General features: G+C 50.5%; 1 long non-coding RNA gene across 1 annotated transcript; it reads left to right on the forward strand.

The window, feature by feature from the left end:
• The first annotated feature begins 22867 nt into the window (after nucleotides 1–22867).
• LOC119113141 (uncharacterized) lies at nucleotides 22868–54806 on the forward strand. Its single transcript, XR_005095835.1, has 3 exons — nucleotides 22868–23027; nucleotides 35705–35862; nucleotides 54729–54806. It is a non-coding gene; the product is annotated as an uncharacterized LOC119113141 (long non-coding RNA).
• Nucleotides 54807–72089: the final 17283 nt, after the last annotated feature.

Below are 72089 nucleotides of genomic sequence, written 5' to 3' on the forward strand. Positions count from 1 at the left end.
GAGGTTAGCTATTAGAGCCGTGGTTAAACGTAATGCAATACTGTCATGCGTGTGCCAAGGCTGTTTGCAAGCGTCTTGCGGCATAGCGTTGTGACAAAGAACTTTTAAACGCGGGGCTGCGTGCCCAAAATTGCCTTGTGAACAACGGGCAACAATCGAGTCTGCAACGACTCGGTCCTTTTAAAAACCGGTTTTAGCTTATGCTGCTTGCATTTTTTCATGCATCTCGATCAGACATGTGCCAAGATCCCCAAAAAATCCCACTTTCGGATCCCTGTGATCTTGATCCGAGATCTTCTGGGATCCCGGGACTGTTTGGAATTTTTCAAAGGATCCTTTTGGGCCCTGGATCTGTTTTGAAATTTTTGTCGAAGGATCGTCTGGGATTCTGGATATTGTTCAAACTTTTGTCGAAGAAGTTTGTTGGATCTGGGATCTTGTATAACATTTTATTGCAACAGCTTCTGAGGAACCGGATTTTTAAAAATTTCATAGAATGATCTTGTTAGGCCGTAGGCATACATTTCGACACGTTGCATTTTTTCACACCGCCTGTCCAGGATCGGTGAAGTTTCCCGGCTGGGCGTAGGACAGCAAGCAAGCCGCCTGTGGCCGGGAACTTCCCTGCGAACCGAACAGAACCATTACGCTGAACGGAGCCTTGGAAATTTACGCAGATTAGCCAGAACGTACGCCTAACCTCCTCGCACCAGCAGGAGGGCGCTGGCTGGTGAACTGATATGCAGAATTGAGCTACGCGCGAAAGCTGGTCAGGCGCGGTAAACGCCAATCGTTCCAGAAATTCACACGACAGCAGCCTATTTTTCCGTTCTGGACCGCCATTTCGGGGGGGGGAGGAGCATGTACCACTGGCCGGCCGGACAAGACTGATAGACGCGCGGCGCGCGGCCGTCGGTGGAAGAAAAAACAGCATGGCTGCATCGCCCTCGCCCCACACACCCCAGATTCTCGCTGTGTCGGCGCCATGCAGGAACTGGCTCAGAGGGGGGGGGGGGGAAGGGGGGGGGGGCGCAGAACCCGCCCGAGGCGAGGCCCCAAGAGTGCGGGCGGGCCCTGCACCAACCGCAGGCAACTAGACGCCCAGGTTCTGGCCGCAGGGCACGCCGGACCTAATCCCTTCAATAAGGGCAGGCCGGCCGGCAACATACTGGAGAAAGGGACATCCCGGCCAGACGACTGGATCAGGCAGAGAACGATAGCGGGCCGACCCAGCTCCAAGAAATTGCGAGGAGATAAAACGTGATTCAATGGATTGAAACATGCAGTCTCTGAGGAAAGTTTCCAGGAAGTCTCTGGGGAGGAATTATCTGTGTGAATTCTCTCGGGGAGGTCTTCCAGGGGAGGAGCCGACCTGAAGACAAGTCCTCAATGGAGCAGAACTGTGGCTGCTGGAGGACTCCGATGCCTCTCAATGGCTCTCGATGCCCTGGCTCAATGTGGGTACACAGGCTGTCGTCCCCCATCTTGGCCGGACCATGGACGGTTGTGCGCCCCAAGGCCGGCTCCTTGACCCCTCCCCGCGTGGCGTGGGTCGCAGCATGCCTCCTTCCCTCCGCTTGGCTTATGGGCGGGGGGGGGGGGGGCGATATGTAAGGCGGTACCCGATGCTTGGTTTGTGTGTCTCTCTGAACGGGACAGGGCAGCGGGGAGGTAAGTGAGTAAATGGGCTGTGGGTGAATGAACGTGTAAAAAGTGAGGGTGGGCTGCAAAAGTGGAGGATGAATAATTCAGTTACTGGATTGAGTATTATGACATTTAGCGTGACCATACAACTACACATTGTGGCAAATTCCAAGGTCGGTGATGGTAATAGCCGAACGCTATCTTATTCTCGTCGAAATTCACGCGGGACTCGAGTCTACCAGCATTTCATGTTGCGACGCGCCCGTAACATGGCTCGCAGCCGTATGTGTCAACGGCTAGTAGAACGGGTGAATATGGGTCGTAGTTGCTATCAAATCGATCAGTTAGAGCTCTCGCCGGAATCACATACGTTTGGTTGCTTTGCGCCATGCTCCTGTTTTACGAGGGCAGAGTCATATAGGGATCATCGCAGCCACGAACGGTGACGAACGTGGGACGTAGCCGAGCAATACGGCTCGGCTGTGGTCATGATTCAGGAGCCGCCAGACGACTGCGGTCCTGCTCTTACGCAGATGAATGTTTGATGAGCAGCGCGACTCGAAGGCCCGATATCGCTCGATTCTGGGCTAGGAGACGGTTTAATCGTTTTGCTGTCCTTCACTTGACCTCGGGGGTAACGGCATGAAGGGACGTAGGTCATATGATATGGCCGGGGACCAGTTTGGACCACGCGGGATGCAGGCTTATGCACGGCTGTAACCGGATCTATCCGTTGGTGTGCAAGGCCCCAAGAGAGATCAGGACGCAGCCCGTTCTCTTCCGACGTGCTGTACACCAACCCTTACAAGTCCCATGTGGCGGGATGCTTGTTGCGGAGAGAGATCCCGCTATCGACGCTTATAGGAGGGGCGACAAGGGACCAAGTCGTTGAACAGGCCGGTCAGGCCGAGTCTCCAGAGTGCACCGGCCATGGACACCGTAAGGCGTAAACGTACGTCATGCCGGGCGCTCGCTGTCTGCCGATGGGCTCCACCGTTCCATCAGGCGCGCTGTCTATATCCAGGCCTCAAAGGGACGCGCGTCGGATGGTGCCATGCGAAGCTCGCTCCGGCAGGCCGGAGGCGAGGGGACAGGGGCGTCGGATGAGACGTCTCCGTACTGGACGGGGCATCGTCGAAGGCGTGTGCGCAGCAGTAGGAAGCTGTGAGCGGTGAGGTTGCCGAGGGAGCTGTGGGTCGCCCCATTGTGGACGAGATGCGCGGGAGCTTCGTCCACATAGGAGGCCGACACCCCGGAGGTCCGGCGTAGAACCAGTCGCCGTCCAGCAGTGCTACGCCTGAGGCCGGCCTAGCGGTCGCGCCAGTGCTAGGCTGATAACAAATTGACCTGATACGCTTTGAACAGGAACGAATGTGACTTCATTGAATGATTAGAATGGATGAAATGAAATTGGAGTGATGTGATGGGGCGCCCAATGAATGAAGTCTGTGTGGATTAGTTTACGATGAGGAGGCTCCCAGGCTGCCCTTGCTAACATAATTCGCCGGTTGCGTGGGGTTCTTGTCAATTTAGGTGCAGAACTAAGGCATTCAGGACGGCCAATTTTGCTCAATGCATCTGTGTACGTCTTCGCCCCATTGATGGGATACCGTTGTTAAAGGGAGTGCGCTATTATTTTGTACTTGTCATTTATTTGTTGCATCAAACGCGTACGATTTGACCAGTAATATCACTTTCTCCAAATCCTTCTAACTGCGCAGAATTTCAATCTGAAGTAGTCAAACCTGTTGGAGATATCTCGTTTGACCCCATGCTTTTCACCATAGAAACAATAATTTCATTTGCCTTGCTTTTTCCAACGCGTGCATCCTGTAATGTTTGCAGCACACTGAAGTGTCAAAATTTTTGCCTCATAAATGATACGAAGCTTGAAACACGCCGTTTAGGTAAACAGATCCGCAAAAATGAAGCTATTGATCCGCGAGTTCAACGAAACCCTGTAGTATTATGGCTTTGATTTCTCCCCTAAGGCGTTTACTACAGCGGCTGTTTTCGAGGCGCACTTTTGCCGTGGGAATGGGGGTATCACGTGATCCGTGTGACACACTGGTTTAAACTTGACCCGACCAACCTCTGGGTAACAGGTCCTTGCCCACTGCGCCAATCTCAAACGTTGTTTTAGTCACACGATCTTGCTCCGTGTTTTAGTAAATACGTGTGATAAGTGCGTGGTAAACCTGTTGTTGTCATGTTATTGAAACGATAAACTGCCGTGAGCCCATATCAGCTGTATGCCAGCCGGTAGCATCGGTCGCCTGTTCAAGGAGAAACTTGCAAGGGGGGTTAGGAGGAAAAAAGGAGGGCTATGGTTAAGGGTTAGAAAAGGTGGGTTAGGCTGGCTATAGTAAGCTCTGCAATGATAACTGCGTGATCTGTCTATACGACAGACTGGGGTGCACTTACGGATGTTACCAATCATTACACATCAATACATGTTTATCAGTACATCAGCATGTGAACACTTTTGCCGTGTACGTGCATACGGTTGATCTCTTTCCGGCCATGGCTGATCAGCAATCGCCTAGTCTGCAAATGCTGCCGTTAATACGCTTGAACATCCCTGCCTCAAGCGGTGCTATCGGGGAGGCTGTGGCCGCTCAGCCTTTCGGCTAGTTGATGACGAATGGTTGCGTATGCTGCTCACATGCTTGTGCTAGCTTAAGATGAATACTTTCAGTCGCATGTGTTCTCTTTTCGCACAAAGACATGTGTAGCGGTGCTCTCTTCACGAATGTGGTTCATTGTTCCAGCGCAGTGTTAAAACCATGCAAGTTTACGGCGTCCCAGTGTTTAGCCAGTGACCATGGCCCGCCGGGACTACTTCACTGCTTGACTTATTGATTAAAGGAACTAAGTGCCTTTATCTTTTGACTGCGTGCCAGATGAATGGCAGCGTTACTGCGTTCAGCGTTCAACTTCGACTGAGTTCCTTTTTCCACTCAACCTGTTGAATAGCTTGGTGGCGCCAAGTTTTGGAGAGCCAGGTAAGACAAACCCACGTCGGCCAGTCCTTTTGCTGGTCTGAGATCGGCTCCGCGTCACCATTAAGCGTGCTTTGTAAGCCTGGATTTGGAGTCTCGGAGAACGATTTTGAACACCGCAGCAGTCGGCTGATGGCTCGGCGTCTCTGCTGGGAATGAAATGAGTGGGAGAGTTCGGATTTAAAGGTGATATCGAAAGGAACATGCCTTTGTCGGAGATCCGAAACACATGTTGTCGAATGATTTGTTACAGCTCTCTGTTGAGAGGCAGAAATACCGCCACCTTGTACTGGTGCTCTCCGGGACCCTAGGGAAAGGACTGGGGACTCTGAGACTTGCATCAGCTTTTTCAAGCAGTGGGGGTCTGTCTTGGGTCAAGCTGACTGGGGAGGGTCTGTCTGGGGTCAGGCTGACCGAGGAGGGTCCGCCCGGAGATCCGGCTGACCGAGGAGGGTCCGCCTGGGGATCAGGCTGACCGGGGAGGGTCCGCCCGGGGATCAGGCTGGCCGGGGAGGTGACCGCAGCGCGGCTGCCGGCCGGGACGTGCCATGGCCGACCGGTAGCGGCACATCCTCATTGGGCTGACGCCGGAGCCTGCCTCGGCGATCAGGCTCATCCGGCCTGTAGCCGGCAGCGGCGTCACCGCGCCGGCCAGTTATCATTGCCGGCCAGCTGCGCTGTGCCGTCGGCCCGGGGGTGGGCAGGCAGACACAGCGCCGGACAGCCGTCAGAACCAGGCAGGTGTGGCGACGCGGACTCTGAATGCCCGACACCGTTCGTTGGCATGCGTCGGGTATGAATGCTTACTACCGGTCGTTGGCATGCGTCGGGTATTGATCGCACACCACCTCAGCTGCATTCACACTCGCCTTTTATACGGGCTGGGCGGCGCTCCCATACATTGGTACCAGCAATTGGCTCATGGATGTTGAGGCCTTGTGTGCACGCAGTCAATTACCCTGCATTGTCATCGCCAAGCACAGGCAGATAACTCAGTAACCCGTAATTGTCCGGAGCATTTCGTCAGCAGCGACCGGCTGGCAGTTGCTATATAGCTATTGGCTTTATTTATTTATTTGTATTGCAATTTCGCGCAGTGCTGGTAGGTGGCGGTGCACAATGACGAGTTGGCAACCGCCACAGTTCAAAGGCATCCAAGTGCTTACTGACGCCTGTCGAACACTGTGCAACCCGGAATACGAATTACACGGCACTTCAGCGGTTTTCGCGAAAGCTCACTGCGCCAAGTGGCTTAAGGGACTTCAGGATGTTTGGAGATGTTGGATTTAAATCCATGCTCTAGTAGATTTACACAACGTTTTGAGATGCAAACAACTCAACTCGATTGGACAATCCCCACAGCATTCCCGTCATTTTTGTCCCCGATTCCCGTAAGTATTGTTTGAAACTGGCTGCACCTTTGTACGTTACTATGCCACGTGTCGCACTGCTTTCGTTGTAAAACATTTTATATGGCGTTGTGAAGGTGGCAGTTATTGGCACTGAATCGTTCACACATCTGATGCAAAAGGTTCCTGATTTGGGCAGTGTGTGTTGAGTCAATATTTGACTCATGTCAAATATAACTCAGTAACCCGTGATTGTCCGGAGCATTTCGTCAGCAGCGACCGGCTGGCAAATGCACTTAACCTTTTGCCCTCTCTCGACACAACCATGGGAGTGGAAAAATGAAACGTTCTGTTCTGTAAAAACGAAATGTTCTAATCCCGCCCGTCTGATCGCTCCATTGACACCGACCAAATGTTTGATGGCGTCGCAGATTACGCGAATGGCTTATAATGCTGTTCATTAACGTTGTGGGACCATCTAGCACCTGCCGTAGAAGCCGCATAGATTCTTTATGGGCACCCAACGAAATAAAGCATTACTTTGCGTCGTAAATATATCATAATAATGTGGAAACAAGGGCTGATATCATATCATGTCGAGGCCAAGTCAGACGTCAAGATGAGGTCAGCTTGTCTGGCTAAATTTTCCTTTTTCATATTTCCTATGACGGCTCGATATGCCACATCCGAAGGCCATTGGTAATGGAAACGTGTTTTTTACCTAGTCATGTGAAGAATTCGGCGACAGAAACCATTTTGGTTTGACTCTCACATGATCACTTTGGTGACCGGATGTGACCTCGTATAGCATGGTCGATCATAGATGGTTGGTGATAGCATGGCCGATCATAGTTGATCGTCGTGAAACCACTTGGGGAGTCACATCAACACAAACCAGAGCACAAGAGAAATCTGTCATTTGTGCTCGTACGAGCACATATACCTGTGCGAACCTCCGCTGATGGTGTAACTCCGTGGTCTTGCCTGGCATCTAGTGATTAAACTAGCCAACAATGCCGAGGCCTCGCCTGCGGGTAGGCTGCATACTTTGAAGTGGGGCCCGTGGACAGCATCCCCAGTGTCGTGTTATGTTTATGAACGTCATTGCTCTGACCCCCCCCCCCCCCCCCCACCCCACCCCCTCCCTTTAATCGCGACGAAACGAACTGCTTGAAGTTATTACGGACGTGGCTGGCGAGGTGGCTGATATCGTCAACTGACCGGAAATTTCGGAGCCTCTAGGTGATGTCCTAGCCACCAGACACGGCCCGGCCTAGCCGTGTGATAAATCCACGACAATCGGCAATTTATTAAACAAGTGAAGTCGCATGGAGTTTATGTGACGTTCCAAATTTTTAATCAATGTTTTCAAGCATGTAGAATATTTTGCTTAAATGAACGGTTCCGCAGTTTAAGATGTTGAGGCACGCAACGAATGGGATGTAAAGTGCTCAATTGTAAGTGATGATCTGCTTTGTAAGTGAAATGATTCCTCTAAAAATACAATCACCCGAATTAGCGAACATGCTCTTTAATATGACATCGTTTGTTTGTGTCATGGAATGTTTATCATGTCAGAGTCGCTGCCAAAGTGCCGTGTTAGCGTTGCCGCTAAAGCGGGCAGCGTGACGCACTTCTGGCACATCTCGCGCCACAGGTTACCGTTGTTGGTCTATGCGTAGGAAACTTTCGGGCATGTTGTGCGTACGTTTGGCCTTTTCCAGGGCCAAAATGCTATGATGCTATGATGTTTTCGTGACAGCACGCCTTTGACTTGAAATTACAGTTTTGATTACCGCGCTATTTTTCATGTCCGTCATATTCGTAGTGGCCCAAATGTCTGTGTAATATATGGCAAGTGCGGTTCGTGTTCGAGACAATCCGTCTGTAGAACAACCCGACTGTTAGATAATCTCCTGCTGCTGTTAATTGGTCCTGCATCACCGCATGCAATAATCTGAAGGCGACCTATGATGTGTGTTTTTCTTGACCATAAAACGACACAGCCAGTGAAGAAGAATATTCGCGTACTGCCCTTGAGACGGCACGCATGTTCGGGCATCTTTCAAATAGACGGGGCAAAATAGGCTGCACAAGTTTCCATGCACCATGCTCAGAAACAAAAGTGTTTGGGCATGGCTGCGAACTACAGGGAATAATCATAAAATGCCTACTTAGTTCAAAACCCCGTACAAATGTGAAATAATCATTTTCAGGTTCGTTCCAATGAATGCAAACACGATTGGTCAGATTAGAATCTCTCAAGGAACTGAACGCTAGTCATCGCTTGCCACCACTTCAGGGTTTGTTATGTAGTTTCATTCACTCTTTGGCCAGGGAATAAGGTAGCTAGCAATAACATGCTGAGTTTGCCTGCATGTGTAAGATTCGCACACTTGTTCTACAGGCGTGTTTTATGTTCACACTAGGAGTGCGAAGTTTAAAAACGTATGCGTGCCAATGGGGCATGATGTAAAAAACGGAGTCCGCCACTTTGAAAGTATGATTGACTACGGGAGGAAAGAAGTTAAATGCTGCAGTTTAGACAGCATCTCATTTGTAGATGAACACATTTTCATTCTGGCGAGCTCGTAGGTCCCGTCTCGTGGCGCGCGCGTGTGTGCGAGCAACGGCTCTGTTCAACGTGCTCTGACGGGATAATCAACACCAATGAGACCATAGCACCTCGATTGCCTCACAAAGCACAGGACGTGTCGATGCGACAACGCTCGTCTGAATAGAGTGGCGACAGTGAAGCGGTTAACGCATCTTCTGCCTGGAAAGCCGGAGGCACCGCGGTGCCCGCCCTTCCTGCCAGTGTGGGAGGCAGGCGACGCCCTATAAGCCTCAGCGGCTGAGCGCGTCCTAAAGCCCCATGATGACGAGGTTTGCCTTAAAGGCGTTTTAAGTTACTGCCGTCAAAAGTTCGTCGCTGTTGAAGTATGGACTTCCGTCGGATGTTAACCCGAGATTGACGTGGACCGGGCGCCTAAGCGACCCGCCATGGGCTGGAGGGTGGTAGGGATGAGGGGTGTGTGTGTGTGTGGTAGATCGAACCTTGTCCCTGCTTATCTCAAGAACGGCTGGAACGTATTACAACTTAACAACGTTATCAATAGCATTAGGTGCGTGCTGTTTCAGACTACCCAAACACAATAGAAGTTCGTATTAAGTGCACAGGAAAAGGTTCATTCCTTCAAATGTGACTGCTATGTCTACTGCTTCCACAACGCAATTTATCCAGTAGCTTATTTCATGGTGCGAAATCACCGCGTTCTGATACAATCCTTTTACGGAAGGTGTCCAACGTCATTGTGGTACACCAGGCCAAAGTTAAAGGTCAAGTGCAGTCCGGATAAAACTCAAAACTTAATGTTTTCTCATATTGGAGCCCTCTAAACATAAAGGAGTGGAGAGGCCGGCACCTTCGCTTGTAATTATGTCATGCACCAGCGAAGGTGCCGGTTCTTTTCCTCACACCATCTTAGATCTAAGTCCAATATGTATCCATGGTGGTGGACAGGCGGTTGGATGCATGCTCATGTCTTGATTGGTGATGGAAAACCTATCTCTTTGGGTGCCTGTTCGCTATTCACTAGCGCAGTAGGAACTTCTTGCAGAAGCAGCTTGCGGCGTTGTCATGATACTATAAAGAGGCTGTAGGGTCTAGGTTTTGTGAGGCCTGTATCATCTAAAATTTGAACTTGAAAAATGCGGTCTGATTTCAGGAACTGAAACAGCGTACGGCAAAAAGTTGATAAACAATGTACTTTGTAGAGATTGGGCTATTCATAATGGTCGCAGACCTTCTAGCTATTCAAAATGGTGGGCACCTGAGGCTTCAAGTGCGCGGCCTCACAACGTATCTAAAACATACAAGCCATTTGACACATACAAATAATGTTGCGGTTGCGACGCTCGCCAAAGCACTAAGTTCAGTGGGAAACATCGTGAAACGAAAACTACGGAAGAACGGAACAAATATTCACCCGACCATGACCGAGGTGGGGTCAAAACTGCGTTCCCCATTAAAATTCGTGATTACTCAAAAACGTATGTTGCTGCCGGTGCAAAATATGCAGTAGTTGATCAATTGCACACGTCTTGAAAAAACAAAACATTCCGCAAGGTCATGGTATGTTAGGAGGAAGTGACGTTGGAGTGACATGATGCATGCACGGTTTCCTTTAAAAAACGCATAGATGCAAACAAAGTGGTATAGATACTGAACGAAACAAGACGCTTGCTATCTGTAATTTATAGAGGTGAGCTAAGTAGTTCATACTAAATATATTTTGTCTTTGCTCTGTCTGGATTAATAGAACTATTTGCGCGTAAATGAACAGAAATGTCGACAAATTCACGCGTGCATTTGCTTTGCCTTAGATTCAACATTTTGAGAGAGAAGAGAGAGAGAGAGAGAGGAGAGAGAGAGAGAGAGAGAGAGAGAGAAAGTAGAGGAGAGAAGAAGAGATAGAGAGAGAGAGCTAGAGAGAGAGAGAGAGATGCCCAGATTCAACATTTTGCGAGAGAGAGAGGAGCGGACTAAGAAGAGAGAGAGGGAGAAGAGAGAAGAGAGAAGTTAAGGTCGATAGAGGAGGATCTCAGCTCTCATGAGATTCGCTCTACGCTAGTCGCCTTGCATTTTTATATAATTATCTATAGTATATCAGATCATTCGGATCTTCGCCCGCTCATCATTCTCTCTCTCTTTCTCATATATTCTCTCTCTCTTATATCCTCTATCTCTGCTCTCTCTCTCTCTATTATGTATATTATATCTTAATCTATATATATGCAGATGCCTCATCCAGATGTCAGCAGCACCTGTAAAATGACTGTATTTTACCTTAAATGCTTTGACATTGCATTGTGTCCCGGCCCAGGTGGGCTCGGACACGCCCCAGTTCGCAACTCGCGGCGAGCGGCTGATGGGGAGGGGGGGGGGGGGGGGGGTCAGGTCTGCTTGCGACGGTGTTAGCCGCAAGTGTGCGGTTTGCGGTCGTTAGTTGACTCAGGCAGGGATGAAGGTGTTCTTGACACTGTTCACGGTTTGCATGAGTGACACTGGCGTCATATGTGCTGCGTCGGATATTATTACCACCTCGGGACTTAGCGCACAATCATTCCACATGTGTTTGAACGGTTGTCATTGTGTTTGTTTGAAATGGGCATCAATTTTACCAAGGTCTCCTTGTTTTGAAATGGTAAAGTAGGTGCAATACCTGATTTTCCGTACCTTTGTGGTGAATCAGTTTTACCTATTTCAAAGGAGTTTTATATTTATTTAAAAATGCACTGATACCGTTTATGGTGGACAATAGCCTTCTTAGGTATTCGTGAGATGTTAGTGGCCGCGTGTCAGAAAGACAAATGTCATATTCACGATACGATGAAGACATACTTATAAGTGACCCGGATTTGGCGTAAATCTCGTTAACTGTTCAGTTTTAACTGGTTTCGGACGGGGTTTTAACTCATCTCGGACAATTACATGAACAAACATTGACTATGGTCAAGGCTTTGGCATCGCGGGGATCATTGCTTGTAAGCAATTCACGGACATTTCAGCGATTGCTTTCATTTTTGGTTGATGAAGCGCGAGAATTGTCATCGTCAGCACTTGCTAATCAGGTGATAAATTATTTTTCGTTCCGGAGTGAAACGTTTTCGTTCCGGAGTGAAACGCCTTGCGGCATTCTTAATCGTGGCAAGCACCTCTCTTCTGCAAAGATGATCGAGTCAGCTATTTAATTTTGTTCACTGTGGTGTCGGCAATCCTTCATGAGGCTACCCGTGGCCCGTGTCGCAGCACACCAAGCTAGTGACATGCCTCATATCTGTATCGCATGGCATCAACTGTCGCTCTCTCCATCCCACTAGGTTGGGGTGCTTTTAGATAGGTACGAAGTAAAATCTTCCTACTCGATGCCGCGACCCCATTTATCTTGCAGAAATATTCAAGGAAATGTCCCGCATTTGGAGATATTGAGGCAAACATTAAATATGATGAAATTAGGTCACTTTTAACGACAGACATGCTTTGAAGCGCAAAAGACTGCTCTCGAAAACAAGTTCTCCAGTTAACAAATAAGCTCCTCAATTCGTCATAGTTTGATTACGCCATTGATCACGCTATTGTAATACGTCAGAGTCGCTGCCAGATCTGGTAGCCGTCTATGGCTGCCGGATGTACGACCGCCTATGGCCGTGTAAGAACTGCCACTGAAAGGGACGGGCTGGCTGACTTGCAGTACTTCAACCCGTCCGCGAGGTGGCTTGTTAACTGGCGCGTCTTTGTGGAACCTGACATCGTTATGGATCGTTATGTCATGTAACATCGTTATGGCTTCTCTTTCTCGTGGTACTCGTCTACATTTATCCGTGAGTTTGCTGCTTACTTGCATTCACGTACTTGGTTAAAGCACTATCCTTACGTCATTCGAATCCCAGTCATAGTTTCGTCATAACTGGTACCACTGGCCAATGCCTTCTATATAAAGCAAACATGATTCGTGTCGACGCTTGCACTCATCGCGTCAAAATGGTCTAAGACCAATTGATGAACGTTGATGTCACGAATGGTGCTGGCGTGCACCAGACACGAATGATCCGATGATCATATTTGTCTTGGCCTTGAACATTACATGGTCAATGAGGTGGTGATATTTTCGTGACGTTTGTATTGCATTCGACATGTTTGGGTGGCCTTGAACTAGTCTGTACGAAATAACTTGCACAATTTCGCGGAAGCTAAGTGCAGAAACAGAAACTTAAAAAGGCAGGGCTGTGAACTGCAGTGAGCTATCTTCAGAATGACTATCTCAGCTCAAAACTTCATACAAATGTAAGCACTCGCTTTAAGAGCTCGAGAACCCTCTGTAAGAAGGATTTCTTCAATGAAAAGATTAGGAAATTATCTGTTCACTGTATATTGTAGCACTGCGCTGTAGATTAACGAGCATTCGAACCAAATATGCGAAAACATGTCTGCACTATTGAAATTCCAGGGCATTTTGAAAGAGTTAACCTCTCTCTCTCTCAGTTGATGGTGACAACCTTGTCTATTTTATTTGTATCCATCATGTAACCACGAACTGCTATTTGTACCCATCATGTAATCACGAGTGTCGTTGCCATCACGAAAGGCATTAGACATCGGTCTGTTTCAGCTGCTTTGATCTCTTCTTAATTTTTGAATGGCTTGCATGTGTGGCTTTGGGTTCAGATTACCTGTCAGGCAAAGCTTGTTGAGTGCCTTCACCCGATCACGCCATGACAGTTTTGCCGTCCATTTCAGCGAACAATCTCGCCCATGTCATTTCACGAGATCCTGCTGCGGGGTTTTCGTGCTGCATAATGCGAAGGCACGAACGACCCTGAACTAGGTTGACCCTTGTTGGCCAGTTGCCACCTGACCTGACCTTTTCATATCAGTCATGCCAAACAAAGCGTCCGCTCCGGGACCATCCAGTACCGCCGTTTAACGAGCCCAGTGCACCCCACGCCACTGAGGCGTCTAGAGGTGGTGTTCTGCGACATTCGCTTCGAGTTTGGGGGTCTTGAAATGTCAGGGAATTCAGAAATGTGACCCATAGGATCCTAAGAGCATGCGATCTTCTGCCCTCTGCGTGTTATGCCCAGCCATCCAAACACTTCAAAGTTGATTTGGTACACATTCTCAGCTGCCAGCCTGAAGAACAAACTAAACAAGCGTTTGCAGATATGTCGCTGACCTTTTCCCACCACTGCCTAAATTTTAACATAGCACATAGGTTTGGGTTGAGTCACACGCCACTCTCAGGCAACGACGATCACGGAACGAATCCCGGACTGAATCCAACGATCACGGACCGAATCCCGAACTAAATCCGGATCGTGTCACTTCATTCGATTGGGCCGGACGACCGGACGGACATTTGGTCTGTCCTGCGGCAGAATAATTGACAGGTGATAGTTGACTGTATGCTAAGCCAGGGCATAACACTAACCGCCGAGCCGCGACCCTGTGCGCGTGCTGCTGAGCCCAGTTACGCGCAGCAAGTGCGTCCGTTACTCCTCAGTCTGCCGGACGAGCGACGGGGTCGTTTTCTGAGCACGCTCGTGGGCCAATCAGTGTGTTGGGGCCGCCACCCTCACGTCTTATACAATTCCGTAGCTACAGCCGGTGAGACGGCCAGCTGATGAGGAAGCAACGACGAGGAGGGAAAGCGGAATGAATATCCGAGCGATGCGTTTCTGAGTAGCACTTTAAACGCGCTGCCCCTGGAAAGCAAACAGATCTGCCGCCCCTTGCGATGTGGAGACATTCCCGGTGTTACAACAACTATGCGCCCCCCCCCCCCCCCCCCCACTCCCCTGCTCGGTGGGAACGGCTGATTATGAGCCATGCGTCAGCCCATGCCCATGCCGTGTCTTCAGAGACCATGCCCACGCCTTGTGTGCCGCGGAGACCAAGCTCATTTGAGGCCGGTAGACGCGGTTCACACACGGATCAGTCCCCTCCTCGCGGCCTCTGACGGCCTCTGACCTGGGTGTTACGTGAATTATGTATTCCTCATTTACGCTGAATGCTTCATGATGTTTACACAATAGCAGGAAAGCCTTTGTAAGAATAGCAATGATAAACCATCCTGAGGCGGGTGCAAAAGGAAAATCACTGAGGGATGGCTGCTACCATAGCCCCAATGCGATGTATACGAATATGCGGAACCAATAGCAGAATTTCCGTCTAATCTCCCGGCATCATTTTCCGATCCTTCCCCCGGGTTCATGAACCAGTTGAGCCCAAACACCTTGTACTTGCGTCAAACACATGGAAATAATACAACAGAATGTGTAAATTAAGTCGACATTTTTGGAGCAAGCAAGGTTTTGTGACCAAGAAGGCTAAGAATTGGAGAACAAGAAGCAGCGTTTTGATTGGAGCGCATCAAACTGTGGGGCCCTCCCACCGTCCGTGCCCTGAAAAGCCGCTTCGGCCCAGCCTTCGGTCAATTCGTGTACCGCCCTGAAATAGTCCAAAGACAAATGCCACAAGGTCGTAATACTACAGCCAGTCTACACATAATGTGGCGCGGGCCATATTCATCCTTATGCAGTTTTATAATGATATTATTTGGTTAGGAGACTTGCGCCTGAAGTCAGCCATCGTAAGACACACTCAGGCAACAACAAAGTTTTCTGGAGCATGACTTTCTTCATGTTGTCTACCACTAATGTCCGATGTGACCAAAGATTCAATTCTGAGTCCAAAAACCGACCAATTTCTGGAATGGTTAATAGCGCTTAAACATTTTGTAGTTGATGGCAGTCTAATTATTTCATTGATTGTTAAATAGACGTAATAGCTGTTTCTAAAGCTTCAAGATACATTTCCATGATCACGTAAATAATCGTATAACTGACTGGTTGGCAGGTGTGAGATGAAATGTTTTTATGGTGTGATAAAGTTGTATATAGGACTAAATGAAAGTGGTATAGGTTTTTTAAAAGACACTTTCTTCTGCATGTGTTGATATGAATATTGTATGAGTTTTCTACTGATTTCCCTTGATTCATAACGTGTTAGAAAGAGGCCTACGCCGGTGATACCAGAGATCGCTGGTTTACCTGGTGCAGGAGTGATTAGCTACGAACTAAAAACGGGATTGCTTACCACTGGGATCTGTATGATCCTGCCCAATGCTTCGTAAACTCAAGCTAGTACCGTGAACCTTTTTTATATTTTTATATTTTTATTTTTTTAAAGATTTTATCCGAACCCTTTGAATGGATGGATTTCCGGGATCAGAGCTCACGCTAAGCAGTGCTTGTTGTGCGAGCCCTGACCCCTACCATCCGATCGCGCAATTCCATGTCAACGGCAGAATTTGGTGGCGAAAGCTTAACGTGCCGCAATGCTCGGCACGGTCCGTCCTGCCCTCTGACGTCAACTGACCTTTAGCGCGACCGCTGCCACCGGCCGCAGGCCATACCTGTCAAGGGCAAATAGCGAGGGCCGTAAAGCGACTCGAACCCACCCCGCCACGGGTGGGTGGGTCGGAAGGCAGGCGCTCTAACCAACTGAGCCACCTGGACGGACAACCTTAATTTATATCTCGCATACCCTTTGGTTCTCCTCTTTGTGTCGCTCAGTGCGTCATCTGCGGTCGTCGGACTGAACATCCGGCAAACAAAATCGGGAACAATTATCGTGCATCGGCTTAAAAACACATTAAGATCATTACATCGGACGATATTATGGATAGAAGTACGCTGAATCACAGCCCTGATGAAATAACGTAGACTGTAGGACGATAGCCCCGATGGGACAATGCAGGCAGTAGGATCATAGCCGCGATTAGGTAGTGTGGATTGTAGAAATTAAAGCAGACGCAAGGGTTATGATATAATTTTACCTTCGTTTCCAATGACACCACATGAAATGCCTGAACCTGTACACTATCAGAGTTCCCTTACATACCGGAGGGACAAACACCGACCTGACAGCTGCTTCGAATGCCTGATCCTGTACGCCATCAGCGTACGATTACATACCGGAGCGACGAACACTGACCTGACGACCGCTTCGAGTGCCTGATCCTGTGCGCCATCAGCATACGATTACATACCGGAGCGACGAACACTGACCTGACAGCTGCTTCGAATGCCTGATCCTGTGCGCCATCAGCGTACGATTACATACCGGAGCGACAAACAACTGACCTGACGGCCGCTTCGAATGCCTGAATCCTGTGCGCCATCAGCATACGATTACATACCGGAGGGGCAAACACCGACCTGACGGCCGCTTCGACGTGATGGTGCCTTTGAAGCATAGACGTGCGCGCGTTAGCGTTGTGCTGCGACGCTGGTGCGGTAAGGCATGCGATGCCCACTTCCGTATCGTTCTGGGCGACGTTAGGTGCAGCTGGTCGGGAGCCGACGGGTATAAGTTGGTCGGAAGCCGACGGGTGTAAGTTGGCCGGGAGCCGACGGGTGTAAGTTGGCCGGGAGCCGACGGGTGTAAGTTGGCCGGGAGCCGACGGGTATAAGTTGGTCGGAAGCCGACGGGTGTAAGTTGGCCGGGAGCCGACGGGTGTAAGTTGGCGGGAGCCGACGGGTAGAAATGGGCCAGTAGCCGCGGGTATAAGTTGGCCGAGAGCTGACAGGTATACGTTAATCGGTAGCCGACGGGCATAAGTTGGCCGGGAGCCGACGGGCATAAGTTGGCCGAGAGCCGACGGGTGTAAGTTGGCCGGGAGCCGACGGGTGTAAGTTGGTCGTGAGCCCTGGTGTCGCCCGGGCGATCGAAAGCAGAACAGCGTTGTCTGCTCGCTGTTGGGGCACCCGATCACTGTGGCGGCAGTCTATTTCGTTTGAAGACGGATAGCTGGAATATGGGACAGGCGAGTGTCAGGCTGGCATGGGACGGCTATGTTGCTGCCTCGTGCAAGGCAGCGAGGAGCCGTCTGTACCTGACGGCAAAGCGGCGAGACAAAACTTCTGTTGAATTGGAATTGGCCTTCGTGGAGTTGGGAGATGTTTTGACAGCACGGCATGGTTGGCAGAGCTGTGACCAAAAGGCTGTTCTTAAAAAAAACAGGTCGTCAAATCTGTTTTGAAATGTAAATATCAAGGTTTTTGTTCGTAACCCAGTGCCTTTTTTCTCCTTTCTTTTTTCTTTTTTGTTGCGGGACGGCAAGCCTCCCACTACCCACCCTTCCTGGAGAGAGACCCCGCGATGTGTGCAGCACCCGATACGTCTCATCCCCACTTGACTTCAAAGCGATATCACCACAAGACTAGCTTGGGTGCTGAGCTGCCGACCGGGTCAATTCCACCCGTTGAGCAGTCTTGTAATCTGAGCTTGCCGCTCGGCGCCGGGCGCCACTTCGCGTCTTCGTTTTACCGGCGGGACTACTGCCTGATGCTCTCCCTCAAGGCAGATAAGCCGGCCACAGGAATAACTCGTGCCCCTGGGCGTCGCGCGAAACGTGGAGTGTTCTGATAGCGTGTCCCAATAATTCCTTGTTATCTTCCTTTGGTCAGTCCGCCACTCTATAATGGAGGCTGGCCAGTTTCGTGAAAAGAACTAACATCGAAGAGCGGGGAAATTTAGGTATTTTCCCTTATCTGACATGTCGAGCAGTACATAAATAAGTACGGAGTGCTCAGACTTCGTCCTTATTTACAAAGTGCGGGATCGGCGGCTAGCCGGCTGGTCGGCTGCCGAAAATCAACCTTGGCCAGCGAAGCGCTGCGAGTTATCAACTACCTATTCAAATGCGGCCGGGTCCGGACTGGCCGGTCATTCCGTGATCGGCCAGCCAGGGCCACAGCCCAGCGGCTGGCTTCGACCAGCAGCGATGGTCAGAGTATCACAGCCAGTACGTCGAGTGTTTTATTGTTTCAAATTTCAAAGCAGTGTGAATAATTTCGCTTAAATCAGGGCAAACGTAGATATCGAACACAAGGTGCATACAATCCACTTTTTTCCTGTACTCAGCAAAAACTCCCGTATGATATGAGTGTTGGAGAAGAACTGCGTTAGAAATTCAGAAGACGACCTCTGCCATCGGTCAGAACCTCGGCCCAGCGCAACTCGCCTCAACGCAGATCACCTCTGCCCGGCTCATCTCATCTGGGCCCGGCTCACCTCGATCCGGCTCATCCCGCCTCTGCCCGGCTTACCTCACCTCGGCCCGGCCCACCTCACCTCGGCCCGGCTCACCTCACCTCGGCCCGTCTCACCTCGGCCTGGCCCACCTCACCTCGGCCGGCTCACCTCGGCTCGTGGCGTGGCAAATCTAGCTAATCCGCCATGCGGTCAGCTGTTGGCTCGCACGACGTGCCGCCTAGTGTGCGTATGACAAGCCACTTATTTGTTGCCACGCCATTACGGTACGGGTCGCTGTAAGAATCCACCCTGCGGTCATCCGAATAAGAAATCCCGGACGGTCTGTGGTCTGTCATCGCTGATGGAGCTGCTGTGTCGATAATTCTTATCTTAGTCTGTATTGAAAAAAGCAGGAAACGTGTCACATAAAGCCGTAAATGCTCATGATATATGTTGTTCGCATGACTGACATCCCTACTAAAGGCCATAATCAATGATGGTACCATGTGTACCGCGGTTCAACAGGGCTTCCCTCAGAGCCGACAGCAAACAATTCTGACGTAGTATACAGGCCCTGGGTACGATGCATTCAACAGTGAGTTGGGGCTTTACGGCGCACTCCATTGTTAAGGTCATGTGGCAACGACTGCTTCTCACACGGGCCGGAAGGATCGTTCACCGAGGGAAATGGAACTTTCTAAAATTCACAAGTTACGGAAACCAACTGTTACCCGGGTACGGGATGCTTGAGGTGAAGCTGCCCTTTCAGCTGCCCTGTCCCTGTAGAGCATGGTGTGATCAGCACACTGAAACACCAAACAACACCTAGGTATCAAAACAACAAACAGCTCTCAGCACCAAAATACACAGGTCGACACCACCACCAGCGCAACGACTCACCCCACTTTTCTAATCAAACAACGTTGTTACGCGGAGGCTGATAATGGCCTGTCCTGCTCACCTTCACCACAGAAATGCTGCTGATTTGGAAGTCAACACATGACATGGGTGAAACTGTGCTGTTTATATTCAGATGCAACTGCATTATTAATAACAAAACATAAAGGAAGTCACTACTGTGCACATCACAGGACATCAACGCTGGGACTACAGCAATGCATACAATGAAAGGCTGAAAGCACGGAATTTGCATCCACAACAGTCTTTGGTTGGTTTCGCTAAGATATTCATGATGTTGTGACGGCTCCTACCTGTCGTGCTCTGTTAGTTCTAAGATATCACACAAGTCGAAAATTACTACGTTGCGTATGTGAAACAGTCCACCCGAAACTTTACCGACGACGCTGAGACACACAAGGCGACGTGCAAATTATGCGCTAACTGGACATCGCAGCCGCCACGAGGAAAATGACTCGCGTCATATTTACCGAGCTATCACACGTTTCAAGGTATTCCCTCCGTCTGGCTGCCAATTCCTGCCAAGTAGCCCCGGCGTCAAAAATAAAAATACATGACTTAAACTTTCCCGTAATGGGAAGTTTATTTAATCATTAGCGAAATCTCGTTTTTTAGGAAGCTTCTTTCCCCAAATGCATATCCATAGATATAAGAAAGCTATTTCCATGATATCTAAATCTTCAAATGTGGGACATTTCCTTTAAAGGCAATACAATAGTTACAAGCCAGCTTTTTATTATGTCTGATACTTGCCTTCACTTTTTCAAATGTGTAATATTCCGTTTAACCAGAACGACGTATTATATTGCAAGTCATATACTCAGCATAATAGATTTTTAAACTCATAATAGTAATAAAAAACCCAGTCTGGCAATTTGTGCCCTAAAATTGAGGCCTCTCTGGCCTGGTGCTCGTCTAGACAGGCACGAAATACAAGGGAACTGGCAATGTCCCCCTCCACGTGAGAGAAGAGCTTTTCTAAATATTGAGTGAATTAGCTGGAATTAGATTTTGGTCACACGCCTACGCATAGACACGGCGCAATTTCAGACAGATTAGCCGAGCTGTTGCATATTTTCTTTTGAAATTAAACTCATGTGCATGCATGACGTGCCACGTCTATGTGAATAACCTGCATTCAAAATACAAATGCATGTGCTCAAATTCAAAGTTTTTCAGCACAGCCATCTGAATGGACCAAACCTCTTTCATCCTGGCTCATCTTCAGGCTCTGGGGAGGCCCGTAGAGCCGGCGTGTGTCCGCGGCGGCTGTGTTTAGGGACGCGCACGGTGGCAGGATCGCGTGAAGGTCGCGGCGACTCTGACACTGGATCAAGACACGCCTCTGACAGGGAGACACGGCGCCGTAATGGGAGCCGTACCGCCAGCTGGGCGGCTGGTCAGTCTCGACCCGGGCTCGGCGCCAGGCCGTGCCTGCGGGGCTCGGTGCCGGGGCTGACACCGTGGTCTGCAGGGCTCGGCACTGGGGCTGACACCGTGGTCTGTGGGGCTCGGCGCCGGGGCTGACACCGTGGTCTGCGAGGCTCAGCGCCGGAGCTGACACTGTGGCCTGCGGGGCTCGGCGCCGGGGCTGACACTGTGGGCTGCGGGGATCGGCGCCGGGGCTGACACTGTGGCCTGCGGGGATCGGCGTCGGGGATGACAATGTGGCCTGTGAGGATCGGCACCTGAACTGACACCATGGTCTGCGGGGCTCGGCGCCGGGGATGACACCGTGGTCTGCGGGGATCGGCGCCGGGGATGACACCGTGGCTTGCGGGGTCGGCGCCGGGCATGATTCCATGTTCTGCGGGGGCTCAGCGCCAGGGCTGACACCGTGGCCTGCGGGGCTCGGCGCCGGGGCTGACACCGTGGCCTGCGGGGCTCGGCGCCGGGGCTGACACTGTGGCCTGCGGGGCTCGGCGCCGGAGCGGCGGACACCGTGGCTATCCGCGGCGGTGGGCGGGCTGACCCGTTGACTTGCCACTGGCTGTGAGCTGAGCCGACTCCATGAACCGCCAACTGCTGGTGGCGGCTTGGGCTGATTCCGTGACCTGCCGGTAGCTGTAGGCGGGGCTGACCTTGAACTGTTGGGGCAGTGGGAGGGGCATTCTGCTTCGCGGACGCAGCCCGAGCGTGACCCACAATTCAAAGTGAACCCAGACAGGTGGGCAAAGGAAATATAAAGAACTACTAAAAAAATACATTTTGCACGACAAAATTTGATGAGGAAACATTGTAAATTTGCATGCACTGTCTTCAACGACATTTTGTTCGATTGAAATCATACCACGCAAAGGTCAGCATACAGTTGACCAACGAGGGTCAATCCAGGTTTGGGGCAGCCGTACCGCAGTATTGTGCGGCACGAGAAACCGCATTCCTGTCTGGCGGAAGGATGGAGGTAAAGCCATCCGCTGAACTGGACAGCACCACCTGCCTGGGGGGGTTCAGGGTACACCCAACAATGTTTTCTTGGCAGGTACTCTGAACCCAAAGCCTCGATGGTGTGATCCAGTGGCGTCGGTCTCCGGCGCTAACAACCACGCACGAGTCGCAGGCTCCCAGCGTCGAGTGTCTCTGATCTATAAGTGTCTGCTGTCGTCTGATGTCTCCAGCCATGATGTCTGCGCGAGGAGTCACGCGCACACACTGCTGTTTAGGAATTCCGATTAAACGTGGGATGAATTTGAACATGTTTTCAGCACATGTGTCATGACGAAATCACCCGGCTTTCACCACGGTGAAATAGATGTGCAGTGCCTCGGTCGAAGGTAGTTACTATCAAAAAGAGACAGGAAGAAATCAGTCAGTACATTAGCCACTGCTCTTTGTATAGCCTCGCCCATTTGCACCTGTGAGACGTTTCCTTGAGGGAAAGGGAATAGGGAGCGAAGAGTGTGTTGTTTCTACAGAGTGATGGGGTTTTAGTGGTTAAGATGCCCGGCTCTGTACAGCCATGGGTCCGAGTCCATGGCACGCCACTAGTGCGTTCCACATGATATACGTACCATAGTAATCCCATCCAGAAATAGCCCTGGCAGTCGATGAGACGTAAAGCCTTTCATTTTCTTTTTTTGAAAAGAAGAGGAGCGTGTAGCTGTGTTCATGATATCAAAAGGGACACTGAACACATCTATCCGAAGTGGTTTGCTACGATATTTCCCCGAAGCTCGGTGTCGATCTATCTGACACCTCCAGTGTTTTCAGCGTCGTCGTCGTCAGTGTCAGTGTCCGTGTATCAGCGCTGTCGACTGGACGTGACGGCCGCGACCTATCTTCAGGGGCTGACCGTCAGCGCCATGACGGCGACGCCAGCCAACGACAGCGGCTTCCCCATGGCGGCCATGCGCTCTGGCTACGATCTGCCGGTGTACGGCTTGGACGACGGCAACTTCTACAATCTTCACGTGGTAGCGCTGGGGATCATCGCCTGCAGCCTCGCCTGCGCCGTCACCGTCGTCGTCTGGAGCTTCCGCACGCACAACACCAAGTTCTTCACCTGGTCGCAAGGTAAGCGCGGCGTCAAAGAGCTGTGATAAAGACATGAAGTTTCCTGTCATCAGATGGCTATCAGGGCATATCACATTGACAAACTTGTTCAATTCACGGTTATAATTAGAAAGTAGTCGAAAACCAACTGAAAAGAGTACATGAATGCGTTATTCAGATCTTGACGTGCCCCAGTGTCTGTGACTGCGCCGTCACCTTATCAGTTGTCTATTCCTCACCTATATGAATATTTGATAACATGCTCGCCGACGACCGACGTCGGATGGAAGACGCCAGAGCCGTTATTGCGGACGGCGCGACGAAGGCGGTCCCCTGGGCGGCGTGACGAGCTCAGAGGCGGCCTCGCCCAGGGGTGCCGGCGGTCCCCTGGGCGGCGTGACGAGCTCAGAGGCGGCTGCCCAGGGGGCGGCGGTCTCCCGAGGCGGCGCGACGAGCTCAGAGGCGGCCTCGCCCAGGGGCGTCGGCGGTCCCCTGGGCGCGCGTGCGTGACGGCTCAGAGGCGGCCTCGCCCAGGGGCGTCGGCGGTCCCCTGCGGCGGCGGCTGTGATTATGAAGCTCAGAGGCGGCCTCGCCCTACGGGGCACATCGGCTCGGTTCCCCGAGGCGGCGTGACGACTCAGAGGCGGCCTCGCCAGGGGCGTCGGCGGTCCCCTGGGCGGCGTGACGAGCTCAGAGGCGGCCTCGCCCAGGGGCGTCGGCGGTCCCCTGGGCGGCGTGACGAGCTCAGAGGCGGCCTCGCCCAGGGGCGTCGGCGGTCCCCTGGGCGGCGTGACGAGCTCAGAGGCGGCCTCGCCCAGGGGCGTCGGCGGTCCCCTGGGCGGCGTGACGAACTCAGAGGCGGCCTCGCCCAGGGGCGTCGGCGGTCCCCTGGGCGGCGTGACAAGCTCAGAGGCGGCCTCGCCCAGGGGCATCAGCGGTCCCCCGAGGCGGCGTGATAACCTCAGAGGCGGCCTCGCCCAGGGCTTCGGTGGTTCCCCGATGCGGCGTGACAAGCTCCGAGGCGGTCAAGCTTCAGCCTGTCCGGCCCTGGGTGAGCTTCGCCGGTGACGAGCCCAGCCAGCTCAGTATTGCCCTGTCCGGCCCTGGGCGAGCTTCGCCGCTGAGGAACCCAATCAGCACAGTCTGGACCTGTCCGGCGCTGGGCGAGCTTTGCCGGTGAGGAACCCAATCAGCACAGTCTGGGCTTGTCCGGCCCTGGGCGAGCTTTGCCAGTGAGGAATCTTATCAGCACAGTCGGACGTCAGCCTCGATCGGCGCCGACAGAGGTCGATGGATAGTGCGGCCGCGTGGGGACGGGCCCGCCAGGCGCCGCACACACACCGCTGCGGTGGCGAGAGATGTCGATGTTTGGCCGTACAAAAGCCTTAAGTTAATCCGCGATGATGCGAACGGTGTTGCGAATTTTAAGTGAACTTGTGATGCGAAGTGCAGGCAGTCTTTTGTTCAGCCTCATTAATTATGTCCAGCTTCATCGATCATGTTCAGCCTCAATGCTTTCAAATTTGTCACAAGGGACGATGTTTTGTTGGAGCAATCGGTTTGGACACGTGATTCCTGAATTTTGGGATGACTAATTCACACTCATGATGATATCGTAGGGACTTTTCTTTTGATTTCACGTTATCCCTGGATCAGTTGTTTTCGGGCGTCCAACATCACAGGTTCGTATTCGTGTTCACAATCATATTCATATTTATAGGGCGTGTTCGACATTTGTGTGGGGTTGTCTACTAAAATATGCATCTTGAAGACCATGCGGTGCAGTTCACAGCCCAACCCTTTTTAAGACCTAAACCCCTCTAGCTTCTGAGCTACCAAGCCCCAAAAGATGTGCAGGCTCTTTCAGGAAGACTATGGCAAGGTCCCCAAGGCATCCATGACGCCGAAATGACGTCTTTAAAATCTCGTCATTCATTTACCCATGCGGCGATCAAGCTAAGAAACACATAGTTGTCTCGCCGTTCATATCTGGCGTTGTTAAACACGATTTCCAAATAAAACGGCAGTCCATTGGCTCTAAATCAATGTGTTCCAAGGTATCGTTATGGTAATCAAACGTAATCAAACAATAACGTATTGCCGAACATATTAATTAAACAGAGACGTCGTGTTGGCTAGAGCAGTCTTTTTCACGGAACAGTTTACCGGTAGATAAAAGTGACCTGATTTCCTCGTGCATATATATATATATATATATATATATATATATATATATATATATATATATATATATATATATGTAATATTTGCTTCAATATCTTCAGCTGTGAATACCCTTTCATGGGAATGTCTCGCACCTTGCACAACATTGATTGAGAGCCAGTTGACGGCCGTTAAATCTGGAAATCGTGCTCACGAACGCTAGATGTAACCGCCTTAGCATCTATTTTTATTGGTTCCGATCGCCATATGGTCTATGGAATGATACGACTTAAATGTTATCATGACGTCATGGAGGCTAAGATTATTCTGGAACACTTCCTCCGAAAGTCTCTCCTCATTTCCGTGAGCGTTAAGCTAAAAAATTAAAGGGGCTTAGGTCTTAGGGAGGGCAATGTTGTGAACAGCACCAAGTGGTCTTTGAGATGGGTTTTCCAGTTCTAAACCTGGTATAAATGTGGAACACTCACTTTAAATACGGTCGTATTGATTTTCATATTTACATTCGAATACGGACACCTGCAAGTTTGATCAGATTTATATCAACAGTAGTGCTCGACATGCTGATTATGATGGTGTTTGTCGTGTCCGCCAAATTGAGAACTAAGACATGGAGGTTTACGAAGTTCAATGTTGCTGAACGCGATCTCTAGGATTTTTCTTAAACCCATATAACTGATAGAACTTGATAAGCTGATTATAACGGTGCATCTGGTTTGGAGCCGGATTTTAAAAATAAAAATATGAACGCCGGAGATCTACGAAGCCCGAGGTCGGGGCATCCGGGCCCGTAAATACGACTTTGTGAAACCCAGATTAACTGTAGTGCTTGTCACGCTGATTTCGATGGTGCGCCTCGTTTCAAGCCCCATTCAAAATCATTACCTCCAGAGATCGTCAGAGAAGTCGCGGTCGTCGAGCCCGGAAGCCCACCATGTAACTCAACTTTATACCACTAGTAGTGTAAAACATACTGGTTAGGTTAATGCATCTGGATATCAATGACATAGTTTGGCCTGTTGATTTCGATGGTGCACCTTGTTTTCAGCCATATTCAAAAGTATGATACCTAGAAATGTTCAAAACATGTAGCCAATTAGCTGGACTGGGCTCCTACGTCGTTTTGCGCCACATTCAAGCTTATGACCTCTAAAGAATTTCAAAGTGTAGCCATTGAGCCCGAACCCGCACGACGTCCCTCAAGTTCACGTCGCTAGTGGTGTTAAACGTGCTGATTACAATAGTGCATCTCTTTTTACGCCACATTAGCAAACATGACCGCCATTGGTCGACTGAGTTGAAGATCGTTGAAGACGCACGTCTACGATTTTTCAGAAACTCATAACAACGAGTTTGACGTGCTGGTTAGAATGCTGTATATTGTTTCACGCTACATTAAAAATATGGGCCTCAGAGACATATGAAGTTAGGAGTCATCGAACATGGGCCCGTACGATTTTTCAAACACATATCAACGATAAAGTGTGATGCATTTTTTGACAATTAAAGGGAACATCCCGCCTTTGAAGATATTGAGATAAGCATCAGATATGATGGGAAAAGCTTGCTTGCTGAATTGTTGACTTATCCTTACCTGCAGTGCTGTAGTCCGGACATTGATGTCATGTGATGTGCGCAGTAGTTACTTCACTTATTTTTTGTAAGTGGATGTCTAGTTGCATGCAAGCGTTAATAAATCTGCAATATTGCAATGAATTGATTGGCAAAACATTGCTATTTCCTTGGTAAAGAGGGTAAGGTGGAGATACAAAGAATGTTTTTCTTGTTTAGGGTTATGTATGCAATTACTAGTAGGCCCTGATATAACCATTGTGGTGCAACAGCACTCTCCTGGTGATAGTCCTTTAGCGTTGTGGAATGAGTTGTTCCGTCATTCACAGATTATAAGCTGTTTGACACAGAGTAGTCAATCAATGTGGTACATTGTGTGATGGCACCGGTCAACAGTGTAATCATGGCACTACCTCAGTGCTGTACTGTGACATGACATAATGAATAATGATATGGTTTTGTACTGCAATCATATTAAGGAAAGCACACAACCAATACGTGACGTCGCTTGCTCAGCCTGTTTTGGGAATCCACAAAACATAGGCGACAAAGATGCAAACACATCTTCTGCTTCCCCATCCATGCAACATGCTCGGCCATCAGGCTGCTTAACTCAAAAATATTGTTTACACAAGTAATAATGCATGCATGGCAATACAATATCGCATGAAGTGGAATGATACTGCACATCTCCTGACCTTGCACAATGCTAGAGGCATGACAAGTGCACATAGGTATGGTTGGATAGAAGAAATGCAAGAAAGTGTTGAAGCTGCCGGTGCACATAATGCTCATGATAAAAATATTATTAAATGCTATCAAAGACACCAACAGCAATACCTCTCCATCTTTCTCAGCACCCAGCATCTCACACAAGTAGCAGTGACAATGACAATAATGACTCACGAGCAATGCTTGCCTGCATACCATTTTTTAAGACGGTCCTATGGCGCATACACAATAATACAGCACTATATTTTAGAATTCTTAGGTGAAAGACAATTTTGTAAAGTTGTAGCATGCAAACCTATACCAAGCATGTGCATCAATGAGATGTACCAACCCATCCCTACTGCCAACATGAATTGCTTATAAAATGGCATGCGATGGATTAATTGCATGCTGCAATACCTCAATAGGTTCAAAATGTTGGCAAGATCGTAATGAAGTAACAAATTGCCTTTTAAACACCCCTGCAGCATGGGTGTTAGTGTTTATTTCAGGTTGCCGACATCACTACCTTGTCATGCTCAAACACAAACCTAAAGATAGAGGAAGGTATCAATGTATCACATTTCATCGGGAATCATTAGATTTTAAGAATACCAACACAATGTTCTCTCCCAGAACTGCAAACCTCGCACGCACTCTTCCCATCACATCAAGATCAATACAAGCCCTGGCACGCACCACCAATGATCACACCCCTTTCAAGCACTTGATTCACATTCTGTCAAATAAGTGTGATCCCACACTTGCACAACCCGCGGGACTATCCAATCGCAGGTTTTTTGCAATTTCCGCACAGGTTTTCGGTTACAACACCACATTTCACCGTGAGCTTGCTTCAAAACAAAGTCTTAACTGCAGCGCATGGAAATACGAATCAACGGATTTTATTTTTAGGACAATTTTTTGTTTGTTCAAGATTTAAATTTCTCTTACAATGTGTGTTAATATATATATATATATATATATATATGAAATCACCGTCATATTTCCCTAATTTTATAGTCCCTTGCTAACCCATAAACCCGTGCAAGGTTCTTTATTCCGGTACACAAGACTCCAGCCGTGTTGTCTGTAAGAAATGCGTCAATAGAAGAACAAACGCAAGCAGGAGGATAAAGTCAGATTTGCCGTGCTTCTTCTTTTTGTGGCATTCGGTAGAGCGACGTTTTTGCTTTGTTTTTTGGTGCTGCACCTTTTTTGTAGACAGTGACGTTCTCTTTCTATAACATCGATCTATGGTCCAGAACTAAGCAAAATGCCCCGTTAGTGACGAGTGATGTACGACCCGAAAGTGCTCACACTCACGTTCACGACACGCATTCAGCAGCGAAATCTTTGCTAACAGCCTATCACCTTCCGCGGAATATATCATACGTGCCGCGCCGTCACTCTTGCGAATGTATCAGTGGCCATGCTGTTTTGACCATAAGCAGAAAACAGCCTGTAATATAGCGACAATCCTATGACGTTTCTGTGATGACATCAATGCTAAGGTGTCTTTGAAGCAGTCTCCCAATAAACCTTTTCGCGCTTTTACGGGCGTATAACTCTGGAACCAGAGGGCTTCGGGTCTTAAAAAGGGCATGGCCGTGAACTGCATCAAAAGGTCTTCAAGATGGCTGTTTCAGTTCAAAACCCTATGTAAATGTGGAACATTCCCTTAAGATGGTGAACATTATGCTGAGTCACGCTCAAAATTATGACCGACAGAGGTGTACAACTTAAAGGCCGTTTTGTCCTGAGCCCTACGATTTTTCTCAGACTCAAATCAATGGTAGTGTTTGACATTCTGATCGCGATGGCGCATCTCGTTTGAAGCCACTTTCAAAATCATGGCCTTCAAATATTTTCAAAGTACGCGGTCATGGAGTCCCGACCGACTGCAACGTTGCTCAAATTCATACCACTAGTGTCGTTGAATATTCAGATTACGGAAATGCATTTATTTTCTCGCCACATTAAAGGGAATGTTTCCCATTTGAGGATATTGAGGCAAACATCAGATATGATGTAACAAGCTCACTTATAGCCATTTATATCCTTTTTAAGTGGAGAAGACTGCTCTAAATAGCACGATTCGCTGTTAAGTAAATACGCTGCTCAGTGCGTCATGATTTGATTACGTCATCGTGCCTTGCACAACATTGGTTGAGAGCCAATTGACCGCCACCATTTCTGGAAATTGCATGTCATATATGAACGCCAAAAACGCCAAATATGGACGCCTCGACAATTATATTTTTCTTGGCCTTGGTCGCTCCTGGCTTATGGCATGGTAGGATTTGAATGACGTTGTTATGACGTCATAGGTCTAAAGGTGACTTTGAAATACTTGTTCTGATACACCTTTTTCTATTTTCATGGGCGTGTAGCTCAGAAAATAGGAGCTTTGGTCTTAAGAAGCGCAGGACTGTGAACAGCACGGTAAGGTCCCCAAGATGAATGCGATACACTCGCTGTAAGGCCGATGACCACTAGTGGTCTACAAAGTTCAAGGTTGTTGAACACGGACCTACGGTTTTTCTGGACTCACATCAATAGTAAATTTTGACACGCTGATTACGAGAGTGGATAGCGTTTTATCCAACATTGCCAACGACCACGAGAGGTGTGTAAAGTTGAAGGTCGTTACACCCGGACTCCTGCGATTTTTCAAATTGAAAGTCATAGTATTGTTGTATATGCTGATTATGCTGGTGCATCTCGTTTCGAGCTAGATCAAAAACTACGACCGGTAAAGGTATCCCATATATAAAGCCACTAACCCCAGACTTCCTTCACGCGTCCTACACACGGGGGGGGGGGGGGAGGGGAGGGGAGGAAGGCTTGGTGACAAGTTTCGTTCAAGACGCTAGTCGACTAGTCATTTTCCCCTTTATATGTCATGCACGCGCGATGGAATCAGATGAAATCGGACGGCACCAGACGTTACTGAGCCGGACGCTACCAAACGGAGCCAGAAGAAACAGGATGGAACGTGATGAAGCCAGACGGAAATGGGCTGAACCAGATGGGACGAGATGAGACTGGATGTCATTGGATGGAACCGCAGAGCCCTGATGATGGGATCGGACGGATGAGGCCTGGGACTGGGCGGGACTGAGCGGAGCCCGTCGGGGCTAGATTGGATCTGACGCGATAAGATGGGATCGGCCGGTAAGGACATGATCAAAAGGAACGTTACTGAACAGGACTGAACCGGACAAGACCGACCAGGACTAAACAGGCCCAGTCTGATCTCGTCCGATCCGGTACGGTCCCATCTAGTCCCATCTGGCCTTGACTGGTTTCATCTGGTTCTGTCCAGCGTGGTCTGGTACCGCCCGCTCCCGTCTGGTTTGGTCTTGTCCCGTTCGGCTCCGTCCTGTTCTGTCTAGCTCTTTCTCGCCCCTTCCAGTCCCGTCCAGTTCCATCTGGTTCCGTCCAGTCCCGTCCTATCACGTCAGGTCCCATGAGGCACCGTCGAGTCCCGTGCCTCGTCCCGTCCAGACCGGTCTCCTCCAATCTTACCCGGTCTCGTCTGGGCTCATCACGCTCCATCCGACGCCGTCTGGTCCTGTCCGATCCCTTTCTATCCCGTCCGGTTTTGATAAGCTACGTTCGGTGGCCTTCGATGTTATGTAATCCCTTCCGGTTTGGTTTGATCACATCCCGGCTCCCTTGATCCCGTCCCGCCAGTCCGGTTCGTTCGATGCCATCCGATCCCGTGTAGTCTCATTATGTTCCACCCGGCCCCGCCCGATCGTGTCTCGTCCGCTTTTGCCCACTTTTGTCGGATCCCGTCTGGTTCCGTCCGTGCCGTGCGGCCGGGTGAGGCATTATTGACTGGTTTACAGTGATGTGTGGTTTCGTGACGTTACCGTGCAATCAGCTGAAAGCGTTGGTACGATACAACGTCTTCGCAGTCTAATGACAGCCGCACTACGTGTTTATGAGATGGTTGATATGAACTGGCTGGCAACGTATGCGAGGTAAAATGGTGTTTCATAGCATTACATGCTTCATGAAGCTTAATGAAGGAGTAATTATTAAAAAGTGTCTGGTGTATTTGCGGATTACAATGTTGTATCGTTTCACACGAGGCTTTTGATTCATACGTTTTAGGGAGTGCGAAGCCTACTATGGTGATGCCTGTGCACTGTCGTGGCATCAAACCAAATCTGAACCTGCGTTTCCTTGTTATTTTTCCGACAACGTGGTTAAGTCCAGTTCATGACAGATACCAAAAGACACCATTTTGTATTGTTCGTCACATCAAGCTGCTCTTTATTTTTTCAAGTTTTGTATTGGGAAGGTTAAATTTTTATTTCTCCAGAAGCCTTCAGAGCTTTTGTATTTCATAAACCTAAATTTTGCAGCATCACTTAGAAACCCATCGCTGTTACCTTGCTAAATATACAGATGTTGTCTTGGCAAAGCAGTCACGAAAAGTAATGAGAGCATAATTTTTGTCATGGTAACAGGGGTTGTGCATGAATTTTATACAGAACTTTTTCTAACATATTCCAGCAGTTGCCCTGCGTTTGAAGGTTGATATAGCCATTGCCACAGGTGTTACATAACATTATTTGCCAGTGGGGATACAGAAACCATGTTGAGTGGTGCGTCAGGATGTGATAATTTGGTTTACCTAAAAATTGCACCTGACACTAGGCGTCACAATATATTGTGGACTACTAGATCTTGTAATATTTTGGGATCCTGGGCCTTTTCAAATGTTGCCAACGGACCTTCTGGGAACTAGGATCTTCTCCATTTTTGTAGAAGGATCTTCTAGGACCTTGATTTTTTGAAGCGTGTTAAAGGATTTGCTGGCCTATAGGATCTTTTTAAATGTTGTTGATAGATTTTGCAAGAATTGGAGTCTTTCTTGAACTTTTTTCTCGAAAAACTTTCGGGATCTTAAAGCTCTTTGGAAAATTGAGGGATATGTGTGATCCCCGTGGTATTTAATGCTGCGGTACTTCTCTGAGCTTGACAAGTTCAGTGGGTCAGTTGCCGTCGGATAATGGCCGTCAGGTCAAATGTGCAACGTAATGTACGCATTGTTGAAAAAAACAAGTTTCCTATGCTCCATTCCCGGTAGGCCTCCAGACGTAGGTCATGAAACACAATGACATTTAAGTCCCGGGGAAATGACCGGTCTGAGGAAATCCGGCCTCTCTGCTTTAGCTATCTTCGCGGGGTGTGGAAAGAAAAAGGCTCATAGAAAAGGGGAGTTGGGACGACCATCACAAGGCAGCAACGAAGCAGGAGAATTGTGGTGTATCGGCTGTGCTCTGAGGAATGTTTTTGAAACCAGTCTCCAAAGGCTGTTCAGTTAGTGTCTTATATCATCTCAAGTACCTTCCATGTCTTTGACCACTCGGGAAGTATGGCTGAGGCAGATACAAAGAATGAGAAAACTGGTCTGGTTTGCAAAGGCTGTCCTTCACACGCTTGAATATCCCGTTTCCAGCAGTGCTGTCTTAGAGTCCCGAACCTTTCAGGCTTTCGACTGGTTCACGACGAATGTCACGTACCTTCCCCTTTACAAATGGGGGGTAGGGGCTTGGCCTCTGCCCCCTGTTCCTAGCCCCATGTATCTTGAGCTCGTAAGTTGAATGTGGCTCGAAGCGAGATGCATCAGCATAATTAGCATGTCAGACACCATTATTGAGTGAAAGTTTGAGACAAATCGCCGGCCTCCGGGTGTAACGTCCTTGAACCTTGTACACTTCCGGTAGTCATAGTTGGAATGCATGATAAAACGATATGTACAATAATAATCAGCGTGTCAAAGTTCATTACCTACGTGAGTTTCAGAAGAAAATAGCGGTTCATGTTTGACGACCTTAACTTTGTAGACAACTGTCGGCCGTGTTTCTTAAAGTGGCGAAAAACAGATGCATTATCGTAATCACCATGTTTCATATTGCTGGTTGTATGAATTTTAGCAGTATGATCATAGTTTTGAATGCGCTCGTAACGAGACACACAAACGTTATCAACATATCTAGCTCTAATATCGACATGATTTTCAGAAGAAAAAAAAACGTCTTATTGGTACGAGTGACAACCGTGAACCTCTTAAACCACAGGAAATCACATGAAGGTGGCTTAACGCGAGGAGCGCCATCGTAATCTCAGCATGTCGAGCCCTACACTACTAGCGACAATTTGAGCTAAGGCGCGGGGGTTCGTATCGGAGTGTAAATATGATGTGTATATGGATACGAAGCTATCTTGACAGTGACCCGGTATTAGTGGATTCCTTTCCGCTACTGAGAGCCGATTTGGCTTGAAACTTTCACTAGGTTGACAGTAAACAAGGAATATACTTCGAAACATTAACGCGCACCCGGGTTACCGGTTGCATGCCCTTCACTGGGTGAAAGGGGGGGGGGCAATTTGATCCCCCACCGAGATCTCAGGAACTGAGAGAGCTAGAGACACTAACTTGACAGTGTGTGTTGGCTTGTGCCTAAACTCACTTAAGTCAAATTTTGAGTTTCCTGGGTCATGACCTCCGGGTCAAATGAGCTCAAACAAGGTGAATATCGGTTGGTTGGTTGGTCTCCTAAGTGTTCCCAGAACCTAGATACCTGTTCTAAGCAAAAGGTCACATGCTCGTTTTAATGTCATTGACTTTTTTGACCTTTCAAAGGTCACGGTGACCAAAACAATACAATTCTGCTTTGAGTTTTGCACTTGCAAAAGCGTAAGGATTACGTTAGGCAAGATGTTCTTGAAAACAAAATGTTGACCTGAGTCAGTTTACGTCAGTGACCTATTCTGACCTTTGATAATTCCATGAGAGATATATAATACGGTACTTGTTATCAATAAATTCGAAATGAGCACCACAAATTACCTCATACAGCAAGCCCTAGAGTAATAAACCAGATTGGTTTTTACTTTGGTCTAACCTTTAAAACTGACCCTAGATCAATGGAAGTTGTTCATTCAATTGTTGTGTTGCCTAAGAAAATATCTCAGAGATGTTTGGCTTTGTCTAGCACTCCGTTGTTGCGCCAGATTGAAGGATTTCCTAGAAATTGACCTCGTAGAATCCATGGCCTGACTTTGACCTGCCGTAGGTCAGCGACCTTACAGATAAGAACTAAATTTTTAATACAAAACGATCTACTATTCAATTGTCAAATGTTATGCAAAATTTGGCGAGGCAATGCTGCACCGTTCGCAAACCACTCTGGAAAAACCTTCGAGGGAGGGGGGTCAATTTGACCCCCACCCGAGCGGGTGTTAAGAGTGAACTTACACTGACATAAAACATGTTTCCTGACGTCACGCTTAGTGAATTTTTTACGCTTTTCTCGTGCACCCCAAACTGCCACCCAAGCTGTTACTGATATTGCCGTAGTGCCATGCCGGCGCGACAGTGGCTATGGCACTGGTCTCGGGGCACAGCAATGGTGAAGGCGCCGGTCCCGGGGCACAGCGATGGTGATGGCTCCGGTCCCGGGGCACAGCGATGGCGATGGCGCCGGTCCCGGGGTACAGCGATGGTGATCGCGCTGGTCTGGGGGCCCAGATCGGTGATGGCGCCCGTCCCGGGTCATAGCGATGGCGATGGCGCCGGTCCTGGGGTACAGCGATGGCGATGGCGCCTGTCCCGGGGGCGCGGCCAGCGGCAGGCGCGCTGAGTGTCGTCGTTTTCCTTCCCACGGCATCGCATATCCTCGACTGGAAAAGGAAATCCGGTGGCGCGAGACCACTGTCCGCGCCACGAGAAAAGCACAGCGACGGTAGTGATCTCAGCACCATCCGACGAAACACTACTGTCTTTTTAAAAGGTTCCGAGTCTAATTTTCCATTTGGCTGGACAGAGAATGATTGGCGTGATTTCTGTGATCGTGCCGTCGCTGCTCTGCCAGGCGCTGCCGGGGCCCACCCCCATGCCCATTAGAGTCGGCGAGCTTAAGCCCGAGCCGAAGTGCCAATTACCTCCGTTTTAAAGATGGTTCAGGCATGATTGTTCGGGTGCCACGTAATCGATCGAGACCAACGAGCGAGACCACCGACTAGTTGCCAAAACACCTGGCAAGGTGCCAGTAGGGATCTTAAGCGTGTGTGGTGACCATGAGAGCGATGCGTTATGCTTGGCATGAGGACTGCATTCATGAGGGCGATGTTAACCAACAGTGTGGGGGAGGGGACCATTGATCCCCTGCGCTGATCTTCTGGTTTCCGGCCTCCTTTTGCTTCCGCAGGGGAGCGGATAGCAGTGTACATGGCCTTCTGCGACGGCTTGTTCAACATCTCGCACTGTCTGGACCACCTGCACTACGTCATCCAGCGCAACCACGTCACGCCGGCCGGGCTCTGCGTCTTCTACGCCATGTTCCTGGTGGAGTTCATGACGTCACAGGTAAGCTTGCAGATAACGCTCGCGCTCCCTTGACGCTCGGTGTGCATTCTGCGTCACTCTCCATCATGAGTGTTATGATCAGAATTCATAGGGCTTTGCAAAGTCCTCAGGTTTCGTGACCAGCAGCGGCAATTGTCTTCGGATTCACTTAGTGGAGGTCGCTGCCGCTTGTAATTTGCGGCGGCAATTAAAGCATCACAGTGGGTGAACTAGCCGTAAACTCGGCAAAATTTGTTGAACTTTTGACAATTCCCATGCTTAAAGGTGGATGCAGCGATCCTTACAATGTCATCTTTCTGTTGGATTGGAGTGGAGGCGTGGCTTTCAGGGTCCTTTTACTTTTTGGTCGCCATCCAGCACTGCTTTGATGGAATGGCTTGGCATCGTAAACTCGTCAATCAAGTTCAGAATAGTCACAACCGTCACGCACGGGTTCGCTCTGAACGGTGTTGGTTGTATCACATGAGTGTTTTGTTCGCTATTAAATTTTTTATGGTATATCTAAGCTTTTGGCAAAGTGTAAAAATCCAAACTTTCCCTGTACGAAGGGCCTTCGGACCGGTGAGTTTTCCACACAAACTTGGCCGCGGATGGCCGCGTCCGTTGCGGCGAGGGCAGGCACATTTACACGGGCCGTTACTTAGTCTGGGATCGGTTGAGTTGCTGAGTCTAGACGGCGCTGATGGACAGCGTCGGGAGCGGAGGCGTTGCAGACGCTCCCGGAGCTCCCAGCAGAGCCGGCCCTGTCGTAACTTCAGGCGGGGGTCGTACACTCTCGGTCCGCGTGGTCGGCTGGGGTGGAGCAGGGTCTGGCGGCGCTGTTGGCTCGGTCAGCACGACGTCACTGGGGCCGACCTGGGCCGGGCTGCTGTCGGCGGCACCGGCACGGGGCCGAGCTGCCCCGGCGCCGCTGACACGGGCTGATGCCGGGCTGCTGTCGGCGGCACCGGCACGGGGCCAAGCTGCCCCGGCGCCGCTGACACGGGCTGATGCCGGGCTGCTGTCGGCGGCACCGGCACGGGGCCGAGCTGCCCCGGCGCCGCTGACACGGGCTGATGCCGAGCTGCTGTCGGCAGCACCGGCACGGGGCCGAGCTGCCCCGGCGCCGCTGACACGGGCTGATGCCGGGCTGCTGTCGGCGGCACCGGCACGGGGCCGAGCTGCCCCGGCGCCGCTGACACGGGCTGATGCCGAGCTGCTGCCGGCGCCGCTGACACGGGCCGATGCCGAGCTGCTGCCGGCTGCACAGCGCCGACGCAGCGGCGGCTAACGTCCGATCAAACGCTGATGGATGCAGCGCTATCGCCAACCGTCACAGATGTTAACCGATTCAAGAACGGTGTGGGCGATGACCGACTTAACGCCAGTGACGCATGCGGGGCGGGGCGGCCAAAGGTCGGGTGCGGGTCGTGAAAGGTCAAGTGTGAGCGCTGTCATTCTTGGTCTGTAAACGGTGGCAGGTCATTTGCATGTCCTGGCAAAGACGATGGACCATTGGGTGATATGTAATGTAAATGATGATTTGATCAGACATATGCCTAGATCCCCAACCAATATCCAAGATCCATAAGATAGTTGGACAAAATTTCAAAAGGCTCCCAGATCTTGTGAGATCCCTCGAAAAGAGGCTCCCAGATGTTGCAAGATTCTGAGACGATAACTTTTAAATCCCAGATCCCAGAAGATCCTTTAACAAAACTTCAAAAAGCTCCAGGATCCTAGAAAATCCTTTGACAAATCTCAGAGAACGTCATGGATCCCGGAAGATCCTTTGACACATATTGCCATCGCAAATTTCAGGTTAAACAGCTTGCCACATCCTGGCATAACACTTGGCATAGTGTATCGCAATAAACGGAGAACGTCTTCTGACAGCTGTATTAGTGGTTATATCAACATTCAAATCCAGAGGAACTGCTGAAATGCGTTGTAAGGTAGTCCGTGAACATTTATGCACGCAAGCCATGACAGCATGACAAATAAAGTCCTCATTCTTTTTTGTTAGTGTTGTGGTTAACAATCCAGCATGATTTTATTCTGCGATACAATAACATGGATTAATGTTATTGTATTACATTAACACAGATTAATGTTACTGTGTTGCATTAACACGGATTAATGAAGAGTTTTTTATCCTTTATGATACAAATTCAAAGCACTTGACATAGATCACGAACAATTTCGATTTTTTTGTTACCTTTTCGTATCTGTCATAAACTGGACAAAGAACAATCTTTGGGCGAAGAATAAAGCAACGCAGGTTGAGACCTGGTTTGATGCAGTGATAGTGTATGCGCATCGCTGGCGTAGGCTTTGCACTTCCTAAAGCGGTATGAATCAATAATCTAGTCTGCAGTCCATACCATATTAGCATCAGCAGATTCTTACAGCAAATACTAGTAGATACTGGCTCGCTGGGCTAGGACTCACCTATCAGCTAACCACCTCATCACACATTTGTAGTGGTCAAGTCAAACAAGTGAAACTGGTTTTTGTACTCAAACTAATTGTGCCAAGATTGCGCCAGATTGTGGTTTGGTCGCAGGAAGCGCATGTCCAGCATGCGCTAGAGACGGCCTTTGGTTGAGAGGTTTGTAGATACCCCTGTCTTTTCTTAGAACCACCAGCTCTGGTTGTGGATTGCAGGAAATAAATCCAGAATATGAAGTTGCTGTAGATACAACCACAGACAGATGATCAATTACTGGAGTTTTTTCATTGATTTCAATGCAAGTCTAATACCCAAACACCGATGGTCTCATCGATGTTGGCTGGTAACGGTCAAAAAATATTTTACGTTCAAATTGACTGACATTCTGTAGTCATTTACAGTTAGATGCATCAGCTTTGGGTTTAAATGGGACATGCCAGCACAACTGTTAACTACGCCTGCTGTGCTTCCCCGCGGTACCCGCGCTTCCTGCCAGGGTGAGAGGCAGGCGACGCCATATAGCCTCAGCAGCTGAGTGCGTCGTGAAACCCCAATGGCACACACACACACACATACGCCTGCTATGCCATCAACACGTCTTTTGCACTTGACAGGACAGGGCTGGAAGGGAACATCCGGTTTTTGGAAGATAGTCATTATTTCCCACAGGTGGCCAACACTGGACGACCGGATGGTCGCGCCTCTCGCTGTGGGATCATCGGCTGGCCCCGGTCCATAAAGTCCACAGGACCCGGGACTGCTGTCGACTACTAATGACCGAAACACGGCGGTGCACGGACCTTGGGACTTGCGAGCCACTTCCGGTCACGGTATAGATATGTGACGCGCCGCGTGCCCAGTAACAGCAGGGCCGAAGCTGGGTATGGACAATCGCCACACTGGAACCTTGTTTTGTACGTGTAACATCCGTAAAAGAAAAACTTGTTCTTGGAGCTGCGCATGACCACGGCTTGTCAGATCCCAGACCCATGTCAAAAGCTGCACAGCACTGTGCCGGCCGTCACTAAGATTACAGTGTTATTGCTGGTGAGACTTGTCCAGGTTTACAAACGAAGACAGGTTGTCATGACTTACCAAAGCTTTTGTTTGGATTCCTTATTTCCATCGTCGAGCGGTCAGTGCTACCTGTCATCGGCCCACCCCGCCCTAGCTTTTTCAGATCGAACGTATGACGTGATGATGCCTCTGATTTTGATAATTAATTGGCAGACACATCAATATTCAGGTGGGAATGGAGAACAAAAAGGGATGGAGAGGCAAAAACCAGCGCGTGTGGTTAGTGAAAATAAATGGATCGCTGGCAAGGTACGGATGGCATAGTAGGTAGTACTGACTGTATCATACAATACTGAAAGTTGATCTGGCACGTAGTTTTGGTTGTGAGATACGACATGATTACCGATAAGAAGACGGGATGTCAACATCACATATGGACCCTAAAAATATTTTGGTGAAATTAAAAGTAAACTCCTATATCCCCCAGATTTTTTTAAAGGCTAGATCCATTGATCCCACAGACGATTGTGCAAACAAATAAATATATCCGGAACCTCAGAAATTCCTCGGGCAACATTTAAAAGATGATCCTTGACACTAAAAGATCCTTCGAAAATAAAAATAAAAAATATCCAGGATCCCAGAGAACCCTTCGACAAAATGTCAAAAGTGATCTAAGATTTCAAACAATCCTTCGACAATTTTTTGTGAAAAATACATGATCGCGCAAGATCTCGGAACCTTGATCTTAGGGATCCGGTTCCAGGATTTTTTTAGGGATTTTAGCGCACCTCTGGTATCAGTAGTAAGTAACAGGCGAGGTGTAACTTGTGAAAGGTTAAAAGATGACTGGCGACAGGCGAGGTTGGACTGTGACAGGTGGGGTAGGGCCGGTGACAGGTGAGGCGTGGTCGGCGACAGCCGAGGTGTTGTTGTGACAGACGGGGTGTGACACATGGAGTGTGACAGATGGGTGGGGTCGGTGACAGGTGAAGTGTGACCGGCACCGGGAGGTACGGCTGTGACATATGGGGGTGGGACCGGTGACGTCTGAGGCCGATGACAGGTGAGGCGTGACCGACGACAAGCGAGGTGTGACTGTGACAGAAGAGGTGAGCCCGGTGACGTCTGAGGCCGGTGACAGGCGAGGCGTGACTGACGACAGGCGAGGTGTGGCTGTGACAGAAGAGGTGAGCCTGGTGACGTCTGAGGCCGGTGACAGGCGAGGCGTGACCGGCACCAGGCGAGGTACGGCTGCGACAGATGGGGGTGGGACCGGTGACGTCTGAGGCCGGTGACAGGTGAGGCATGACCGGCACCATGCGAGATATGGCTACGACAGATGGGGGTGGGACTGGTGACGCCTGAGGCCGGTGACAGGCGAGGCGTGACTGGCGACAGGCGAGGTGTGGCTGTGACAGATGGGGTGTGGCCGGTGACAGGTGGTCTCCTGGGACCGCTGTGGCACGCCACGGGCCGCCCGGCCGTCATCCGGCGGACAGGGCAGCTCCGGCCCGCACGCCACCGGCACCCGGTCCGATCTGGCCTCTAATCACGCCAGCCGCTCGTTTGGCCGGATGGGCCGGCTCCCGGAACGCTCGGCCAACTGCAGGCGGCCGGGGGGGGGGGGGGGGAGGGGCAGGTGCCAAGCGCCGAGGGGTGGCGTCCCACTACCACCGACTGCGCTCCGGTTAAGCACCACCGTATGCCAGCCGACCGGACACCAGGATATGCTCATAAAGGCACTGAGACTTATAACCTAGGGTGCCGCTTCCGATGCTGACCCAACTCAAGCCGGCGTTTTCGGGGCGAGCCATGGAGCGCGATTGTATGCTGCGACTGATCGATCCCGACAACCCCAGGCGCTGGCCTGCGGTAGTGCGCCAGTGAGCCCTGAACACGAACGTGGCACGGAAGCCGTGGCCGCCGGTCAGGCGCCGCCGCGTTTCGAACCGCTCGTCCGCAGCAGCGCGACCGCCCGGCCTGGCAACAAGCTTCACGCGGGCAAGCTGTGTATCCTGGCCGTGGGCCCGGGTCTGGTTTGAGTGTGCTGTGCCGTGCCGCCGCTGTCCAACGTATTGCAGAGCCGGCGGTATGAGGCAACGAGTCGCTAGCGCGGTCTCAACGGACGCGTGCGGTCGACCGCTGAGTAGGCCGGGGCCCGGAAGCGCCCTCCGCCTCCGTCGCCTGTGGCAGGGACCCGGAGGCGGTCGACCCAGCCCCTACCCAGCAGCAGCGCACCGCAGAATCTGAGGGAGGGCACTGTCGCGACAACACCGCGAAGTATCGTGCAGCTGCAGAAGAAGAAACTGAGCGGAGCGGATGTCCCCACGCGTCCGAATCGCTCGACTTACGACGTCGCGCGCTGAGGAATGATGGGTTGTATCAGGACGGAGCGATTTGCGTCGCCACAAATGGTCATCCGAGATTTACGGTGGCATCTGTTGTCCAATATATAGGGTGCGACTCAGTTGCCGCTGCCGAGCTGAACACGGCTCCGTTGGACGCCGCCGATTTCATCTTACGAGGTCGACAGGGAGGGGTCGTTCGATTCAGCGGGCCACACGCGGTGAGAGGGGACGGGGGGGGGGGGGGGTACGCTGGAACTCCGACCAACTGACGGGGGCGCGCGGAGCAGGTCCAGTTTCGTATGCTAGTCGTAAAGGACGTGAGCGTATCAAAGTTATGCAAATTGAGCCCCGTATTCATGGAATGTGTGCTGCTGCGAGGATACCAGAAACTGGGGAAAACGGTTAGGAAATTTAAAAGCTGATAGTGGCATAGCGACATGCAATTGCTATTGGAGGTTTGCTTTGAACAAGTTTCTTGTTGAAGATCTCCTGACATATGCACTCTGTCGTCCAATGTGCTATGCTTGACTTTCAGCCGAACATGGGGCGTTTTGAACTAGTTATGCAGTAGCGCTGCCACTTTTGAGCCCGCAGGGCTTCTAGCAGGCATTGCTGGATACATTGCGGGCATTGCCTAGTATTTTACATCTAACTCTCGCATTCGTTTTTCTTAACCACAAATGTATAACTTTATTTCTTATTAACGAGCAATTGGTTGTTCTTTATTTGCACCATCATGATTAATTAGAACAGAAATTAATTTCAACAAAAGTTTCTACTCGTGCAATGCGTATCATTTCATCAATAGATAGCTCATGGCATGTCGTATTTTCAAGAGTATACTACCACAACTTACCAACTGCGCAGCCTACAGTTGGGTACAATTGCTTCAAAGGAGCATCCAACCTTCTTTGTACTTTTCACTTACTGTTTCGCCAGACACATGCGATTTGATCAGTTCTGCCAGTTTTTCCAAGTTCTTCTAAATAGCTCAGAATATTGATTTGAAGTAGCCGACCCAGCGGGAGAAATCTTATTCGACTCACTGCTTACCACTATGAAAGTAATACAATTTACTCGCCCCGCTGTTATCAGCAAATTTAAAAATTATGCAGTGCTTGCAACACATGTTTCAAAAGGTTTGTGTAGTAAATGCTACGAAAGCTTGAAGCATTCTGTTAGGACAAAAATATTTGTGAACATGAAGATATTGTCACGCGAATTCAACGAAACGTTATACCAGGGCTTTTGTTTCTCCCGTATGGCGTTTACCACAGCGGCTTTTTTCGAGGCGCGCTTTGGCTTGGGGAACAAGAGTGTTACATGATCCAGGTGACGCACTGGTTCAAAACCCAACCAAAACACGTCTCGATAACAGGCCCTTACCCGCTGGGCAATTACAAGCGTTGTTTATTCGCACCAGAGCGTGTGCGCACGGCAGTTGTCATGACGATGGTGGTCGCGACTGCAGGATAAAAGCGTAGTATCGTTACCACGCGTTGGCAGCGTACTTGGACTAAAAAACAATCAAAATTGATAACTTTATGATGTCTTGACGGTGCGACAGGGGCATTATCCAGCGCTATTGGTAGACGCAACAATTCCTGAGGTCCCGTTAGAGTCTGCTTTGAAATATGCTCTTAACGTAGGACACTCCCTTTAATTATGCATTCTGAGGCGATGAAATCTCAACACAAGAACAAGAACCATTCTGAAGTTATCTCACATTAGAGGTAGAATCTGTCATGGGTGTAGTCTCCTTTCCAATTAATGGATTCCAGTTCTAGCCCCAACAGCAAAACCAGTTAGGTCATTTCTCCCTGCCCAGCTTACCTCAAGCATATTTTTAACGAAATTATGCTCTTGGATTTTCCATACCATTTTCCCAAAAATCACAGTTGACACAGAACGCAGGTCACATGCAAATACACAATGGTTTGCAGGCACATCTGATGAATGCAACTGTACAAAACATGCCCGAACAGCAAATATAGCCCGGCGTCTAGATTCAGTTCAAAGTGTGGCATGCGTTACAATTTGTGAAATCCATAGCAGCGTACCGAAAGCCTTCTACAGTTCAGACCTCATCTGCAATTCATGTAGCTTTACATCGGACTACCCTCTGCTGTATGCATACCTTGATTTGGTATTACACCAGGCGGAAAATCACTGGAAAATTCCGATGCCAAACTATTCCAGTGACCCCAAATTTCAAAAATAAATTATCGACGAACGAAATCGGCGCACGGAGGTCGACGAAGTTTGATCTATGGCGTCAGCTGTTCAAGGAACTCCGACGAATAGTTTGGGGTGACCATTACGTGGCGAGCTCATATTTGCTAGTCATGTTTCAATGGATAATCAGCTATGCGCGAGCAAGGCATGAGATTATGTATAGCGCACTCGTCCTCCACCAAATTCGATGCGTACAGGCTGCGCCGCTCACTCACTCGTCATGTGTCATGGAGGTGCCAAGGCTGGTCGGCATTTTATGCACGACCGTACTGGTCATTATTTGGCATATATTGGCATATAAATCTAGCATGAATATTACAATTTTGCTTTTAAACTCGACACCTTGTTACTGGACGCAAGCAAGCATAATCCGCGATCGTTCAGGTACCTACTGCTGTTTATGCAGTTGGAGAGTTCGTTTTTGTGGGGCCTGTTGGCCATGGACATTGTTGTTCTCGATATTCTTTCCAAAACATGCATTGATGTGTAAGGCTTACTTTTTTCGGTGACTTTGCCAATTTACCCTTGTGAAATTCATAAGTCGGCGGGTTTAAAGCACCTATAACCTTTGAAGCTTAGGATGACCAATAGTTGCTAAAAAAGGTATGCCTACTTATGTTCACTGACTGAAGTCATCAATGGTATTTCAAGATGAGGATGGTTGGCTGCTTTTGAAGAGCCGTCAAAGGGCCAGGAGGATTTTGTCCAGGAGAACACCGATCTTATGCCTGGGACCAAGGGGACTGAATGGGTCGGTTCTTCAGCAGTCTCTTAAAAATGAGCTGTGATTCCCGATCTTGGACTTAAAAAATGCAACGATTTAACTCAGTGTAAGTGTACTGGACAGGTGAAGGAATAGATGTTTATGACTTTGCAGATTCTTCTGATGATCCTTATACTGTGATAAGGTTAAGTCTGTGTACCGGGATTGAAAAATAGTCATGATGATGATGAAAGCCCTTGATGTAAGCCATGACAAGAGCAAAACTCAACGTATCAGTAGGTTGCAAGGTTTTTGCAGCTTTTTCTTTTGACGCTTACAGTATTCGAACGGTGAGTATGTGCGCTTGGAATGAAAAAAATATATTGAACGGCCCTGCAAATCCTTTGGGGGAAACCTTTTGAAAATCTTGAAGCAAATCTTTTGCTTCAAGGCAAGTACAAATTTGGTTTAATTTGGTACTTGTTTGGGTCATAAAAGTAACACTGTATTACGCAGTTGGACTCGATTTCAGGAGTGTCGTTATTTGTTAATCTTTTCCACGAACCTCCATCTGAAGGTGTGTCGTTCTTCAGCCGGTTTCGGGAGGATTATGTGACCACACTGGCCCGGATACCATGCAGCACGGCGCAGAGCCATGCAGTATATATTTGTATTGTGCGGAGTTCAGATCCTGTGGGGCTGACTATCGCACTCACCAGTGAACGTTCGGGGAGGCAGCCTGTTGGTTCGTTCGAAGCAAACTGCTTGCACGATTTGGCAAACATCGGCGGGTGTTCTGTCAACGCTTCTGATGATTTCATTCTGTGGCGCGTGACGCGGACTGTCCGTTTACGCTCGCCGTTATACACAGCAGCCCAGGTCACATTCCGCCAGCGCGGTGCTGTTCGCCTCGGCACTGCCGTGTGGTGTAACGTCACGCTGGGGTCTGCTCGCCTCGACACTGTCGTGTGGTGTAACGTCACGCTGGGGTCTGCTCGCCTCGATACTGTCGTGTGGTGTAATGTCACGCTGGGGTCTGCTCGCCTCGGCACTGCCGTGTGGTGTAACGTCACGCTGGGGTCTGCTCGCCTCGGCACTGCCGTGTGGTGTAACGTCACGCTGGGGTCTGCTCGCCTCGACACTGTCGTGTGGTGTAATGTCACGCTGGGGTCTGCTCGCCTCGGCACTGCCGTGTGGTGTAACGTCACGCTGGGGTCTGCTCGCCTCGACACTGTCGTGTGGTGTAATGTCACGCTGGGGTCTGCTCGCCTCGGCACTGCCGTGTGGTGTAACGTCACGCTGGGGTCTGCTCGCCTCGACACTGTCGTGTGGTGTAACGTCACGCTGGGGTCTGCTCGCCTCGATACTGTCGTGTGGTGTAACGTCACGCTTGGGGTCTGCTCGCCTCGACACTGTCGTGTGGTGTAACGTCACGCTGGGGTCTGCTCGCCTCGATACTGTCGTGTGGTGTAACGTCACGCTGGGATCTGCTCGCCTCGATACCGTCGTGTGGTGTAACGTCACGCTGGGATCTGCTCGCCTCGATACCGTCGTGTGGTTGTAATGTCACGCTGGGGTCCGCTCGCCTCGACACTGTCGTGTGGTGTAACGTCACGCTGGGGCAATCAGGCGTGTTGTATATCATACACAAGCACGACACAATCAAGCAAAGGCCGTATTAATATACAAACCGAGCAATGTCCTTAATGGGCTCATGTGGCGCACTGTCGGTTGATCTCGTGCGAGGACCTCATACAAAGAAAAGTGGGAGGATGCGGAAACTGTTCGACAGAGACGAACGGAGAATTATGGGAGCCTACTTGCTGTCATGACCTTTAATCGTGGAGACCCTTTCGCCTCTCGCCAACTGGCATCCACCAGATCAAACAATCCCTGGCTTGAACAACCCAACCCCAGCGGCTTGCCACGTGCTGTATAATAGAGTCTGAACAAATCGAACACGACTGCGCGAAGCGGAACAATTATGAATATTGTGGTAATATGTGTCCTGTGATCGTCCATCCAGTCGCAAGTTTGCAACGATTAAGAACCGTGTCGTCCTCCACGCTTGGGGAGTTAGAGCAATTAGTTCTGTCCTATAGGGCAAAGTATCACTGAAGTATTGCTCATTTAACTGAACATCAGACAGGGGATGACAATCCAAAGCAAATGAAATGCTTAAAGTTTTATCTACACGTATGTATATATAAATATTATATACATACATATATATGACGGAATGATACTATACATGTGAAACTCATCAGGCGAATGAAATAATTGTGGCACAGAAGACACCTGGACGCGGTAGGCGTTTCAAACGACCATAAACATCTCAGCCATATAGAGTAATAATGATAATTTTGCGAAAATTGCATGCAAAAATGGTAGTATAGGAAAAGTCAATTTGCTTCCTGAAACACCGGGCTACGTAAAACAACTGCGGCAGATGCGGGTGTACAGCTTTTTCAGAAAAGTGTCTACCTTCGTCCTACATACAAAAGTAGGTCAAGTCGGCTATATTGAAGGAGGGGCAAGTGAATGCCTGGTGACCAATTCATGCCTAAGGCAGGCAGTTCCCCGAAAGCTGGTTATTTTTCGCTGTGGTGAAGTGTTAGGGAAGATCATTCAGAAATAAGCACTAAACCAGGTGTCCCATATGCTCCACACACCAATAAGTAATGATACTGATCCATAAGCGTGCAGCAAAGCAGCCACACGGTCAGTTCGCAATCAGACATGCGCGGGATGTCCAGTCCAGGACAGTGACCGCCGACGGGGGACGGGAGTAGGGCTCAGACAAGAGAAATATACGAAAAAGGCCCGTCGTTTCTTTCGTTTTTTTTTTGCAGGAGGGATCATGTTAATATGACTTGTTATATTGCTTGGCAGGCAGTATTTGAAGCTTCCTAATTTGTTCCTGCTGAAGTGTTGCAACAAAAAGCTTGTCTTGAAAAGTAGGCGAAATTCAGACGCATGAATACTGGTGCACTATGAGCCACTGCTTCTAATGATGAAATTCTGACGAGCTTGTGCCCAGGCCGCATTTAGACATTTCAGCTGTGCAGGCAGATGCCAGGCAGATCCCAATTATTTGGGATGCCTACCCCCTCGTGGAATTTCGCCTCCTCAGTGTAAACATTGCTAAAATGAACGAATCCTTTTACAGAGCTGGGTTATCGTATTGGACGAGTGGCATAGATTAGTCGAAAAGTGAGACTTTGGACCAGTAGGAAATAGGTGTCGGTGTATATCTAGCATAGCAACCATGTCATCCACTTATTTACAAAGTGTGTCATGAAATACGAGTGGACAAGGTCCTAGATGTCTCTCCCTAGTCGCCAGACTTACTTCCCAGTAAGTTTTTTAAGTGTGCCCTGGTACTGGCCCCCAATTTCTAAAACGGTCCAATGCTAATGCCAGTCGTCGCTACCTTTTGGAGGTGGCAAACTGTTGGGTTCAAAACTTTTTGCTCATTTTGAGCCACTTTGTATTATATCTTAGATTGCATACATCTGCTGCTTAACCGACAGCTGGAGAACTGACTGGAAAACTGACTCGCTATATTGCTTTGGTAGGCAGTATTTGAAGCTTCCTAATTTGTTCCTCCTTAAGTGTTGCAACAAAAAGTTTGTCTTGAAAAGTAGTCGGCGAAAGTCAGGCGCATGAATACTGGCGCACTATGAGCCATTGCTTCTAATGTTGAAATTCTGACGAGCGTGTGCCCAGGCCGGAAAACTCTTCTGGTGGACCCAGACGCTTTAAAGAGCAATGTGTCGTGTTCGGCGTTCGGGCCGTCGACAGTGCGCCTCGGCGAGCGCTCGTGGGCCACTGGACGCTCCCAGTGACCCAGCCCGGCCGGCGCCGAGGGGGAGGGGGTTGGGGGGGGGGGGGGGGGGGGGTACTCGGTGCGCCGGTCGCCGACAGTAAGCCTCGGCGAGCGCTCGTGGGCCACTGGACGCTGCCAGTGACCCAGCCCGGCCGGCGCCGAGGGGGGAGGGGGTTGGGGGGGGGGGGTTGCTCGGTGCGCCGGTCGCCGACAGTACGCCTCGGCGAGCGCTCGTGGGCAGCTGGACGCTGCCAATGACCAGCCGGCCGGCGCCGAGGGGGGGGAGGGGGTTGGGGGGGGGGGGGGTTTGCTCGGTTGCGCCGTCGCCGACAGTACGGCCTCGGCGAGCGCTCGTGGGCCACTGGACGCTCCCAGTGACCCAGCCCGGCCGGCCGCCGAGGGGGGAGGGGGTTGGGGGGTTACTCAGTGCGCCGGTCGCCCGACAGTACGCCTCGGCGAGCGCTCGTGGGCCGCTGGACGCTGCCAGTGACCCAGCCCGGCCGGCGCCGAGTGGGGGGGGGGGGGGGGGGGCTGTCCTGCCCACGCCCCAGTCTCGAATGTCCAGACGGAACGCAGCAGCGAGTGGTTTTACGATGGCCACTTTTAGCATGACTTGTCACCTAAAGGGACCTAAGTGACGAACCTTTCAAATTGGTTTGAAGCTGGAGCACAGGTCAGGAGGGCGTATACATGTGGTTGTTGCGATAATACTGAAGGTACCTGACCATTTCAAACTCGAAGAGCAATACCAGATTTCCATTTGCTTTCGCATCTTTACTCGGTACTTGGTTCAAGACGCCGGGACAGTTACCGTATATCATAGAGTTGCCTGTCTACCATGTCCGTAAAACACGGCTGTTGTGGCCTGAGCGCGACATGACGTGGAAAAAGATTGCTGCTGTCCATGAAATAGTTAAATCCGCGTCGACACCACGTGATGTTGATCGAATACAAAGTGCAACGTACCGTGCTAAAAGTCGAAAGGATAAGCTCCAAGTTTTGAGCTGTATGGGTACTGAACTGCTGAAACGGAAACTGAAAATAGGAAATAGTTGCAGCGTGATGCCGAAAATAACCGTTCACCGCTAAGCTGGAGGGGCTGATAAAGTAAAGGCATCAAGCAACCATTGTCGTGTGCAGGAAAATTTTCGACGTTTCCAACAGCGCCCATGTTTGTTTTTGGGCTGATTTGGTGTCCCTCACGGAAAAGTGAGAGCGGCTCTTGGTAAGCTATCTGTCTAAAGGACGCTCCATGGTATTTTTCCCCTGGCGTCCATTACATCGACAATACAACGCGAGCCGATCAGTCATGCGTTAATGATGGAGGACACGTCACTGCCAGGCCTAAAAGCCTGAGGGGCGGGCCATTGTGTGGGAGGCAACAGACACGCGGTCCCACGCGCGGCAGTTGCGCGCCTTCCCGCGGAGTTCGCAACGGGGCGTCCGCTCCTCCTTCCCTAAGGCGTCGGAAAAGGGGTCGACCGAGCGCGGCGGCGGCTGGCGTACTCAAGGGCGGGGTCGGCCGAGAGTCGGCGGCTGGCGCGCTCAAAAGCGGCCAGCTCCGGCCGGCCGTTCAGCGACAGCGGCGTCGGCCCTGGGGAGCCGGTCTGACCCGCTGCCCCCGGGTCACGAGGCGGGCGCCGACTGCAGCGCCCCTGCCGAGCGTGATTGGAGTGGCGCTGCGCCGAGAGCGCGTGACGCCCTAGGATTCTAGGAGCTAGAATCCCACCCTTCTAGATTCTAGGAGCTAGAATCCCACCCTTCCAGACGAACACTAAGGGTTCTGATGGAATTATAAAGCCTATTAAAACTAGGATTCTGTCCGGATATGTTTTTTTTGAAACCCTGTTCTGCTGTGATTCATTTGACTTGCATTCCCTTTGAATTGTTCGCTTATTTGCCTTTTTCATTTTACTGCTATCTTTTGGCTGTTTACCTTTTTCGTAATTAATTTGTCCTTTGTTCTTTTGAAATTGTTTGATTATTTGAATCTTTGGAGCTTGCCTTCATCCTTTTGTCTGCTTGTTCTTTTGACATATCTATTTGACTTTTATCATTTTTTTTATTTTTTGTGTTTGACTTTATGCCTGTTTGACCTTTTGCATTTGGCTTTTATCACTTGCATCTAGACCAACGTTTCCTGACTATTTTTCTCCCAAACCCGGGCCTACCAGCCCAGACATCTTCCATAACCCGGCCTGCCAGTTCAGGCGTCTTCATTACCCCTGCCTGCCAGCTCAGGGATCTTTTATACCCCAACCGGCCAGTCTCGGGGTCTCCCATACCTAACCTGCCAGTCCAGGCATCTCCCGTACCTCGGCCTGCCAGTTCAGGCGTCTCCCGTACCTCGGCCTGCCAGTCCAGGCATCTCCCGTACCTCGGCCTGCCAGTCCAGGCGTCTCCCATACCTCGGCCTGCCAGTTCAGGCGTCTCCCATACCTCGGCCTGCCAGTTCAGGCGTCTCCCATACCTCGGCCTGCCAGTTCAGGCGTCTCCCATACCTCGGCCTGCCAGTCCAGGCATCTCCCATACCTCGGCCTGCCAGTTCAGGCGTCTCCCATACCTCGGCCTGCCAGTCCAGGCATCTCCCATACCTCGGCCTGCCAGTCCAGGCATCCCCCATAGTCGGGCCTGTCGGTCCAGACATTTCCCAGTGCCGCTGGCTGTGGTGCGGTACCGACGTCCTGTGCATCCAACTGCGGTATTACCCGTGCCAGGATCCGGCTTCTGCAACCATACTAGCGCCAAATTGATACTCATTGGAAACGGTTATTTCGCATGTGTACGCGGTTGTAAAATCATACTGGTAAAGGTAGCTGCGGAAATAAGGTCAACAGCGAGCAGACTCTCGCGGTGTGTATGTGACCGCGAGTTGTGGATTGTGCAGCATTTTATTGCGTAAAGTATAGTGCCAACGTGAATGTGTTTAGGTACGCACGCACGCGAATCTCAACATCGTTGTTCCGTACGCGAATGTTGGATTACTTTGATCCATTGTTCGGGATTTAAAAAGCTGCGATTCCGATGAAAAAAGCAGTTGAATAATCATAGGAAGTGGATGCTGGGCTAGCATGTATTAACGATACGCAAGTGTGTGGGCGCGTAATGTTTCACACGCGCATTGGGTTCACGTGCGCACTCGGACTGTGAGAAAGCTTAGAAGGCTGCAGGCATAGGTCAGCTCGGGTCACCTGATTGGAGCGAATGGACGCGTGTCGATTTCCAGTTGGCCCTCGATACGTCTGCTACCTTTCAGTTGAGATCATGACAAACGAGCTTCGAACGTAAGCATCGGTCCGCCCTTCCGGGGTATGGCGCCCATACAGGATATTAGGCATGACACCACGCTCGGGTGATCTCCGTGGGTTCAAGACGGCTGTCATGTCCTGAGGTGTGATCACCGCAGTGAAAGCGTGGTAAGACCACCGGCGAGCGGATGAGACTGCGTGTGATCGATGGTTCTGTGTAGACTCTGGCCGACGATGCGTGAGAGGAGCACGAAGCTGTGCTTGAACACCTGCCGCCAGCTCATCACTCGAGAGCAATTCGGTCAGACGGCTTGATTGGCTGATTAGCGCTGCCCTAGGCCGCGTCAATGGCAGGTCAATTTTGCACTCACATCGAAGCGCTCCCCGGCTCAGCTAATGTTATTAGCAGTTTGTTATTAATGCCAAACTGCTATGCAAACTAAATCTAAATGTTTCTTGTGATGCACAGCTGTCGTCCATGATCGGCTGAGCAGGAACGGGTTTCCTTGATCTTCAAGTAATGACCACTGTCTGTCAGCCGTCTGAACTGTAACGATTTGAAGAACAAATGCAGCGCCCTGCCTTCACTGCGTCGTGAGCGGGCCCACCAGTGCAGACGTAATAACCATGAGGGGACGCATGAATTATGACCGATATACTTTGATGGAAGCCTTAGCACTATACCTGTGGTAGTACAGAAATGAAACTTCATTTCAAACCGTTGGTTTCTCTACATTTTGAGGTGCTCCTGTACTCTGATTGTGGTCGGCTTGCGTTTTTGGAACAAGCGGCAGACTAATGTTGGCTGTTAAGAATAAAAGCCTGCAGTGATGTAAAACAAACACAACTATGGGATCATCGGCAAGTGTGCCGTGGTGCCTTGCGCCTCTCTCACCGTACCGTTTCTATGATGTTGCACCTCCTTCAGCGTACTGCTGTATCGGTGTACTGCGATGTGTTGTCCCCGTGATCTCCGTCTCCGTGATGTGTTGTCTCCGTCTTAGCAATCGCTAAGTTGATCTCAAAAGTACTGATAGCTTGCGACATTGATGGATGAAAGTCGAGCCGCGGGCGGCGCTGGGGTGCAGGTTACCCCTTTAGCTGATGTGCCCTTAAACCCAATTACAGCTGGTCGAGCTCCCAACGAACACTCCAACCTGCCATCACATGATGGAATGTGTTGCAGCCTGTCTGGCCGGTATGTGGCGGCCACCTGACGTCCCATGTCGCCCGCCTATGCGCGCTTGTGGTCTCCGGGTGACTGACATGACGCTGGGCGGGCTGTGCGAGGTCATGGTCTCCATGAAGCGTTCTGGGGCCTGTGGACCTGATGGTATTTGTATCCGTATCCTGCTCCTCTGTTTTGACGCCGTCGCCCCTATCCTTCTCCAGTACACTGGAAACTCTCAAATCCGTATATCCGACGTCAAGCGTGACCTTCCTTCTTTCTTCATCTAACGCATGAAGCCACCCTGCCCTCTCTAGTACCACGGTTTCATGCCCACGATCTCAAGTTCAACGCATCCGAAAGCGAACTCCTCCATGGCACCAGACAAAAACTCCGCGAACCTTTCCCTGTCAGTGCACGGGTCGGTGGGAGACCGTGCGAGAGAGCCAGACCGGGGGAAAACTAGAAAAAAAAACTAGAAAAAACTAGACCTTGCTGTTTGACCGCCACCTGAGCGGGGTCGCATGCGTCGGTGATGCATTCAAAAAGTGCATCGGCGTTCTGATTGGTTTCCGCCACCTGAGATATTTGACCCCCCGGTGAGTGCTACTGACCAGCATGCAGGGTCCCGCGTCATTTCGCGCGTGCGATACTTCATTTCAGTTGATGGTCAGAGGTCAGCTGTTCATGACATCAGGCCACTGAAAGTGATTCACTTTGTTACCAGAGTAGCTGCCGGCAGCCAAAAGTATGACCACGTGCTTCACAAGCAGGATGACATGGAACTTGCCACGCCTCGCCAAATGTGCGACGCTGCGCATCTGGCCTATGAACTGTTATTGCCAATGAACATTTGGCTTATGAACGGCTATCGCTAGCGAACATTTGGCGAATGAACTGCTATCTCTCCGTACAAAGCCGGTGGGCGAGGTGGACGTACAGATATTGCCTGTTTATTTCAAACATACGCCGACTCGCGGACCCGCGGCTGTTCCACCCGCATAGATCAAAATCTGCGCTCCTCGGCGGAGCGCACGACAGGACAGCGGTCCTTCGCATACCGAGCGGCCGGGCCCGACAAGTCTGAGGCGCAGTGTTAAAACATTCTGTGTGCAGTAGGTTTGCCTGATGATGTTGATGTGTTTGTTATGTTTTTGCCCCTTATCACTTTCCGTTGTTTTTCCTCTCTGTTTTATCTCGCTGACAAATGGCACGTAATAGCCTCGTATTTATTTGGAGTGGCAGCTGATGTTAAATACAAATCGCACCGAAATGCCCCAAGTATTTATTTGGAGTGGCAGCTGATGTCGAATACAAATAAAATACAGATATGTGTAAATTAGTCAAGACGTTCGGTCCCCCTCAACTGATCCGTCTCCAGAGTAGAGGAAAGGACCCAAGTGTCATTCGGGTCAATGAGATAGCCGCCGGCTGGCCCAAGCGTGGGGGACCCCTGAGATACACGTTAGGTGCTTCCCGTTCAGAACTACGCGGGCCGACCAGGAGAGCCACTCGGCGTTGGGCCGAGGACGTCTGAGGACGGCACTGGGTTGCCACCGGACTGGCTGGCTAGCTGGACTGGCTCGTCCCCAGCCCGCAGTGCCAGCGCTCAGAGCCGCTCTGGCTGTAGACTGCAGACGGTCGAGCGCGACACGGAAGGGATGCGCTGCGCTGCTGCTCAGCGTCGTCATCAGCAGGCAATGGCTCATTAGAACGCGCTGCCGCCAGGCCGGTGTGATGCATCGGTTCTGGCCGGCTCGCCGCCGCTGGCGCCGGTGCCACTGTCGCCGGCCGGTCCGGCGGCCGCTGTCATGGCACGGGCGTGATGTACGGCCAGTCCGCGGCGCCTGATAACTCAGTCTGTCGGGCCTCCACTGCCGACAGATCCTGCTCGTCAACATCACCGCCATCAACGCCTTCACGCTGGTGTACCGGCGGCGCGCGCTGGACTTCGGCGCCGACGACCGCCGCCTGCTGTTGTACGTGTACGGCGTACCTAGCGTACTGGCCTGCTGCCTGGCGGCGGCCGGCCAGCTGGGACCCAGCGGCGCCTTGTGAGTACCACCGCGGGCGGACGCTGGCGCCCGCCTCTGCCACTGTCACCTCCCGTTCGTGCCCAGGGACGAGAGAGAGGCGTGGTTTATGCCAGCGAAACAGAGGCGCGGGCCACTGGGAAGCGGACGCGTGGCTCAACATTGTCTGGAGATGGGAGCGGACGCATAACGCCAGGAGAGAGAAGCAACTAAATGCCGCCGGAGTTGAAGGCCTGGTTGAAGGTCACCGAGAAACGCGCGGCTAATTGTTGACAGAGAAGAGACGTGGCTAAATGCCAGCGGGATTGGCGTGGCTAAATGTTGGCATAGGAGCGGTATGATAAAGCCTCACCGGGAGAGAGTTCTGGCTACCTGCCGTCAGGTGAAAGGCACGGGCTATGTTGCCAGAACAGAGGCATGGCCATGGTCGCCAGGAGAGGTGTAGGGCTAAATGCCGCTGGAAGGAACGTGGCGTATGTCAACGGGAAAAGGTGCTACCTGCTATCTGGACAGAATCGCGACTGAAACTTCGCCTGGCGAGAGGTGTTGCTTACATTGTCAGGAGACGAGCGTGGCTACATGTAGCCTACACAGAAGCAGGTCGTGTTTAAAGGCGACGGTGTATGTAAGCAGGAGGGGATGAGCGGCCCGAATGGCGCTGAGAGAGGCGTGGCTGGCGTCGCCGGGTTTAAACTAGGAGAAATGCCGTCTGAGAGGGGTATGTCGCCGAGACCAGGTTGGCTTAATTTTACCACCGGTGAACCGTAACTAAAACTCACTAAGAAAGGTGTAGGAAATGCCTCCAGATGGAAGAGAGGCGTGACATGGTGTTCATGAGACTATAAGAGCTGCGCAGGGATGTCGAGATGAGGGCGCGCTAGATGCACTAGTAGAGCAGTGGAGCCAAACGTCACTCAGGAAGCAGCCGTGCTAAGTGCCGGCGGCAGGATGCACTCTGGTCAGGCCGACTAACTGTATCCACCTTCATCCACTTATCGGACGATCAGCTGAACGGGCCGGGGTGCTGTGTCGGGTTTGCATCCGATGTACCCAGCGCACCACCAAATCACCATGGCTGATGTCCTATGGCTGGCATCTAAATCCACTGGGGATTGCTCTGAGCCTTCATATACGCTCACTAGTTCGTGGTTATTGCATATGTAATTTGCGTGAGTGCCAGCAGCTTCGGGTTGCCGTAGCACACTGTGTACTTATTCACTGATTTCGCAGGATGGCGACATTATCACCTTATAAATTCCGGTCGCCAACTAAGGTATTGATCTAAAACAATGAACCTGTCCGCTCGCTGTTGCATTTGCTTGTACAGAGTGACGCACAACTGCGTCGCATCACACGGATGCTGCGCTGCTTGACCTCTGAGGAAGTGGAGCGAGTGCTGTACTCTGTGACAGCGTTTGCAGCTGAAAGCCATCAGCCCCAGGCAACAGCGCCAGACCAAACCCATTACCGTCGAACGCCGCTTTACTGCGCAATTCACTAACACAGATCGATCGCTGCGCCGACGACGGTGCTCGCTGGGTGGAAGAAGCAAAAACAGGGAACTTTGCCCGGACCAACCCCCCACAGACACAAGACACCGCAGGTACCTTACTGGACACACGACGCCTTCCGGAGGACTCTCTGATGCGTATCCGAACATCATCCCATATCCCTCCTCACGTGAGGAACCCGGCTCATCCCTGCGTGGTCTGCGTGCCTGCGTGGTGACGCACGGCCGCGTGGTCGTGGACCCTGCGCCATAGCCGTCCCTGCCCTAAGGTGTTTTCCCATCGCAGGGGTTAAGGGTAGTCTCGAGTTCGTAGTATGCTGAAAGATCACAGCTCAAAACGTCAACACACTCAATACAACCGAATAATATCGGCCGGAAGAACATCGACACGCAAAATGTCGTCACAAGCACATCGACGGGTAGAATGCGGGCACGTGAACGATGGACAGGCAAAATGTTGACGTGCAAACTATTGGCACCGAAAGCCAATACCTGCCATCTGTGTGGGCGTGGCCATTGATACGCCTGAAGAAAAATTGGTACGGATGCGGTCATTAAAACACTGGAATATCTGACAACACATCGGTATCTGATGTCTCTCTCAGCAAACTGATCACAGCAAAATGGTAAGGATTAAAAACGCGTATTCGACATACATGTTGCGAATTAGACATGAAGGATTCGCAGGTAGATTCCTGCAACCGTGCAATGCACGGCGCGTCGCATCAAAGTAACGTTAGCCTCTGGCGCGGGCGAAAACGAAACAGTGAACCTAGCAACATCTGACATTCTAGCAGTGGGGTTCGAGATTGCCGCAGCTGCTTCTCGTACGCCTGGCCACACCTGTGCCGCACTCATTAAGGAGCGGTACGGCGGACCTCAGCAATCGGCATGGACTGGCGGACCCGGATGGGTTGCAGGGTCTGCTCCATCCAACGTGCGATGACTGTAACGTTAAATTTACGGCAGTGCTGGAGAGGAAAGGTCCAAAATACCATGTAAACCCTAAAGAGCCGATCTCTTCCCCAGCTCGAGTGTTGACGAACAGGATCTGTATCATCACACCCACAACCTTTTTAAGGACGAGAGTATTTTGGCGAGGTGGATTCACCATGTACTGCCAACTTTCCCGTTTACCACTTACGTCCTGACCACACCGCAGTCAAAATAAAATCTGAGACAGGGGACTAGTGAAATGAAGAAGACGTTTCGTCCGATAGTTATATGGGTGTCAAAGTGATGTCAGTCGTGGCGTAAAATGTTTGACTATTTTAGGAACGTCACGGAGTGCTCTTTTGATCAATGGGCAGAGGCACCGTGCTACCAGTCTTAGATGGGGGGGGGACGAGATCAGATACATCTTGTGACGCTTGATTGAAAAATGGATGAGACATGTTGTTGCTTATATATATATATATATATATATACATATATATACATCTATCTATCTATCTATATATATATATATAATATATATGCATATATACATTTATATGTATTTATATTTACAAAATTAATAATGCTGGCATCCGTAAATCAGCATCGCCAAGCAAATGCCTCCTGCGCCTAGCGCTGCACCAACGCGGCAATGCGCCGGACTGAATGTCTTGTCGTAGTTTGGAGCCTCTTGACACGGTGCATGTTACCAGCTGCATCCTCTAACCATGCGATGTAGCAATGGATAAACCATGTGGATGTTCACTGGCAGATCTACATAGGGTACTATTTCACACATTTTTGCTCCCAAACTATTTTATAGAATGGATGTCCGAGCTCAAAAAACCTCTGCTTGCTCATCGACTGTGTATAATAAAGAGCGCAAATCTGTCCATATACCACAGTGGCGACAAGTGTATCCTTGTGACACGCTGGATATAGATCAAAGAGCACAGCCATCTTCCGGGCTGTAGCACCGTCGCTCGCGGTGCGGCCCCAAGCGCAGCCGGAACATCATTTGGCGCAATGCCTTATGCTTGCAAAAGCGACTACGGCGCGAGCTGGATGCACTTAATCTGGACGACGGTGATGCACGTGACACACTCCTGCCTCGCTGGTCCTCCGTGTACTCGTTGAACAAATCGAGGTTTTCATCCGCCGTGGCGCGCTGAAACTGCGTTCAGCTGTGGTTGTGTTAGTGGGCGGGGTAATGAGAGGGAAAGTTTGATGATTTTCAAGAAAGACACCCCCCCCCCCCCACACACCACACGCACACCCACGGGCCTGACACCCATGTGAAAATGGATGCAGCATCGTCGAGGAGGGTGCGACGTCAACACGTGAGCGGCGCTGAAAGCTGTACAATCAGGTCGTTGGCGTTGAGACCTCCAGCTCACGGACAGCCCCGTGGGTGGATCAGTGATGCCCGCCTGGGTGTTCTCTCCCAGAAAAAAAAACGTTCAAACCCGCGCAAGAGTTAATCCAACTGTTGTTCCGTTGTTCTGTGCTGTCCAACACCAATCAAGAGCCAAGCGCGGAACTTTCCTGACCCGCGGAAGAGTCGGCCAAGCTCATTCTTTGTGCGAAGGGATTGTAAACAATCTCTGAGGCATCGCAGCTGCCCCTTCGCTCTAAATCTTGCACAAGGGTGCCGCAATCGACGAAGAAAGCCGATGGTTTACTATGACGTAGGATTACTGGAGCGCCACTAAAAGCTCACGACATGGTCGCCAGATTTCCTCACGCTGCAGACCTGGATTATAAATCCGCTCTCGCTTCTTGGTCTCCGCCGATGAAATGACGTCACGGATGGCTGGTTCCAGATTCGGAGACGCTGTCCTGCGCTTTACTCCACGAGTTGGCCTGCCCGTGCATGCGGGAGCGGAATGATATCTTTCCTTTGCTCTCGCCCGGTCACCAAATCTAGCTGATGAGAGCACGAGCTCTCGGTGTCGAAATTGCAGCGGCTGACCCAGCTCGCGCGCCTTTGCACAGTTATTACAGAGAGCGTGGCGTCGGATCGGACATAATATAAGCTATACACTAGAGCACCTCACATATTACATCATTTCACGGATTGGGGATCCGTCCGCGAGCTGGATTAGACCAGGTCAGAAATTTCTACCAAAGCATGAACTTAGACCGGATTTTCATAGCTGCAACTTACACAGATTGACTGGATTGAAAGCCAATCAAATCGAAATGATCACGAAATGGTCCCTGAAATGCATAATGGAGACATCAACTCGGAAAAGTACCTTAAAAAGTACCTTTAAATCAATCAAATGCAGTAGTCTCGATCCCAAGCAGTACACACAACAGGTTACTAAGTACGTAGCCCAGCCACATATTCCACAAACAATTTTTCTGATGAACAGATCACTCCAACAAATCGATGTATGTGAGCCACAGCTGGTAATTTAGCAGGAAATAACGGGCGCATTGAGGTTGTTTCATCAGCTGGTATGTCCGAGATGGGATACACCCACATGTGGCAACTTATATGAGGTGAACAAGTCGCTTTATTTATTCAGAAGGTGCACTGCATAAGAGTCATCTTGCGCTTGGGAAATGGCTCTCTATATCTAAGTCTACTGTCGAGTGGCACGTATAGATATGTTGCACCTAACCTGGAGTTTGATATTGTTGTGTAATGTTCCCATGCCTTTAGGTTTTCAAACCAAGAGTGGTTTTGGCCCATGCTACGTTGATTTCCCTATCGCTTATTGGCCAAAATAATTGTTATATGATTAATAGCATGATAAGGCTTTTTCGATGTTAATGAAAAGTTGCACTCCCCGGGAACAGGCTGTGTGAAGTTTCTCAGCACGCACTGATTTTTATCATTTTGTTCCTATGGAAATAAAAATAACGAAATTTAGGTACTCAAATAAACCGTTTTTGTGTTGAAATCTTACAAAGCCCGTTATGCGAAAGTGGATTGGCACGGATTCAGTCGTAAATTTGCCTGGCAGGGCGGATCGGATCGCATTGAATTGAGAAATCCGGGAATAGCGAATTGGTAGGTGGAATTGGTAAGCTCAACGTGCCCGCAATGTGATGCAACTGTTCGCATGTTAAATAAATAGTGGGAAGGCTCTGTGTCAGTCAGATTGGGCCCCCAGATGCCGATGAGTACCGGCTGCTTTTTTTTACCGGCCCCAGTACCGGGCCGTTTCAACCAGGTGCCAATAAGTCAAACTGGTTTGTCTCGGCACCTATTATTGAACTCCCTGCGCCGCTAAGAGTTCCTTTTCCATCAGTGAGGAGGCCTGCGTCGATTCTGATGCCCAGATGTCCGGTTTATAGATCCCCTTTCTCCCCGCCTTATCAGGCAAGGTACCGGTGTATGATATATCCCTCTGAAAATCTCCGTACCGACCGGGGGGCCACTGTTCTCGCACTGCCAGAATGGCAGCCTCCAGAGACACTGAGATTGGACAAAATGTCCCTTAGCTCCTGACCAGAAACATTTAACTGTGCAAGTTCGAAGCTGACTGTCTGAACGGAATTAGCGGTTACAGCAACATCAGTAAGACAAATTATGGTATTGAGTCGTGAGTTCTTGGTGCTGTAAGTGGTAATCCGTTCCGAGTATCAATGTAAAAATAACACGTGTGTGAAACTTACCGTCCGGGATACATTTTACACGTATACCACTTGATTTCATAAAGCGTTGGAAAGTATCGCTTCCGATGCATGGCCATTTTTGCCCGTTCGTTGACCTCCTCCGAGTATTGTTACAAAGCCTGCTCTGCGCAGTCCATGGAGACTGCAACGCCGGGCGTCGGTGTTCTACGCGGCGAGCGCGCATGCTTCAAACCAATTTATGTATTTCTGTCACTAATGGATTGTAAGCAAAGGATAAAATTTCCCCGGAGAACAAGGGTTGGAGAGTTTCAATGTCGATTCCGGACACTGGTTGATCTCCGCTGGCGTGTTTTCAATCTGCGGGCTCCACAATATTTCTCTTCCCCAGAAAATCCGGCAACGCCCCCCTCCCCCCCCCCCTCCCCCCCCCCCCCCCCCCTCCGGTAAGGGACACTCAGACGCCTGCTGAGGCCTCAAAATCTAAGAGCCACGGAAAATGTGTTATTGAAAATATATCGTCCAACTGCACCAGAGAGGTGGGACTGGGAATGCGGAAATGCGACTAATGCGATCTTCAACAGTCAGATCAAAGCGTGGGAGTTGCCTTTTTATGCATTCGTTATGCCAAAAACTAAGCACAGTGCTGATGGTGCGACGATGATGAGCACCATAAAGATGGTTCATGATGTGGAGAAGGACGATGAATAGCTCTTGAAAAATTATATCAGATGACACTAGCGGCTGTTGACAGGTGTAGCTTGTAAATTGTCTCGCCAAGTTAAAGAGGTTGGAGCTGTTGTTGGCTCGTTGGCCTATCGGTCGTCTGGATGGTGGATGATGGTGGATTACGATCATGGAATCAAGGATACACCAAGAGCTAAGTAAGGCACAACAAAGAACAAAAACTTGTGTGCATATTTGAACATGGCATGGCTAATTTTTAGTCAGTGCTCATCTGCCTTGTACAACTTCTTCACAACAGCCCCCTGGACAGGGACACACTTCTCCAAATTCTAACATGATGTACACCTGCTAGTTCGCTGCAAATGGCGTGCCCAGCCCCATACACTGAGCGCGGGTGTGGAGACCTACTACTCTAGTTACCAGACCACAACGGCAGACACCATGCATGGAAGACACTAGTTTAATAGTCGGACAGTTTTCAGCAATGCTTGCCAGATAGCGATTGCCTGGCCTATTTTTCGTATCCTTACTTCTGTCTTTAAATAGACATTTGAATGGAAAATATCCTTTATTTGGCCCACAATATCCGTGATACTAATAGAGACCTGTCTAAGTACCTAGCGTATCAATAATTAGCATGATTGTTCTGCTTTGGGGGACGGCATTCCTTCTTTCTCATACACATTGAGGAGGCTGGGAGGAGCATTGGGGTGGCTCAAGGCAGCAGTGGGGGAGTTTAGGCCCACTCAAAAGTATATAAAGTGACGCCTCTAGTTATCGGTCGGGTAAGTATGCACGGATTTTTTACAGCGAGAGTTACTTTGATTCCTTATGGCGTTAGCTCCTCTGTGCATATCCTCTGATTCTGGTCGTGGTGTTGTAAAATCGCCAGTATACGTGGTAAGTGACCATTTTTCTTTATGCTATGAAATCTTAATTCAACCTGGCGTCGACCTACAGCAATGGGAAGCAATATACCAGTGCCTGCCTCGTAAAAGATCCCGACTTGTTCTCACGTGCCGCCAACAAATTACCTTTGGAGTCGCCCCTGAGCAATGCAAGTCGCTAAAATTGTGTCAAGATATGCCAAATTAATAGTTAAAAGTTGCAACATTTCAGCGAAAAGTTTGACGAAGAAGTGAGAAATCTTGGAGCTGTGCCGAGCCGGTTGCTCGCCCAAACTGCGAGGTGGAAGGCCGAGTGTGAACGGACTGAAACGCATTAGACCAGCGTGAACAGGTCTGGAAGACAACAATGCGAAGCAGGCCCTAGCGTTTTGGCAAGATTCTGATCCGCCAAGCGACCTTTTAGTGTCGGCTTTTAAAGGTTAACTACCATCATTACGCACGCTGCACGGCTCTGGTGTCTGCGGTTGCGGAGAGTTGCAGCATATTTTATATGGTCTGTGATGTCACTAGATACGATAAATACTCATGCTTTTGCAGGAACACGACCAATGCGGGACTAGCTAGGGATCTAAATAACTACGGGATCTCGTTGAATATATCAAATACGGCGAACTGCAAATGGGGCGCAAGTGTATCACCTGGGTGGCTGCCGTTGGCAAAATGTCCCAGGCCCTGATTGGTTCAAACAATGTTTTGCTGTAATTTCTACGTTTTGCAAAAAGAAACGAATAATAGCGTACCATGTGGGAAAAGGCAATCACTGTGCCACTCTTCCCGGTGCACCTTTCTCGTGACAGTGTTGTCTCTGGCCGCCGAAGTGACATGGAGGGCCCATCAGCTGCAGCGGGTGGCAGCCGGCTCTATGATGGACCGAGCGACCACCACATGGAAGGCCCATGCAGCTGCAGTCGGTGGCAGCCGGCTCCATGATGGACCGAGCGACCGCCACATGGAAGGCCCATCAGCTGCAGCGGGTGGCAGCCAGCTTCATGATGGACCGAGCGACCGCCACATGGAAGACCCATCAGCCGCAGCGGTGGCAGCCGGCTCCATGATGGACCGAGCGACCGCCACATGGAAGGTCCATCAGCTGCAGCGGTGGCAGCCAACTTCATGATGGACCGAGCGACCCCCACTATGGAAGGCCCATTAGCTGCAGCGTGGCAGCCGGCTCCATGATGGACCGAGCGACCGCCACATGGAAGGCCCATCAGCTGCAGCGGTGGCAGCCGGCTCCACAATGGACCGAGCGACCGCCACATGGAAGTGCCATCAGCTGCAACGGTGGCAACCAGCTTCATGATGGACCGAGCGACCGCCACATGGAAGGCCCATCAGCTGCAGCAAGTGGCAGTCGACCTCCATGATGGACCCACGACCACGCCACGCCAACACTGGTGACATCCAACCAGCTGGAGGTCGCCGGGCAGACCGACACGATCTCTCATCAGACCATTGAGCTCGGGATGGCTCTTGGCTGGGCCAATGCGTCGATGCTTGACCCAGGACCCGGTTACCGTGTGAGAGGGCGTGCCTGACCTTTGACTGAGAGTCGGGCGAGGCGATGGAGGTTAGATTACGGAGGGGGAGGGTCAAGAGCAATCGTTGAATGGAGCCAGCAGCCGGGCCTTGAATGGACACCGAACGCTGCAGGTTGGTGCTATCTGATCGAGCCATTAGCCGGACCTTTAAGGAACACCGGGCGCTGCCAGCAGCCGGGCCTTGAATGGACACCGAACGTTGCAGGTTGGTGCTATCTGATCGAACCCATTAGCCGGGCCTTTAAGGAACACCGGGCGCTGCAGGATGGTGATGTCTGATGTAGCCAGTATCAAGGTCTTGAAGGGACTCCGGACGCTGCAGGATGGCGCTGTCTGATGGAGCCAGTACTAGGGGCCTTGACTGGACTCTGGATGCTGCAGGATGGTGTTGTCTGATGGAGCCAGTAGCCGGGACCTGAAGAGACGCCGGACGCTGCAGGATGGTGCTGTCTGATGGAGCAGTAGCCGGGACTTGAAGGGACACCGGAGGCTGCAGGATAGTGCTGTCTGATGGAGCCAGTAGCCGGGACCTGAAGAGACACCGGACGCTGCAGGATGGTGCTGTCTGATGGAGCCAGTAGCCGGGACCTGAAGAGACACCGGACGCTGCAGGATGGTGTGCTGTCTGATGGAGAGGGCTAGACACCGGACGCTGCAGGATGGTTTTGTCTGATGGAGCCAGTAGCTGGGACCCGAAGAGACACCGGACGCTGTAGGATGGTGTCGGATGGTGCTGATCACTTCATCATAAGCAGTCTCATTTGGCGGCCACCTGAGGTCAGCAAAGGGCTGACCTCAGGTGGCCTCAGGTGGCTGATCAGTCTCTGAGCCGAAGCTACAGCGCGTGGAGCCTGCGGGCAAAACACGCCGGGCGCTGATGGCTTACAGCGCGTGTGGAATGGCAGGGAAAATTGTGGTTCTCGGCGCCACCTGTGGCCAACCCACAGAGAAGGTAAGGCCTTCATTTGCAGGTTCCTTGGCGCAAGGAAAGATGCCAATTCGCACATGCTGTGAATATCCTTCGCGGGATTCCTTTCCAATTGATATATGTGGATCGATTTTCCCGTAAATCGATTTTCACCTACGACAGTTTGAAGCTCCGAGTGGTATTCTGGTACAGGACGTTCGATGCAGTGCGACCGTGTGCAATTCAGACGATGCAAGTCTGAATCATGTAATGTGCATATTGTCAAGGAAGCATATAATCATGCTTTGACGCTTGACTGTAACGTTATGCGGTATCCCGGAAATAAGGGGCAAACTTTGACACGGGTGCATTTGAAGCGCGAATCGGAAGACAGGTCTCCGAGATGCGGGGGCCAGATTAGCTGCGCCGCTCTCTCAATACCAATTCGCTTCATAAATGGTGTCGTGCTTATTTGTTTTGCTGTGGTGTCAAGTTTAAATAGAGCGACTTCCACAACAGAATATTCCTTCCTCGCAGTGCGTATGCCAGTGCGAAGAATTTCCCTGCAGCCAAGATGGCATATAGATGAATCAGGGATTTTATGGACCGTCGCTCACGTGGGGCATGAAGGGTTATGGGTCCAGCACGTGGCCGCCTCTTTCATTGCTACCAACAGACTGATGCACGCAGACGTCATTCTCCCATTGCTGTCCTGCGCTACCGCCCCCCGCCTGTCCGCAAGCATCGCCCATGTCGACTACGATGCACTGAGGCGCGTCAGACTCATATCTCGGACGAAGTGCCAACTATTGCATTGGAGCGAAACATGGCTTTATTTCACGAAATACGGTTACGCAATACGTTTTGCTAGCACCCGACATCGCTCCGAAATATCGACTGTTGGTTACAGAACGTAGTAATACGAGCATTCGATCAACCTTGAAGCCAGAATCGAGCAGTTCGCTGTGCTCCTCTTCGTGAGACAGATTGTCTTTTGAGGTGATGTGTTTTCAAGTCAGACGATGTTCGATACGGAAAGAAATATGCCACGTTGATTGAGAAACATCATAACCGCAACCGGCATGCTAAGACATAGAGCCTGTACATCTCTAGAGGTAATAACGAGCGAGGTATCAGGTCTGAAAGCTAGCGGATTTTGCTCTCGGTCTGAGAAGCGCTGTCCATTAGCTGTCCAATCCGGCCGCACTGTCCGGATTTCGACGACAGATAGGTTTTAGATCTCGTGTTTGACAGCAGCTGAAATTTCATCGAAATGGCTGTCAATGTTTTTGTTGTTTCGTGCGCTGGCACGCATGCTTCAGATTCACAAGCGCTCAGCATCAATGACACGAGAATGAATTTGGAGCATTATGCAGTCGGCTTACCAGCCTCGCATGGCCGGGTGGAATGCACACCGCGCATGTAAATTGTACGCAGATCCTACGGTTTCACTAAATCGATAATAACACCTAAATCGAGTATTACACTCTGAGCCTTCCGCTTATTTCAAGATCAGGTGCGATTTGATCAGTGACACTAGTTTTCTCGAACACACCCTGAATACCTTGTATCTCGATACGAAGTAGCCACTCGCGCGAAAAAGTCTTATTGAGCTACCTGCTCACTGGTATGGGAATCACGCATTTCATTTGTCTTGTTTTTTCCAACGTGTGTGTTCTGTAGTTTTGCAAACCAATAATGTGTCAAAACACGTGAGTAATGGATACTACGAAACCTTGAGCACTCAGTGTAGACAAAAAGGTATGTGGACATGAAGCCGTTATCTCGCGAATTCAATAACTCGTACTATGGTTTGATCTCCCCCTTGTGGCGGTTACCCAAGCCTTTTAGGCGCACTTTGGCTTAGAAGACGGGAAAGTACAGGGGAGAGGCATAGTGCTTTACAAAGCATTGACAGCATGATTAGAATCCCAAAAAATCTAAATTGATATTCTCATGTTTTGACAGTGCTGCAGTGGCATTACCCATTGTTATCATTAGACCTAACTGGTTCTGAGGTTTCACTGGAGTATGTCTCTGAAGTATGCCCAAGGGTGGACACTCCCTTTAAGTGTCGATCGGAGAACCTGGGCAACTCGGACGATTCGTCTTCTCCAACGTACCCGTAGTTGTGCAATATGTCACAGAATTCGCCTTATAGCTACGTACGCCGTCTCCTAACTTTCGACAATTCCTCCCGAAGGAAATGCTAAGCAGGCTAGGAAGCGGATGTTGAAGTTTATGAATAGCGGCGCGAAAGTGTGCGTTTCGCAAATAAGCTGAATACTTGGGCTGTTTCAGTCCCATGTTCTGTCCAGTTTCGTTATTAATTTATGGGCACACATACAAGTTATAGTTGGCATGAATTATCATCAGGACGAGCTGGTAAGGAAATAAAACATGAAAACTATAGAAAGGTCTCAACGTTTCGGTCTGAAGGATGGCCGAATACAGGAATGTTGAGTGCTCTGGATACATGCCACATTAGGGATCATAAACAACAATCACCTATTCCTCATCACTGCACAGACTGATCATCGAGCAGGTGTCGTTTTAAATAATCAAACAAGGTTTGTATCAGATGATCTATCGATAAATTTTACTATTCATGCACCGACCGCTCACCATTGTCGCACTGAACTCGTCCGGAATCGGTTTCATGCAGGATCGCTTCGAATGGTCAGTCTGGGTTCGTACTGAATCGCTTCATGAAGGAACAGCTCCTCATCATCAGACAGGGTTTGTGCAAAGTCAGTTTCGTGCATGAACAACTCAGAATGGTCGACAAGGCCCGCACAGAACCCTCTTTATGCAGGGACCGTGCTGAGTCGTCGGCGGGGGGAGGGAAGGGGGAGGGGTGAAGCTAACGAGCCCTTTGGGGGCGGTCCGCCGCGGCTTCCTGATGGCCCCGGGCCGGCGGCGGCTGCGACGTGGCGGGAAGCGGTCCGTTTATCGATTGCTTGCTGGTGTGGGCGGGGCGTGATTGATGACCGGCAGTGAGACCCCGGTTCGAGACGGTCGCCGCAGGTTCGCCGATCATCAGAGCCGGTCCCGTGGGCCGCTTCCGACCGACCGGGAGTGACAAAGCACATGTCTGTAATCCCGGTTGGGTTGGCCAGTGTTAAAACATCCACAGCTTGAAAACCTCGCCGCCGTTCCTTGGGTATGGGCCGACCTTGCGCTTATCCAGATGATACAGTTTGCGGCTGCGGGCGGAAACCGAAAAGAAACATTTACACATCTTAATCATGCCGTCTGCGGCTTATGTCGTGCGTTGGGCTGGATTTTCTCGTGCCATTTCGGAGTTGTATTAGATTAGGTGGAGTGCTGGAATGCTGTTGCTGCGTTACATGTCAGCACGGTTTATTAGGACGGCTGCCAAAAGGCAAGCATTTCGAATTGTTTACGCTGAATTCACGGACACGGATATTGCGTGTTTTTCCTATGTCAAGGCCGAAGAGCCTACCTTACGTTTTTTATGTTTATTTCATCACACATAAGCGGATTCTCGTTACCTTCTGCGTCGCTGGCACGGTACATGGGCGCGGAAACAATGTTCTCAACTAAGAGGTCAAATTCGTTTCGATGCGTTCTCCGCAAAATTTCCCGCACTTCTTTTTGTCAGAACCATTTAAAGCTTTATTACCGAACATCGCTTACGTCCAATCAACAATGAAGTCACGTTCGCGAAGCTGAGGTCGATCATCAGGCGTGCATGCTGTAGTGTAGATTGCTGCCCAACATCTTATTTTGAAAGGCCTAAAAATTAGAATGCACCATAGATGTGTATTTGCTCTATGTTAAACATTTTGGTGCCTCAGAATATCATTTCTACTCAAGACTAGGGACAACTTGGAGAAGCCTGCATAACTTCCTTATAACCTCTGTCCTCTAAATTCATCACACCTTTATCACATATTTCTGTCAAAATTCGATACATATGAATTGGATGGATTCTATATTCTTTCAATTTCGCAACCAGTACCATGAAGCTCATATTTTAAGGAATTTAGCCCACAACTTATTAATTGTTCTCAACTTGTATTATGTCATAACGAACATAAGACCATGATTGCAATGAGTAAATTTTGGACCCCAACGAACTACGAGCGCCAGAAGTATAACTCTTTGTCGCTCTGCGTTTCGCGGTAACACCATGGGCTATGACGTTGTCATAGTGACAGTATTACCAAGCAGCATTTATTCTCCATTAGGTCAACGATAAAGCAAAGCTTCATCTACGCTTTCAGAATGAAAAGAGAACTACTGGCTAAAGTAACTACGTCCACGAATCAGGAAATTGTGACGCAGCCTTTTACACATTAACTCAACACGATCTTGATGTGAGCCTGATCCCTCCAAGATCAGGCCGACTTGGGCGCTTTTCGTCCTCTTGTCCAGCTTTTTCAAAGTGCCCCGATCGTCTCGCTCATCGATTATCGATTCGGCCGCGCGCTGCTGTGGGTGACGTCAGGACGGCCGTCCCGCGGCGGCTGGGGCGGACCTGGCCGGTGACCCAGCGCCACCGCACGCCTCCCGCGCTGACCGCGGCCGACCGAACCCCCCCGGACGGGGACCGGCCCTGATCGCCACCAGATGTCTCACTGCGGGGCCCTTGATGAACCGGCACCGCAGCGGCGGCGCGGCGTCGAGCGCGCCGTATTGGCACGGCGACTGCGACTTAACCGCCGCCGGCCGCCCGACGACTGTGGCTCGGGCTCAGGCCGCCGCCGGAAGCATGCAATTGGGACTGACGTTTTGATATGTGGGCTGTCCGCACACGAGGTGTTTATATTTGGCCCGGTTGAGAGGGGCCGATGCCCCCGGCGGAAGGTGGGCCCTGGTGGGATCCGCGGGCTTGACATTAATCGGGCCAGACATAGGCATTGTGGCTGGGAGGGAGGAGCCACGCACTCGCCCCCCCCCCCACGCCCCCCGTCACACATCGATCAGAGCCGAACCGCGGCAACATGGGCAGATGGCACCGCCTCAGACTGGACACTACTCCTGGCTTCCATGGTGCCATGGATTCTGAAGATGAGCTGAATACTGCAACAATGTTCCCAAGGCGCTGTAGAAGAATATACTTCTTACTTTGTTCCGCACGTAGGATAGATGGATGGCTGGCGGTCTAAGTAAGCTATCCTCACAAGGTGCTCAAGGATACTCCAGAATTTGGGAGCTGAGGTACTTAAACATCACATTTTAAAGCTTCATCTCCCAAATCTGGTCGTCTCCCAAATCTAGTGGTTTGGTCTGGTCAAGTATGGGATAATGTACTTAAAGACCTGATTTAATTGTGCTTTTTCTTGACAAGAGAACCATCGGACAGAATGTCTAAGAGCATTGTTAAGATTGGTTCAACAATTCGCATTTTCCAAATTGATTCCAGTAAATATCACCGTGCTCAGTGCAGTGGAAATGTAAGGCATGCCGATGATTAAGTCATGACACAAGTGTTAATGACTTCCTCGTAAAAGGCTAAGAATGAAATGAAATGCTACAGCTTGAAGCCTCGCTTTGAAATGCTAAGGATGTTTTTTGGCCGTGCATACAGAACAGTTTTGTCTGTGAGATGGATGGATGTCATGATTTTACGTTTAGTATTGTTATTTGCCTGCATCAAAAGCTTCCGCACCCTTCGTTTATACTAGGACTGACACCTCAAACCTGTTTCATATGGTTCTGTGTCCCACATCACCCAATAGCCTAGAAAAATGACCTGCCATGGGATAGTTTCCTTCTGAAAATGCATTTTCGTATTTGTCGATCACTTATGCACATTCAGTACCGTTCAGATTTTCCAGCGAGTTATGCGCAAACGCAACCTATGTGACGTGTAATATTTCCCCGGTCAGTGTCGAGACCCTGCGCATCGCAATAGTCAAACCCTTCCAATTGGGCCGCCTCTTTAAGATGTGGTCGAAACATTGCAATTGGATGTTTTTCTGGGATTAAAGGCCAAGCTAAGCAGGGCTTATTGCTTGAGCCTGCCCCACCATCCGACCTTGAAAGTTCATGTCAACGGCATAATTTTGTGGCGAACATTTTGCTCGCGGTGATGCTTGGCACGGTCAGTCCGAACCTTTGACGTCACTTGTCCTGTAGCGCGGTCGGTGCCGCTGGCCGCACGCCATCGCAGTCAGGGGCGAACAGTGAGTGCTTTTAACAACAGTCCGCACCCATCCCGTCTCGGGTGGGTAAATCCGAAGACGGAGGTTTTAACTAAGAAACTCCTGTTTCGGTCGATGGATGCGGGAAATCGTTGTTCTTAATCATTGAAACGTGCCTTCGTTTGGTTGTAATCCAATCCTCGTAACCATGGTGGTCCAAGATCAACATCACGAGAAATGGTGCCCTGCCTCAACAATGATCCCAACAAATCAACCAGGTCGGGATCGCGACGGGCAGGTTGACGTGCCACAGCAGTGTGTTGTGACGTCAGCGAGACGCGCTGCGGCCGCGTGATGTAACGTCAGCGAGGCGCGTCACGGCCGCGTAATGTGACGTCAGGGAGGCGCGCCGCGGTCGTGTGATGTGACACCAGCGAGGCGCGTCGCGGCCGCGTGATGTGACGTGGTGTCAGCGGGGCGCGCCGCGGCCGTGTGATGTGACATCAGCGAGGCACGCCGCGGCCGCGTGATGTGACGTGGTGTCAGCCGGACGCGCCGCAGCCGTGTGATGTGACATCAGCGAGGCGCGCCACGGCCGCGTGTGATGTGACATCAGCGAGGCGCGCCACGGCCGTGTGATGTGACATCAGCGAGGCGCGCCGCGGCCGCGTGATGTGACATCAGCGAGGCGCGCCGCGGCCGTGTGATGTGACATCAGCGAGGTGCGCCGCGGCCGCGTGATGTGACATCAGCGAGGCGCGCCGCGGCCGTGTGATGTGACATCAGCGAGGCGCGCCGCGGCCGCGTGATGTCACGTGGTGTGAACTGTCTCGCCAGCCGGGCGCGCCGCCAGCCAGCCAGTGTCCGGGCCGCCGCCGGCTCCGCACCGCCGTCTGCCGCCACCATTGTAGTCGCATTATGACACGGTCCGCTCTGGCAGCCGGCCCGTGGCGGCCTGGTGCGGTGCCGGCTGAGGCCCGAAGCCGCAGACTACTGCCGGCTGAGGCCTGAAGCCGCAGACT

Source organism: Pollicipes pollicipes, unplaced genomic scaffold, assembly GCF_011947565.3.
Source record: "Pollicipes pollicipes isolate AB1234 unplaced genomic scaffold, Ppol_2.1 Scaffold_7261;HRSCAF=8764_pilon_pilon_pilon, whole genome shotgun sequence".
Taxonomy (NCBI): Eukaryota; Metazoa; Arthropoda; class Thecostraca; order Pollicipedomorpha; family Pollicipedidae; genus Pollicipes; species Pollicipes pollicipes.